The sequence below is a fragment of the Nelumbo nucifera genome, chromosome 5 (genome assembly GCF_055504915.1).
Source record: "Nelumbo nucifera cultivar China Antique chromosome 5, China Antique-T2T, whole genome shotgun sequence".
In the NCBI taxonomy this organism is placed as follows: Eukaryota; Viridiplantae; Streptophyta; class Magnoliopsida; order Proteales; family Nelumbonaceae; genus Nelumbo; species Nelumbo nucifera.
In genome coordinates, this window is record NC_142653.1 from 47,523,377 (window position 1) to 47,595,465 (window position 72,089).

At 38.6% G+C, this 72,089-nt stretch overlaps 1 protein-coding gene and 1 pseudogene across 4 annotated transcripts; both read right to left on the bottom strand.

Annotated features, from left to right (window-relative positions):
• Positions 1 to 9,122: 9,122 nt before the first annotated feature.
• Positions 9,123 to 41,402, bottom strand: LOC148791542 (wall-associated receptor kinase 5-like). 4 transcript variants are annotated; one of them, XM_088888614.1, is made up of 7 exons: positions 40,382 to 41,402; positions 39,961 to 40,122; positions 34,796 to 35,644; positions 34,530 to 34,691; positions 15,140 to 15,757; positions 11,085 to 11,249; positions 9,123 to 10,443 (listed from the first exon to the last, which is right to left on the bottom strand). In XM_088888614.1, exons 1-7 carry the CDS (start codon positions 40,950 to 40,952, stop codon positions 9,254 to 9,256), a joined length of 3,717 nt encoding a protein of 1,238 aa, XP_088744740.1. In that variant the 5' UTR covers positions 40,953 to 41,402; the 3' UTR covers positions 9,123 to 9,253. The 4 variants fall into 4 exon arrangements, with proteins under 4 accessions (XP_088744740.1, XP_088744739.1, XP_088744738.1 ...); XM_088888613.1 differs by having other exon boundaries at positions 11,085 to 11,207; positions 15,140 to 15,994; positions 40,382 to 41,401; XM_088888612.1 differs by having other exon boundaries at positions 15,140 to 15,994; positions 34,796 to 35,623; positions 40,382 to 41,400.
• LOC148791543 (protein SRC2 homolog) lies at positions 16,008 to 34,523 on the bottom strand (annotated as a pseudogene).
• Positions 41,403 to 72,089: the final 30,687 nt, after the last annotated feature.

A 72,089-nucleotide genomic window follows, 5' to 3' on the forward strand; every position in this document is an offset into this window, starting at 1 on the left:
AGAACACAATCCACAAATAAAAGACACAAGATTTTGACGTGGAAAACCCTCCAAACCGAAAGGAAAAACTACAGGCAACTAGCCACTTAAACTTCCACTAATAAATCAATGGGATATAGCAAAATTCTTCTCTAGCAGTAAATTTAGAGGCTATCAGCATCAACTACTCACCCAAAGGTGGATTTCATCACATATCACCAAATAACTCAGAGATAAAAATAAATCTCTCCAAAATGATAATATAGAAGATGAATAGCAAATCAAACCAATAGATATGTAGCTTGAGGCGCCATCGACTGCATACTAAAATCTCAAGGCGATCGGAGAAAGGGTCACCATGCAGTTTTGTGTTCTTCACCCATGAAAACCCATAAAAAACCCTCTTTTCTTCTTTCCCCTTTCTCTCTTTTTTTCTCTATCTTTCTCTCTTCTGTTTTCGGTGGAAGGCTTCACCGAACTGTTCCAATTCACTCAACTTTCCGAGCAAGTTTTATTTGCTCATAAATGTCTTTGCGAATGCAAAGACACGTGAGGCTGTTTTTTATGAGCCTCTTCGACTTTTACCTTTTTTTTATTTTTATAGTGGGCCCTCCATGTGGGAAGGGAGCCTAACCAACAATCTCCCTCTCACTTCTCACATGGAGGGTGGCAGCCCCATGTCAGCGGCCTTCCTACAAACAACAAGCTTTTCCTTTGACAAAGTCTTGGTCATCATATCTAAGCCATTATCACCAGTATGAACTTTCTCAAGTTGTAGTAGCTTCATCTCCAATACATCTCGAATCCAATGATACTTCACATCTATATGCTTAGAACGTGAGTGGAAAGTAGAGTTCTTATTGAGGTGGATTGCACTCTGTTTGTCACAGTATAGAGCAAACTTTTCTTTTTTATGGCCCAACTCTTGTAGGGACTTCTTCATCCATAAGACTTCTTTACAGCTTTCAGTAATAGCAATATACTCAGCCTCAGTAGTAGACAAAGCAACACACTTTTGCAGTTTTGATTGCCACGAAAGAACTCCCCCTGGAAAGGTAATCAAGAACCTTGATGTAGACTTTCTAGAGTCAATGTTACCAGTCATGTCTGCATCTGTATAACCATCTAGCACTGGTTTGTTACTTCCAAAGCACAAACAAACTCTAGAAGTACCTCTAAGATATCTGAGAATTCATTTCACAGTTGCCCAATGTTCTTTTCCTAGATTAGAGAGAAAGCGACTAACCACACCAACAGCATGAGCTATATCTGGCCTTGTACATACCATAGCATACATCAAACTACCAACTACGGATGCATAAGGCACATTCTTTATTTCTTCCTTCTCTTTCTCACTTGTAGGACATTGCTTGGAGCTAAGCTTGAAATGACCTGCAAGTGGAGATACAACCGGTTTTGCTTTGCTCATTTTGAATCTCTCTAAAACCTTCTCAATGTACTTTTCTTGGGATAACCAAAGCTTCTTGTTCTTCTTGTCACGGATGATTTTCATGCCAAGGATCTGTTTAGCTGGACCCAAATCCTTCATAGCAAAAGCTTTACTGAGTTCTTTCTTCAACTTATTGATCTTAGCAGCATCATGACCAACAATCAACATATGATCCACATAAAGCAAGAGAATAACAAAATCATCATCAGAGAATTTCTTTACAAACACACAGTGATCAAAAGTAGTTCTACTGTACCCATTAGCTTCCATAAAGGAGTCAAACTTTCTGTACCACTATCTGGGTGCCTGCTTGAACCCATATAAACTCTTTCTCAACCTGCAAACAAGATCTTCTTTACCTTGTCTTACAAAACCTTCACATTGCTCCATGTAAATCTCCTCTTCTAAGTTACCATGGAGAAAGGCGGTTTTCACATCAAGTTGTTCAATTTCCAAGTTTAAGCTGGCAGCCAATCCCAAAACAACTCTGATAGACGACATCTTCACAACAAGTGAGAAAATTTTTTCAAAGTCAACACCCTTTTTCTAATTAAATCCCTTCACAACCAGTCTTGCCTTGTACTGTGGTTGTGAGCAATTTTCTTCACTCTTCAATCTAAAAACCCATTTATTCTTCAAGGCCTTCTTACCCTTTGGTAGCTTTACTAGATCATAAGTATGGTTCTCATGCAAGGATTTCATCTCATCTTGCATGGCTTTTAACCATTCTTGTTTCTTCTCATGAGACAAAACCTCCTGATAATTCTCTGGTTCTCTCCCATCAGTAATCATTACATACTCAGTAGGGGAGTATCTTACAGAAGGTTAACGCACTCTAGTGGATCTTCTCAACTGAGGCACTTCTGGTGGCTCTAAATTATTTTGTTCATCTGCTTGTTCTTCTTCATTTACTAGCTCATTATTAAGTGGAGGGGTATTTTCATCTTGATCTTCTTGTACATTTCTTCTATTTCTAGTAGTTGCAACTGGTGGACCAACCATACCTGGGTCAACTGGTTCATGATCTGTAGACTTTGGCTTATCTGACTTTTCAAAGTCTGCAATAGTCTGATCCTTGAGGAACACTTCATCTCTGCTTCTAATGAGTTTCTTGTTGACTGGATCCCAAAACCTGTACCCAAATTCCTCATGACCATACCCAAGAAAGATACACTGCTTTGTCCTATTGTCAAATTTGGATCTCTCATCTCTAGGAACATTCACAAATGCCCTACAGCCAAAAACTTTCAAATAATCATAAGATACATCTCTTCATTTCCAAACCTTCTCAGGAACATCACCAATCAAAGGAACCGAAGGAGAAAGATTTATCAAGTCAACTACTGTTCTCATTGCCTCCCTCCAAAAGGACTTAGGCAGCTTTGCATGAGAGAGCATACATCTAATTTTGTCATTAATAGTACGATTCATTCTCTCTGCAACACCGTTGTGTTGAAGTGTTTTTTGCACTATCTTCTCAAACTTGATCCCATGAGTTCTGCAGTACTCTGTAAATGGTCATCTGTATTCACCGCCATTATCTACACGAACACATTTCAACTTCCTTCCAGTTTCCCTCTCAACTGCAACATGAAAATACTTGAAAACATCTAAAGCTTGATCTTTATTTTTCAAACAACAAGCCCAGACTTTTCTGGAATGATCATCATTAAAGGTAATATAATAGTGAGCACCACCAAGACTCAAAGAGTCCATAGAACAAACATCAGTATGGACCAAATCTAGAACACTTGCTCTTCTAGAAGGAGATAAATTTTTAAATGTGACTCTATGTTGTTTACCTACCAAACAGTGAGAGCATGACTTTAAGTCAGAAAAATTCAAACCTGGAACATTATGCTTCGTTTAAAGAATTCGCAAACCATTCTAACTCAAGTGACCCAACCATGTATGTCAAAGTTCAATGGAAGAGTCTTCAACTGCATTTACCACTCCCCCACAAGATTTAGCCTCTGTCACATAGAGAGAGCTGCACTTGTTTCCCCGAGCTACCACCAAAGACCCTTTAGTGAGCTTCCATTTTCCTTCGCCAAAGTAGTTATGATAGCCGTCATCATCAAGCATCCCAGTGGAAATCAAATTAAGGTGAATCTTAGGAACATGCCTCACATTCTTCAAGAGCAATTTGCATGTAGTATTTGTATTCAGGCAAACATCTCCTATACCGACAATTTTGCACTCTTCATCATTCTACCACCAAAGACCCTTTAGTGAGCTTCCATTTTCCTTCACCAAAGTAGTTATGATAGCCGTCATCATCAAGCATCCCAGTGGAAATCAAATTAAGGTGAATCTTAGGAACATGCCTCACATTCTTCAAGAGCAATTTGCATGTAGTATTTGTGTTCAGGCAGACATCTCCTATACCGACAATTTTGCACTCTTCATCATTCTCCATCTTCACATGACCAAACTGACTACTAGAATATGAAGAGAAAACATCACGACGAGAAGTGACATGATACGAAGCACTGGAGTCTACAACCCATTGTGAATCTTGACATGTGAGATTGACACTACCACCATCTCATATAATACAAACATCATCACTAACTACAACTGCTACAGTATTGGCTTCTTCTTTCTTTTCTTCGCCCTTTTCTTTGCTTTGTTCCCTCTTAAGTACTTTGCATTGGAACTTTTTGTGTCTTGGCCTGCCACAGTGATAATACTTAATCTCTTTCCTTGACTTGGATCTTCCTCGAGACCTGTCATTGCTATCACAATTCTTTGGAGTTTTACTTTTGCTTCTCCCTTGCCTTTCAGTAACCAAAACTTGACTCCGCATTGTTAACCCTCGGTCTTTTCTTCTGTTCTCCTCATTCAACATGCTCTCCTTCACCATTTTCAAAGTGGGTACACCATTTGGAGAAGAGTTTACAAGAGAAACCACAAGAGTATCCCAACTGTCAAGCAATGAGTTGATCAAACACATAGAATGAATCTCTTCATCTAACTTTACCTCCATAGCAGGCAATTGGTTTAGTATACATTGAAAGACATTCAAGTGCTCAGAAACAGAAGTTCCATCCTGATATCTCAAACACATAATCTTCTTGAAAAGAAAAACTTTATTCTGATAAAATTTCTTTTCTCATATAACTCCTGCGGAATAGTCAACACCTTATGGGCGTTAGTCTCATTGGCAACATGCTGATACATAGTATTATCCACCCATTACTTGATCTTTCCAATTGCCTTTCTATTTAGTTTTTCCCAGTCTTTACCAAACATACCCTCTGGCTTGCCTTCATCACCTAATATGGTGTCTTCATAGTCATAACAACAGAGCATATCCATCATTCTAGACTTCCGTATTGAATAGTTTGAATCAGTGAGCCTAATCATAGTGCTACTATTGTTACTGGTCGAGACCTCCATTTAATTAGCACAAGAAATTCCTCAAAATAACTTGGCTCTGATACCACTTGTTGAGAAAAAGCCTACTATCTCACAATAACCAAATAACAAAATATATATCTGAACGGAAACAAAATAATTTTGTTTTCTTCTTTGTGCAATTAAATGGGCATGCAATCCAAACAATACCAATCAAGTAGAAAAATTATATGCAATAATAAGAACACAATCCACAAATAAAAGACACAAGATTTTAACGTGGAAAACCCTCCAAACCGAAAGGAAAAACCACAAGCAACTAACCACTTAAACTTCCACTAATAAATCAATGGGATATAGCAAAGTTCTTCTCTAGCAGTAAATCTAGAGGCTATCAGCATCAACTACTCACCCAAAGGTGGATTTCATCACATATCACCAAATAACTCAGAGATAAAAATAAATTTCTCCAAAATGATAATAGAGAAGAGGAATAACAAATCAAATAAGTAGATATACAGCTTAAGGTGCCATCGACTGCATACTAAAATTCCAAGGCAACCGGAGAAAGGGTCACCATGCAGTTTTATGTTCTTCACCCAAGAAAAACCACAAAAAAAAACCTCACTTCTTCTTTCCCCTTTCTCTCTCTTTTTCTCTCTCTCTCTCTTCTGTTTTCGGTGGAAAGCTTCACCGAACTGTTCCAATTCAATCAACTTGCCGAGCAAGTTTTATTTGCTCATAAATGTCTTTGCTAATGCAAAGACACGTTAGGCTGCTTTTTATGAGCCTCTTTGACTTCTACCTTTTTTTTATAATGAGCCCTCCACGTGGTAAGGGAGCCCAACCAACATATTTTGTGATGGATAAATCTATCTCTCACCAAACAACGTATAATTCCCCTAATATATCATCATGGAAAACATTTTCAATTTGTCTTCTCACTTCACATGGAGTCTAATTTGTGCTTAGTGACGGGCGTCCCATTGCATGCAAGAGATAAATCATCTTAGATCAAATTTGTAATTTGATAATTCATGCTAACCACCCTGTTCTGCTAATTGGAGATCTAAATATTGTGCTTAACAACAAGGAAATATCTGGACGTTTGATCAATCTTAACCACTCTCGAGGTTTTACGTGAGCTGAGGTCTACTTGCAAATTTGTTGACTTCGGATTCAAAGGCCCGAGGTTTGCATGGTCCAATGGAATTATAGAAGGGATCTTCATGATCTTGTCTGTGAAAGATTGGACAGGACGTTAGCTTCTGTTGATTGGACTGAAAAGTTTAGTGGAGCTTGGGTTCGCCACTTAACTGCAACTGGGATTGATCATTCTCCCATCGTGGTCCATTCCCATAAAAATTAACGGATTTTAAGGCGGTGTTCGGCACCGTGAGTTCTTTTGTTCGTCTACACCCTAATTTTTCATCAACGGCAAAAATGCATAGTTAGGGCCCGTTCACATTCTATTTTTGATCCTTTGCTTTACACTTTTCTTGAAAGGCTGAAATTCTATTATCCGTTTCACATTTTAATATTTTTATCAATAAAATATTAATTATTTTATTTAATTTTTAAATTTTTAATATTTTATCAAAAAATAATATTTTTAAATATTAAAATATATTTTTTAAAATTTTAATTATTTTTCTATTGTTTTTATCAAGGTTTTTGAACCACTGTTGACCTGGATGATCGGACCATTTGGCCCAGGAACCGTCTAGGCAAGTGGTTCCGTTTTACCCCAAACTCGGTTTTTGGCAAAAAATTGTTGAAAAAGTCAATAGCCTATTGACCCGGGTGGTCAAACCCTTAAACTATTCAATGATCTTTGACCATTTTTTAAATTTGTTTATCAGAATGGGCCATTCGTTCGAATCGGACGGTTAGACTGTCGACCCGAAAATCGGTGGCCAGAATGGTTCCATTTCAGGGTCATTTTGTAAAATGATAGTTTTTATAAAAATTAATATTTATTGGTTAATATTAATTCATTGATGCATTTTTCAATATATTTATTATATAAAATGCAAAAATTGGATATTTATGAATAAATGTGTAGAATTGTAGATCATTCATAAATGTAGATGAGGTACATCGAATTAAAAAGTATGGTGTGGACTGATCCACACCTACAGAATGTCACTGTGGATGTGAATTTGTTCAATCCACATAGTTTGACCACTATTTAGAACAATTGTGGATTGTGGTATGGTATGGATTGGTCCCCATCATAGGGTGTAGTCCACACCCCCAAATCTCTCATCCACACTACAAAACACTCCTAAAGTGTTCAGGTCACCTGAGAACAAAGAAATTACATTCCATGCCTATTCTAAAATCAATCCCAAAGGGCGTTATTCTTTGAGGTTTAAATCTTCATGGACTCCGCACCTTCTCTTTAGTGAGTTGGCATACAACACGTGGCATTTTTCCTATGAGGAATTTCAAGAAAGGTGCAAACCTTGTATCTCTTCTCTCCTCTTGGTATGCCCAAAACGTGGGCCAACTGAAGTCTAATATTATTCGAGTCAATGAAAGACTAACAAAAAGCAATGGCTGATATGACATTAAAGTGGAATCACAACAAAGAAGACTATGATATGCCACAGTTTAAGCCCAAAGCTACACCCTCATTTCTCCTCTTAGTCAGTCGATGGTACTCCCTTTACGATGGATGTCTCAATTTAAGTGGAGATCTAGCATGCTTTACAAATTATAGGGAATTATTCTGTCCAACATTCAACTAATTTAGTGTTATCTGGTAAGTCTTTTTAGAAAGATTTTCCAACAGGTTAGATGTTCAAAAGATATTAAGCTTTCAGGGTCTTGTCTTTAAAGACAGAGACTATTTGGTAAGTGGCTTGGTCTTCCAAGTTTTTAAAAACGTATTTAGAGGCTATGTATCTTATAGAAATATCAGAAAGCTTCATTTGAAGCTTCCTAAAATTTGACATTTTTGGTCTTTTTGGATTTTTCCACATACATTTTTTTTCATCTTTTCAACTTTTGGCGACCAAACAGAAAAAGACCAATTTTCAGTCTTTCAAACTTGCTGAAGCCGAGAAGACCGTGTGAAAAGACTTGCCGAACACCAGCCTAAGTTACAAGAGAAACTCTGATCAATTGTTTTGTAATCAAAGGGACCTCTAATGCCTCAATACTTGGTTCATATGCTAAGGGCAATGAAGGTCAAATTTCAGATTTTTAAAAAATCACAAGATGTCACATGCAAAAGGATCCGGATGGAATGCTAAGGGAAGAGATTTTTGTCGAAGATCTCACCTGATAGGGGAGGTCTTAACACAATTTAAAAAATGGTAAAATACTTGAACTACCCTTAGGGTTTGTCAAATTAGACTCTACCTTGCTGTTTACAAATTACTTAAAGTACCTTCAAGTTCTCTAACAAATGAGATATACTCTGAACAATTAATTTTTCGTCATAATCCATTAACTTCTTGCATCATGTGACTGTGACTGTTATAATGTTTTAAAAACCAATAAAATTCTCTCCCTTTTTTTATTCACCATCTGTAACCAGAGAAATGCAAATGCAAATGCCCCTTTCCTAGAACAAAGCCAACAGTGCTGCCCAAAATAATAGATTTGAAACCCACCATAACTTTGAAACCCCTCAGTGCTCATCAAACAAAAAACAGCTATTTCATTCTATGCATGCAAACAATGTGCCTCGAAGCTTTCCAAGGAGAACAAATGCAATTTGTGAAAACTATCTTCATCTGGAATGTCCATATCTGAGCAAGAAGATAATATGGACCCATTTGATTTCATTGCCTGGATTCTAGGAGTCCGGAGGCATGGCTGGATAATGTTCCGTTGCTGCTGTAAGATCTTGTATAAGAAAGCCCAAGTTTGGTTATGGATTAAATCTGTAGAAGGCAATGTAAATTATTCATCGTTTCTTGCACAGACAATGTTCCTCTATTTGCATTTTTATATTGTGATATTTTGGTCATTTAGGAAGCAACCTTCTTTGCAGTGTTGGGTTTGTTGGGGACTACTACTAAGAGAAACACTCAAAGAGGCCTCGGAAGTGTTGAGAACCATAGGAGAGTGTGTTGTTGGTAGGAAGTTCTTCAATTCAAAATCTATTTTCAGCTTCCAAAGATCGCCATTTATATACGAGGCTGTATCAGAACTAGAGTTTAGAGCTCTACGTGGGTAATTAATATATATGACTTTGCAATTTGGGGTTGTATGCCAATGGATATGTTTGGAACATAACCATTATCAAAACGAGCTGAGCTAATAAAATGCTTACACAACAGCTGCAAATCAGAAGAGAAAAAAAGGAACTCCGATTATGTGCAAGGAAGACTGCTCAGATTTTGTTATTTATCCATAAATATAGAATTTTCTTTTGAATTCAACAAACATAGGAACACATTTTTTACAAATACCATATAGGATTAAACCTATGGAATTCCTTAGGTCAGCTCAGCGAGGGAAACTCATCGACAATATCATTTCTTTTTCCAAAGAAGATTGAATAGATGTATCGCCAACACGTTGTCTTAGTGGTACATGATAGCGTTCCATGGGTTTAGATAATAAGCTCATACTTTCTTCTTCTATTGGTTGAACCCATGGGTGCTTTTCTAACCTCAATCCTTGTAGCTCCGATGCAACATTTTTCATAAAGGGTCTTTCTTCACCTTTTACATTGAGGCATCTTTTAGCAAGCTCAGCAACTACAAGAAGATCTTCAATATTGTCCTCTGTCAAAAGCTGACTTTCAATTAGTTGAAAGAGACGGTTCTCCATCATTGATGAAATGAAGTATGCAGAAAGATTTCGTTGTTCTTGTGATCTTTCAAAAGAAAGAGGTGTTTCCCCTGTTAAGAGCTCAACAAGAACTACTCCAAAGCTGTAAACATCACTCTTCTCTGTTAATTGACCTGTGTGGAAATACTCTGGGTCCAAATAACCCAAGGTCCCTTGAACCAATGTGGTTATTTGAGTTCGATCCATAGGAAGTAGCTTCGAAAGTCCAAAGTCAGAAACTTTTGCTGTACAATTTTCATCTAATAGCACATTTGTGGATTTGATATCTCTGTGGATGATTGGTATAGAAACTGCAGAATGTAAATAAGCAAGTGTACTAGCAATTTCTGTTGCAATCCTTAGTCGGGCTTTCCATGAAAGAAAGATGCCATTCTTTTTATGAATATGATGAAAAAGGGTTCCATTGGAGACATATTCATAAACTAATAAAGGCACCTTAGTCTCTAAACAACAACCCAAAAGCTTTACCACGTTTCGATGGTTAATTTGAGTAAGAATGATAACTTCATTTATAAATTGCTCAATCCGGCTCTCATCCATTATTCTAGACATTTTAATGGCAACAACTTGATGATTAGGTAAAACACCTTTGTATACTGTGCCTTGCCCACCTCGACCTATGATGCATTCTTGATTATAATTATTGGTTGCCAACTTTAGCTCTTTAGATGAAAAGATCTTTAAGAGATTTGAACCTCCCATTGAAGATAACTGCTGTTGTAAAAGCAAGCCACCATTTCTCTCAAAAAATTTCTCTTTTAATCTCATGTGTTTTCTCTTCCTTGTAAGGAAATATAACCAAGAAATGCAAAGGAGTAAAACCAAGATGCCAAAGCTTATTCCTGCATAAAATATATGTTGATTATTGGATAATAGAATTGCGATAGGAGAGAAAGGAGTCATATATGGTGATTGTTAGAGGGTCCAATATACGCCTGTCCCTTATTACATGCAAATATGAGAACCCATATTAATATCTTTTATATTTCCAAAATACATGTCAATATGATATAAATGAGAAATAGATACCAATTAATAATATAAAAGACCATTATACTACCATAAACGTTACATCTTATGGTTTACAAAAATATAATTTTATATGTTGCTATCCTCACAATATGTGTTAAGGTGTAGCATGCATGATGCAACTAGAGAAGGGAGAAAGTTGCTTTCAACATGCTTACAGAAAGAAAATTTTCTTTTTGAAAAGTTAAGATATGAAATTTATTTAAAAACAAAAACATCACAAAGGAATGGGCCCTATAACACAGAACCCAGGCCCAGAAACGCCCAAAGAACTATAAAGCCACCCAATGAAACCCCCGACTACCTATAAAGGTGTATAACATGACATAGTCAGGAATGGGCCCTATAACATTCACGAAAAAATTTTCCTTTGTTTTGTCATGCAAAGGCCCACAACTAATGTGATTGATTGAGCAAAATGTATTTAAAAGACTTTAGGACAAAGAACAGGTACCTGCTATGACCTTGATTATAGGGAAAACTTTACTCTTGCAACCTTGGCCATCTTTCCTACCATCACCATAACGACCTTTGGGACAAGAGCAATGGTAGGATCCAATTGTATTAGTGCAAACGCCTACACAAAGATTATTACTTGGATCTTCACACTCATTTATGTCTAGCAAAAGAATGAGAATAAACAAAACATTAGCTATAATATTATATGTGCTATAGATTTTACATCAAATCCTAAAATGTCAGAAGTCAGAGAAGAAAACTCTTATTTTAATGAGACATAAAATCTGAGATAAATATTGTTAAATAAATTTATTAATCACAATTTTCTAAACTAACTATAAAAAAAAACACAGTACCAATACAAGCGAAACGGTATGCATACGTTTGCTCTGTGAGATAGTTGAGCGTAAGCATCGATCGATCGACACATTGTAGAGATGATATCAAGTTCATAAGAAACCGATATACGCAACATGTAAAATTCATGTGTTCCGTAGCTTTTCGTATGTATCGGCTGATACGGTCTCGTATCGGGTCGTTTCGGATCTGTATCAGTCGATACGTGCTCGTATGGGACCGTTTCGAATTTGTATCGGTCGATACAATCCCGAAATATGCCGATACAAACCGACTTTTGTTCAAATAATCTATATTTAATACCGAATCTCTCTCATTAATGTCTTTTATTACTTATCTATTTAAGTTTAACTTCTTCATTAATTAGTTAATTACTCATATATTTAAGGTAAATTTAAATTTAAATTTGAATTTTAGTGCCTAATTACAAATCTCTCATTAATTCTATAAATTAATGACTCTCTCTTTCTCTCTCTCGTTAATTTCGTTTTGTTAGTGTAAAAACTACAAACATTAACAATAGTAAGCCTCAAACACTAGTCACCAGATTTTAATGCACATAATTTCACCACTAAACAAATCCAATTTGTTTGGTGAAATTACATGCACTTTTAGTTTTAAGTCAATTGTTTTTCTTTTCTTAGTGGTGCTTACTAATAAATGCTGAAATTAATTATTAAAATTTATATATTAATAAATATTAAGATAATTATATCGGTTATTTGAAAATTGATGTATATTAGTTATGTTTGTTTTTTTCACATTGTGGTTATTCCATCATTTTTCAATGGCTACTAATTATGTATCGATATATCACATTTTATATAAAAGTTAAATTATGGTTTTTTACATTTAAATGATTTATTTACAATCATATAAAATTTATAATTTTTTTGAATTTTTTAACATATTTATACATATCTAAAATGTGTCCTGATGCATCTATTAAAATTGTCTTTTGGACAGGGCGGATACATGTCGGAGATTCCCCGTCCCCGACAGGGCCAGGGATGAGATTGAATCTTCACCTTGATTTCGGGAACGGGTCCGCGGGGACGGGGAGTGCGTGCCCCGCCCATACCCGCCCCGTTGCCATCCCTATTGCTACCCGTTATTATGGCCCTACAATAAGAATAAATTTCAATTATGGACTGGTTGTTTTGTTTTCTTGGTTATAGTGCATTTTACAAAGGCTACATGTGCTTTTTACCATCTGCTAGTAAGGTAATTGTCTCTCGTAATAATAGGTTTGATGATACAAAGTTCTTCGTATGTTGAAGTCTCTGTTCCACTAGTTGCTACAAGTTTACCCACATACATCTCTGTGCCATTTTTCCAGGTCCCTAGTGATCTGCACCTCCTTCGATGGGCCCCTCCACTAATGGGGCGCCAATTCAACTTTTGCACCCTATTGCCATTAGGCCCAACACCAGTCATGTTGTAACTTCTCTTGGTTCTTTAGATTGCACCCAGGTCCATCTAAGCCCATCTTAAATGCACATGCACCTACTTCTGAAGTCTCTGCTCTTATTGCACCCAGGCCCATTTGAGCCCGTCTTACATGCATCTACTAATGATTCTGATCACACACTCACCACCACAGAGGTTTCTCCGACTTGCTGATATTGTACGATGAGCACCTACAGTCATGGTTTTTAAAAACGAACCGGTGACCAAACCAGTCAGGGGTCCGGTTACCGGTTCAAATGGTCTGACCGTTCGACCCGAACAGTTAGCCTGTTCTGATAATAAAAATAAAAAAAAAAATTAAAAAAATTAGAAAATGATTAAAACCGTTCGACGATTAACCATCCGATTCAGCAGTTTACTGACCAAAATCAATGGTTTTAGGGGGAAAAGCGGGTTTAAGGGAAAACGGAACTGGTCAGGTGGCCGATTCCTGATTTTTCCGGCCCGGTCCGATTTTGAAAACCATGCCTACGGTACCTGCCTCACATTTTAGACAATTTAGCAACTCATTATGCCATGCCATGCCTGAAGCTCTTCTTGTCGATGCTGCCACCACCAAGCCCACTAGTTACTCCCTTGCATCCAAGTTCCCAGAGTGTCGTTAGGCCATGCAATGTGAATACAATGTATTCGTCCAGAATTCCATGTGATCACTTGTTTCACCACTTCCACAGGTTAATATTGTTGGGTGGAAGTGGATTTTTAAATTAAAGAAGAATTTTGATGAATCTTTCGCTCATTACAAGGCCCATTTAGTGACCAAAGAGTTCACTCAAGCTTATGGGCTTAACTATACTACGACTTTCAGCTTAGTAGTTAAACCCATCACAATAAGAATGGTACTCTCTCTTGTTGTCTGTAATCATTGGCCCATCAAACAATTGGACATTCACAATGTGTTTCTCCATGAGTTTCTTTGTGAGGAGATCTATATCGCGTAACTGCCCAATTTTGTGGACCCCTCCAAGCCCAACTTTGTTTGCAAATTACATGAAGGGTTGTATGGGCTCAAATAGGCCTAATGGGCCTAGTTCTATTGGCTATATTCTTGTCTCTTGCAACTGGGATTCCGTGGCTGCACATGTGATCCATCTCTCTTCCTTTAGACTTCAGCTAGTGCCATCATTTACGTCTTGATCAACGTCAATGACATTATCATCACTGGGAGTTGTGCCTCTGCCTTCCGGTCCGTCATCTCCTCTCTCTCTCTCTATATATATATAAGAGCTTAGCTTTGCCATCAAGGACTTGGTGGATCTCCATTTCTTCCTTGGTGTTCAAGTGTCAAGCATGCCCACCTCCTTGTGAGTGCATAGTTGTTCTGTTAAAGAAAGCCGATCTTGCTGATGCTAGGTCCATGCGAACTCCCATGGTGGACTAGTTCAACTTGAGGGGGGCATGTAAGTGATAATGAAATGTCCGAGACGTGCCAAACAAACTGGGCTCTATATGGGCTTTATCTCTGTTTTATCCTAACCACCTTCTCAACTTAATTATCTTCAATGTATTCTACTCTAAGTCTAATTGTATTACCTTATAGGTCTCAGTAGACTGAGAACCCATTCTTTAATCCCATACATATTGTTATTCATTATTCTGTCTGGTGTTTTTTTTTTTTAATTCAGATTAGCACCATGCCAGTGCCACATCAATCAGGACATTCAGACTTTGCCTCGCAAAACAAGAAACATCAAATTGTTGATGATGTTTCTTGACAACCCCTGATTTATGTTTCTAATAAAAACATTCCTTTTTATTTAATGAAAACAGTCTCCACCAAGCAAAATATTAATGACGTTTTAAATAAAAGTAGCTATTGGTACCACAAACCTCTGAGTGCCTTGCATAGAATAACTTGGCACAAGAGGTCAGCCAGAAACATGATACTAACCATTTGGGGAGAGCATGTCTAAGTCCAGTCAAAATATTATTTTTGGGTTATGTATTGTGAGATAAATTTGTATTATTTTTTGATAGCTTTTAAAGAAATTATTTTTATATTAATAAACTCTTAGTATTTTAAATGAACCTAGCTAAGTGGCTTTTAAAATTAAATTTTAATCCATTTACTGAAATTTATTCAAACCTAAGTGGGCCTCTTCTTTTTGTTTGGAATGGGTTTGGAGCAAAGGAAAGAATTTATGTGTGGCATATAGTATAATAATAAATTAATTGCTTCAGTCTAAAAGAAGAAACTATAAAAATAAAATTTAAGATAGTTACCTTGGCACCCATCAGAGAGGTAAGGATTGCCGAGAAAGCCTTTCTTACAATTGCAAAGGTATCCAGGGCCATTAATGGAGTTGGTGCAATCAGTGTTGTTCCCGCATGCATAATCAGACGGTACACTCTGGGCTTCCTCACAGGTCTTGTTTCGAATTGCCCAATCAAGTATTATTGGAGTTCTAAACCCAACATTTCCAAGGTAATCCACTTGATTACTCAAATTCCATATATTGGATGCATTTGAAAGAAACCAGTCTTGGTCGGACAGAAAGGCAATGCTGCATTTGCTGATATTCTGAGTATAGGCTGTACTATATTCGTTACTAAAACTGCGAAGCGATAGCAGAAATGAACTGAGATCCTTTGGTATCACGGTCTGGCAGCATCCAATGCCATCACAAGATACATTCGTCAACTCCGTGCCATAAGGACAGAATGAAATGCACCCAATGTGGAAGTTGTTCTTTTGAATGTAATCAGACATGACACCTTGTGTGTTACAACCAATGGCCGTAAACTTGTTCAGGGAGCTGGAGAATCTGTACGCATTTGGCAGTAGGGTCCGTATAGTGTATTCTGCTGGGTCTACATTCTTCTCCTTGTAACATTTTACCGCTGCAAACATGGAGAACGTCAGTTGGCCTTTTAGCGATATGTTAAGAACCAACATGTCATTGAACTGACTTCTGTACATTATCAATTGCGGAGGGTAAGTGGCTGTATTGCAGAACAACTTGAATTCATCTCTGTAACAGGTAGGATTGTCTCCAACGAGGCCAAACGGGTATGGGATGTTAACACTACCGCATTTGCTTTGGCAGCCCGGCTTGGTCTCTGGCGATTTAGAGAGGGCTGTGTTGACATTAAAAATTCAAAATTCCCATCAATTGTATTGTTGTAAGATGAGGTGAAACAACACAGTACTGTAATATTAAAGCTTTCTTTCTTGTGGAATTTCCTTCTTCCCTTTTGTTACGAGAATCTATTCATATTCTTCCCCATTTGATAAGATGATTATCGTGATATATAGTGGGATTCCCATTCCCGCAGGGAAGAGAAACAGTGAAATTTTCATATATACAGTGAATCACATTCAACCCTGTTATTTTAAAATGATCTGAAACCCCCAGTGAGCTTTGATAACTACCACCTGGGCTTTGATCACTATGATGCTGCAAACTACATGATGCCAAAAGAATTTATTAACCAATCGACTGGCATCACGAAAGTGATAACCAATCAAGTGTTTTTTCATCAAAATTCACGGAAAGCTTTGATTGATCAAAAATTTTTGTTATGATATTGAGTTGACTGGCTACAAGTTTTTCCGATATCATGGTTGAACCCTTGCTTGAAATATATAAAATAAAGTATGACCAAGATTAAATGATCCCATGGATAATAATATATTACAAGCTTATATAAGTGAGTATAATTTCTAATAGTCGATAGAAAAACTTGGATTACGTGATGCAAATGATGCCTATGGCGACAGCATTTTCCTGCATGACGTATGCTTTGAAAATTGTAAATATTATGTCCTATTTAAGAAAAATCTCACTCACACAACTCTGTAACACCAATCCAATTCAATCATAAGGTAGCAATCATACCCAATAGCAGTTGATGAATATGGTTTGAGTCATCCACTGGATCAATTAAGGGTGTTGCCAGGGGAGACATGGGCCAGATGGCCCCTTTAGGACTTAAAATTCCCATAATCCTATTTATATTTGACTTATATTTTGGCCTCTACCATCCATGTTTATTAAATATTGGCCCCTCTAATCCATGTTTATTAGATTTTGATCCCTTACCAAAAATCATGACTCCACCTTTGTAAAATCAGTTAAGTTTGGTAGTAACAAGTATCAATTGGGTCTCCATAATACCACATCCTGATTTCATCTAAGAGCCAAGTGCCACTGATTTTACCGCTAAAGTGGTCGGATTAGGTGCCTGTTTGAGAGGGCTGAAGCTTCTTTGAACTGCTTTCACTGACCTGCTTTGGAGATGCCACTAAAAGAAGCAACAACAGTTGAAAGCCCTGTTTCTGCCTAAAAGACTGCTATTTTGGGCTTTATGGGCTTTTAATAACCAGACAGCTTACGAGCTGTTTGACTCCCACCTCATAAATCTAAAAACCACTCTTGAAAGCCCTCCCAGAGAGTTCACTTTTGCAAATGACACACGGTTTTGGTGCATGGTTGAAACCAAGAATCACTGCCTTTGGGAGTCCGGATCTCCTACACTCGAAATATGAGGGCGGGGTTCATTTCTAATAACAAATGAACACGTCATTGTGTTCAGTGTCAGTTCCTTGTTTGGAGTTCAGTGTCAGTAACACTTCTTTTTGTTCACATTTGTTCCAAATGTCGAAACCCTTTCTTCGAGCTTCAGCCATTAACGATCAGAAGAAGACCTCCTTCAAGCTTCAGCGAAGGGCAAAAAATCTATATAAAAACACTCATTTACGAGTTTTATTCTAGATCAAGAGCGGGATTTGGAGGTTTCATTCAAAACAAATCTGAGTTTTGTTCTAGTTTCAGTTCAAACCGAGTCTTCTTCTTCCACCTATGGTCAAGAGCAAGATTCAAATAACCAAGTCACAGGTTTTTCTTCATCCCGAACTTGAATATTTCAATATCAACTTGAAGGAGGGTTCCATTGTTTGGAGTCCAGAATCGGCTACCACTCCTTTTTTATTCACTTTTACTCTTGTTTTCTCCATTGTCTCCATTGTCTCGTAAATACTCTCCCCACGTGTCAGTAAAGTCTGCCCCTGACTGTCATCCCACACCCACCTGGTAGTGGTACCCACTGTAACCACGTTTGTGAGATTTTGTGGCCTGAACAGTAGCCACGTTTGTGAGATTTTCAGACTGTTCTGTATTTGCTCTAAGTTTGTGAGCATATTGTGGTGTTTGAGTTGCTGTAATTATTACCTCAAGTTATTAGTGGAGATTTTGGTTGGGTCTCTTTGGCCCCGTGGTTTTTACCTTTCACATTGGAAGGGTTTTCCATGTTAAATATCGTGTGTCTCTCTATGCTTGGCTTATGACTGTTTCTGGTTGATATCTTACTTGGGATTGTGCTAGTTGAATATCTACAAGTTTGGTTATTTGGGAGAGAAATAGTTTGAGGATAAACTTGGTTTCTACCCAACAGAATGGTATCAGAGCCAGATTGATTGATTTGGTGTAGCTATGGATATTAGCACAAGTAGAATGATAAATTTGAATGGCACACTTTATCATTTGGGAAGAACAAGATGAAGGATCTTTTGTTTGTTAAAAGTTTGCATTTGCCTGTATTTTCTTCTTAAAAGCCTAAATCCAAAAGTGATGAAGAATGGGCATTTGAGCATGAACAAGTATGTGGATTTATTCGTCATTTTGTTGATGAAAATGTGTATAATCATATTCAACATGAGACACATGCAAGATTATTGTGGAGTAAACTTGAGAATTTATATGCCTCTAAGACTGACAATAATAAGTTATTTTTGCTTAAGAAAATGATGCAGCTCAAATATAAGGAAGGAAACTCCATGGCTGATTATTTGAATGAATTTCAAGGAGTGATTGATCAATTGTCAAGTATGGGCATAAAATTGGATAATGAGATTTTAGGTCTCTTGTTGCTTGCCACTTTACCGAATTCTTGGGAAATTTTTCATGTTTCACTTGCTAATTCTACCTCTGATGGTAATGTGACTTTGGAATATGTTAAAAGTAGTGTTTTGAATGAGGAGATGAGAAGAATGTCTCAAGCTTCATCTACACAGTCTGAGGTTCTTGTCACAAAAAAATAGGGGGAGAAGCAAACATAAAAATGAAAGGGGTAAAATTAAAAGTAGAAGCAAGTCAAGATCAAGACACTAAAATCTTGAGTGTCATTATTGTGGAAAGATGGGACATATAAAAAAATATTGTTACAAGTGGAAAAGAGAAAATAAGAGTGCTAATAATAAGTAAGGGAAAAAGGAACATGAAAATAATGATCACGTTGCTATTGCCACTGATGATGATCTTGTTCTTGTTTATGATGATAACTTGACAAATGTTGCTTGTCATGAGACAAGTTGGGTGATTGATAGTGGTGCCTCATTTCATGTGACTTCAATAAAAGATTTTTTCACATCTTATATTTCAGGAGAATTTAGGGTTTTGAAGATGGGGAATGGTGCAGTTGTATCGGTAATAGGCATTGGAACCATTTGCTTAGAGACCAGCAACAAAACAAAGTTAGTATTGGATGATGTTAAGCATGCTCCTAGTGTTCACTTACATTTGATTTCTATAGGAAAGCTTGATGATGATGGTTACTATAACTTCTTTGGCAATGGAGAATGGAAACTCAATAAAGGAAATCTGGTTGTGGCCCAAGGTAACAAAGTTTCTAACTTATATTTGATGAATGTTTCTATCTTTGCAAATTCTGTGAATGCAGTTAATGGTGACAGATTATTAGAATTATGGCACAAGAGGCTTAGTTACATAAGTGAAAAAGGGCTTTGATTGTTTGGCCAAGAAAAATGTTTTGTCGGGTTTGAAAGGTGCGACGCTGAAAAGATGTATTCACTGCTTGGCGGGGAAACAAAAAAGGGTTTCTTTCAAGAGTCATCCTCCATCCAGGAAAAGAAGGTTTCTTGAATTAGTACACTTAGATGTTTGTGGTCCATTAAAGGTAAAGACACATGGTGGTGCACTTTATTTTGTTACTTTTATTGATGACCATTCAAAAAAACTTTGGGTTTATGTTTTGAAATCCAAAGATCAGGTGCTTGATGTGTTTAAAGTTTTTTAGGCTTCAGTTGAATGAGAAACAGGAATGAAACTTAAACGCATTTGCACTGATAATGGTGATGAATATTGTGGTCCATTTGATGTGTATTGCAGACAGTAGGGCATTAGACATCAGAAAACACCTCCTAAGACTACTCCGCTGAATGGTCTTGTAGAAAGGATGAACAGAACACTAGTGGAAAGAGTCAGATGCTTATTTTCAGAGGCAAAATTATCCGGATCATTTTGGGGTGAGGCATTACTCACTGTTGCGCATGTTATTAATTTGTCCCCTACTGTTGCTTTGCAGGTGATGTTTCTGGCAGAGTTTGGTATGGGAAGAATGTTTCTTATAATCACTTGCGTGTATTTGGATGCAAGGCTTTTGTACATGTGCCGAAAGATGAGAGGTCTAGGTTAGATATCAAAGCAAGATAGTGCATCTTTATTGGGTATGGTCAACATGAGTTTGGCTACAGGTGTTATGATCCAGTTGAAAAAAAACTCGTTAGAAGCAGAGATGTGGTCTTCATGGAGGACCATACCATTGAAGACATCGATAAGGCAGAGAATGCAAGTAACTCTCAGAGTAGTAGTGATTTGACTGATGTTGACCCAGCTCCTTTGACACATGTACCAGATGTGGTTGAGAATGATGTGGAAGCTAATGATCAACATAGTATAGAGGATTTTGATGTTTCCTTAGATGATGATGCAGTTGAACAACATCAGGCTTCTACTATTCCATCTGATGTTTCACTTCGAATGTCTACTAGAGACCGAAAACCTTCCACCAAGTATCCTTCTGACCAATATGTTCTTTTGACTGATTGTGGGGAACCTGAATGTTATGATGAAGCTATTGAAAGTGACAACAAAAATGAGTGGCTCAATGCTATGAAAGATGAGATGAAGTCTTTGTATGACAACAACACCTTTGAATTGGTAGAGTTGCCTAAGGGCAAACAAGCTTTAAATAATAGATGGGTTTAAAGGTTGAGGACAGAGGAAAACAATTCACAACCATGATTCAAAGCTAGATTGGTTGTCAAGGGCTTCAGTCAAAAGAAAGGTATTGATTTTGAAGAAATTTTTTCACCTGTTGTGAAAATGTCATCTATCAGTACTGTGTTGAGTTTAGCTACAAGTCTTGATTGGGAAGTTGAGCAGAATGATGTGAAGACGACATTTCTCCATGGTGACTTGGAGGAAGAAATTTATATGGGGCAGCCTAAGGGTTTTGTAATTAAAAGAAAGGAGAATTTTGTTTGTAAGTTGAAGAAGAGCTTGTATGATCTCAAACAAACTCCTAGAAAATGGTACAGGAAGTTCGAGTCTGTCATGATTCAACAAGGCTATAGGAAGATTACTTCTGACCATTGCGTATTTCTTCAGAAATTCTCTCATAATGATTTCATTATTTTATTGTTGTATGTTGATGATATGCTCATTGTTGGTCACAGTGCTTCCAGAATTGACAAGTTAAAGCATGAATTGAGCAAGTCTTTTGCAATGAAAGACTTAGGGCCTACGAAACAGATTCTTGGCATGAGAATTTCACGTGACAGGAAAGCTAAAAAGTTGTGGCTGTCTCAGGAAAAGTACATTGAAAATTTACTTCAGCGTTTTCACATGGAAAATGCTAAAGCAGTACGTACGCCTCTTTTTGCACACTTTAAGTTATGTAATGGACAGTCTTCCTCTAGTGATTCTTTTTGCACACTTTAAGTTATGTAATGGACAGTCTTCCTCTAGTGATGAAGAAAAGAGAGGCATGCAAAGTGTTCCTTATGCATCTACAGTTGGAAGCTTAATGTATGCTATGGTTTGCACGAGGCCAGATTTGGCTCATGCAGTTGGTGTGGTTAGTAGATTTCTAGCTAATCCAGGTAGAGAGCATTGGAATGCTGTGAAATGGATTTTGAGATATCTCCGTGGTACTAGCGGTTTAAAGCTTTGTTTTGGATCTGAAAAACCTGTGCTTGTTAGTTATATAGATTTAGACATGACCAGAGATTTGGACTCAAGGAAATCTACATCAGGCTATTTGATTACTTTTGCAGGGGGAGCTGTGGCGTGGAAATCTAGATTGCAAAATTGTATTGCATTATCCACCACCGAGGCAGAGTTTATTGCTATTACCAAAGCTTGTAAAGAGCTTCTTTGGATGAAGAAATTCATGTAAGAACTTGGATTCACTCAAGAAAGGTACATACTACATTATAACAATCAGAGTGTCATTCATCTTGGTAAGAAATCCAACATTTCATAATAGATCGAAGCAAATTGATGTAAGGTATCATTCGATTCGAGATGTTTTGAACTCCAAGTTGATTGAACTTGATAAGATTCACACTGACAAAAATGCTGCTAACATGATGACAAAAGTGGTGCCTCAAGAGATGCTTGAACTGTGTGCCCGAGCAGTCAGCCTTAAATTTGGATAGTTGCTTTTTGAAGTGTCTCCCTTCTCTCATGGGCTGGAGGGGGAGAATTGTTGGGTCCAGCCCATTATGAGACATTGACCCATGTTACAACCCATATTCCTTCAGCCCATTGTTTTTGTCTTCAAAACTAGGGTTATATCTGATCTTTGAGTGTGTTGAAAATAGAGAGCAAAAAGAGAGAAATCAAAAAAACTGTGCTGTAGATTTTCAATGCACAGAGTTCATAAAACGGTCGAAACTTTCTGACCCACTGTCCGATTGATCTGAAACTTGGATAGTAGGTGGACGACTCAATGTTCCGCATTATGAACGGTTGGATCTTTGATCGATATTCGGAATCGTCGGTTATTTGAGGTCGAACAGAAGTAACTCGCAGCTGGTTGGGAAAAGAAAACAGCTTGCGGTAGTCTTCATCAAACATTCTGATCAAGGATCATCTGTGGTCCGATTTGGCTGAAATTTGGTGGGCTTCTTCGGAACTCGTGGAACTACTATCTGAACAGTGGAGATCTGATTTGGAGCACTGGAAGTTTGTGGCCTGAACAGTAGCCACGTTTGTGAGATTTTCTAACTGTTTTTTCACTGCTTTTGTTATTCTTGTGTATATGTTTGAGAATCTGTATTTGCTCTAAGTTTGTGAGTATATTGTGGTGTTTGAGTTGCTATAATTGTTACTTCAAGTTATTAGTAGATATTTTGGTTGGGTCTCCTTGGCCCCATGGTTTTTACCCTTCACATTGGAGGGGTATTCCACGTTAAATATCGTGCGTCTCTCTTTGCTTGGCTTATGATTGTTTTTGGTTGATATCTTGCTTGTGATTGTGCTAGCTGAATATCTACAAGTTTGGTTATTTGGGAGAGAAATAGTTTGTGGCTAAACTTGGTTTCTACCCAACAAAACCTCCACTAGGGTCTGATAATGAATTCCGATTGTCGGCGGTGGTACAAAATTTATGTCCGGGTATAGATAATGAATTGCCGATGCGAGGTTATTGATGTGAGGTGATGGATAGTGAGCCTCAATGATGGCACTGGAAAGCCACCGTTCTCATTCTTGCTTTCCGGATACTTCTTCCCTTTATCATTCAATTTATAAGAGTAATTCAAAACTCCATTTGGTTTTCCATAAATAGACCGAACCTAATAAGTAACGAACCAAATGGATTCATCAAGCTCATCCACGAGATGTTTGAACGGGACACAAACTTCTTCGATGCTCTTATATCCGAAGATGATACCGTTGCAGTGCAAATCAAATTTGATAAAGACGTTATCGCAATCAAGAAAGGAGATATGTTTGAGATCGAATTTCGTCTCATGATTCCATTTGGGGTTTTTGTCTCCATTTCTATTGATTGGTGTTTTCTGCTTCTACAACCGAAGTGATTGATTTTGCCATGATTCATCGTTGACGATGGAGATGACAGCATAGATGGAAAGCTTCTGGAAGAAATTGAAGGACTTCAGATGTCTGCAGGAGACCACTTTGAGTTGGAGGTTATAGGATTCCATGAGCAGTTGACCTCAATATCTAGAAATCTGACGAGGGTGGTGACGGAGAGCTGAAACCGGGTAGACGTAGAGGAAGATAATGAACAGTGTCATTGCCCTTCCTTGATATTAAAAAAAAAGTAACTTTTTTCTATTATTTTATAAAAATATTATCTTTTATTGGTTTTTAGGGCGAAAAGTTGCCCTTACTGTGAACCCCTAAAAAGTAAAATATTAATCCAATGGAAGTTTCATCGTTTAATCCCACTCCTTACGTGTGGGTGTCCACACTCTGAACAGAAGACATGTTAATTTGTTATTGGAAGTACACCCCGCCCAAAAACTTCGAGTGTAGGAGATTCGGACTCTTTGGCATGCCTGAATTCGCACCTTTGCATTTGGGCCAATTGTTGAAGCTACGTATAGTGCTACACCCATTCATTCAATGGATTAATAAATCCAATATTTGGGAATGGCTTTAGACCATCATTGCTTCGAAAAGAGTTCATGTACAACAGAACTTAGCATATGATGTGGTCATGACTCAAGTTCAGCACACGTGGATAATTTGGAGAAGTGACACGTGACTGAATTGAATATTGATACATAGTTGAAAGCAAACAAGGAGACTTTTGAGATGGCATTTGCTCATCTGGTCAAAAGAGTTAACATTGATACACACCACGATCCTTAGTAGGAGAAGGGCATGGGGGGAATGCTAACCAAACCCACCTAAATAGCCCAAAACTCTTTGCTTGGCAAACCCCTAACTCAACCATTGGTAGCTCCGTAGACCAATGGGTCCCCACTAGAAAATAGTACAAGGGCACTCCCTAGAAGGTATGTAAGAACAAAGTGTCATGGAATGACACAATAGGGTGCTTGGCTAGAGGTTTTCTAGATGTTTCTTGAGGTTTATAGCCAATTTTACATGTTTGTGGAGTGTTCTGGAGTGTTATGGGGTGTTCTGAAGTGTTCTCCATGTGTCTAGAAGGGGTTAAATGCTGGTGGATCTTTCTACAACTTTGTAAAATAATTCGGGTTTGTGTGGAACAACCTAGAGGGGTTGAGAGCAATCCAAACTTCCTCTAGAGTTTTCTTGGATCTTATGGAAAAGGCATTCCCTAGAAGAGTGTAGAAGGTAAAATATTCTACATGTGCTTCTCGATAATGCCAATTGTACATAGTTCTATAGGATTCTTGGAGGGGGTAGTGTATAAATAGGGGTGGGTCCCCTCCTTCATTTGCAAGAGGCTTCCAAACTGTAGAAAGCATCCAAGTTGTAAGAGCATTTTTTGAGTTGTAAGCTTTCTTTTAGTGCAATACAATCTCTTCTTATAATACTTAATACTTAGTGTGCTCTTGTATGTCTTGGTGTATGTCCTTAGCAATTAAGCAACTTAGCAAGAAGGGTCTTGGGCGTGCAGTTTGGCTGACTTGCTTGGAGTACCAAGTGAGTGCCACACAACTTTAGTCAATGGGAGTAGTTAGGTCATGATAAGTGGTATCAGAGCAACTTTGCTAGGAGTGCGTGGGAGCTTGTGTGTGGACATAATGTTGGACAAACTCGACAATAACAAGACACACAAGTGGGAGAAGGGCCACTCAAAGGAAACAAGGGAAGCATCAAGGGACTTCATTGCTGCATTGGAGGCTAGGATGTGAGGTTGGAGCTTGCCGCGGGAGACATGCAAGACAAGTTCACAGACATGGGTAGTCGAGTTGATGGCCTGGAGGGTAGGCTGGTGGAGCTCAAGGTAAACATGGGAGAGGTCATAGATCTTGCTTGGAATGTGGAAGACAAGAAGTGGGAAAGGCTGGAAGCCAAGATGATGGGAAGCCTGGTCAAGGTCCAAGCTAATGTGGACAAGCTGAAGGCATACGTGGTGCTCTATAAGAAGCTGTTAACATAGGATGAGGTGGGGACTCTACGGGACATGCCAAAGGTAAGGGCACCTAAGCCACCTCACTTCAATGGTGTCAGGGATGCATGGACATTGGACAACTTCCTATGGCACATGGAGCAGTACTTTGAAGCCATGTACATAAGGGATGAGCAAGTCAAGGTACGTGTTGCCACTAGGTACTTAACCGACACAACTGCCTTATGGTGGAGGTGGCATGTGCAGACATGGAGAAGGGGTAGTGTCACATTGACACTTAGGATAAGTTCAAGTGGGGCATGAAATGCCAATTCTATTCAAAGAATGTACAGTACTTGGCGTGGTGCAATTTGAGGAAGTTCAAGCATACTAGGTCGATTAGGGACTATGTACGGGAGTTCTCCACACTCATGCTTGAGATACCTGACATGGATGACAAGGAGTTGTTCAACTTCATGGATAGACTCCAATCGTGGGCAAAGATTGAGTTGCAATGCAGGGGCATGCAAGATCTAGCCACTGCCAAGGCCGAGGCAAAGAAGTTGGGGGAGAGCAACATAGGTAGCTCAATGGAGCCCAAGTTTGCAAGGAGTGGCCATGACATAGGTGGAGGAATTCACCATAACCATAGGGATGATTGGGGCATGCAAAGTGATTACCAAGGCAAGGGGGGCCCAAACCAAACCTCAGGATGGCAAGACCAACCTGCCTAAGTCAGGGGAGGTCACTTAGTACACTAGTGGCACAGATGGGGAGTAGAAAGACGATCATGGGGAGGCCAAGATGGGAGTCACTGTAGTTACTTTGTAGTGTTAAGAAGATGGACAAGCCAGCTAAGGGAGTAGCCAAGACCATGGTTAGGTCAAGGCTGATGTATGTTGAGGCATTGATCAATGGTGAGAAGACCCAGGCCATGATCGACACAGGGGTGACTCACAACTTTGTTTCAATTGGGGAGGCAAAGCGCATAGGCTTAGAGGTTAGAAAGAGCATGGACACGATCAAGGAAATTAATTCCCAAGAACATGAGATCGAGGGCATTGTTCAAGGGGTAAGCATCTAGCTAGGGAGCTGGCAGGGTGCCATAGATGTGACCGTGGTGCCAATGGATGACTACTAGAAGATATTAGGTATGGACTTCTTCAACATGCACAACAGCGAAGAAGTTATCAGCCTTACAAGTAGGTGTGGGGCAAGGCCATGGGGGCCAATCTAGTCCAGGGGTGGATAAACAACTAAGGGAAGCACAATACGGAAAGCAGGTCCTTTGCAAGGACAAAGTTGTGTATGTCGAAACAAGCGAAGGCAGAGGCTGAGGCAAGGACATTGATAGGGTTAGGTAAATGATCAAGATTGGGGCAAGTAGGCAGCTATAGCAGCAATGCAGGCCACATATCCAAAGGGCAGGGAACCTGAAAAGATTATTGCTAAAACCATGGCCACTTTTACTTTGGTAACTCCATGGGTGGAGTATGCAATTAAGTGGAAGGGGTTTCCTACATCATAAGCATCAGATGTATGAGTAGACGAGTTGATTGCAACCGACGACGAGGACTTGATCAAACAATGGGATGCACTAGCGAACTGAGTGCAATGAGGGCATTACACAATCAGGTGGGGGAGAAAGTCACGGAGTGACACAATATGGTGCTTGGCTAGAGGTTTTGTAGATGGTTCTTGAGGTTTCTAACCGATTCTGCATGTTTCTGGAGTATTCCAAAGCGTTCTAAGGTGTCCTGGAGTATTCTCCATGTACCTAGAAGGGGCTAGGTGCTGGGGGAACTCTCTAGAACCTTGTAGAACAATTCGGGTATGTGTGGAACAACCTAGAGGGGTTGAGAGCAATCAAGACTTCCTCTAGAGTATTCTTAGATCTTATGGAGAAGGCATCCCTCTAAAAGAGTGTAGAAAGTAGAATGGTCTAGATGTGCTTCTACATGATTCCAATTGTACATAGTTCTAGAGGATTCCTGGAAGGGGTAGTGTATAAATAAGGGATCTCTCCTTCATTTGCAATAGGCTTCCAAGTTGTAAGAGCATTCATTGAGTTGTAAGCTTTCTTCTAGTGCAATACAATTTCTTCTTACAATACTTGATGTGCTCTTGTGTGCTTTGGTGTGTGTCCTTAGCACTTAAGCGGCCTAGCAAGAAGGGTCTTGGGCGTGCAATTTTGTTGGCTTGCTTGGAGGGCCAAGTGAGTGCCACACGACTTCAGCCAATGGGAGCAGTTAGGTCATGAAAAAAGATTATCTTAATGCGATGTATATGTTCAATGGGCTGTGGAATCGATGATAATGATGTTCCATGCTAGTAATAAAATACATGGGATCTGCACCTTTCATAATGGGGCTTATGAATTTATTACTAACATGAAACATTATTGCTGGTTCTACAACCTGCTAAATAGACATCACATTTAGCTAATCCAAATTTAAGCATATAAGGGCACATTTCCCAAGGTAAAGATATCTACACACTCCCAACTCTTAAATTCTACATTTCTCTCATGTTCATAAGCTCTTCAGCTTGTATAATTATGACAGCTTGACTTAGCTAACCACCCTACTCTCTTATTGACATGAGCACTAGAGTGCTCCTCTTTGGGAAATTACTCCAAAGGCCTTTGATTTCTTGTATGCACAAATTGTTGGATCGATCCAATTTACCTCATCCATCTCATCAGCGACAAATTTTTCTACTTCTCATCCACCTAGATTGGAAAGCATCAAATTGGCATTTGTTTGTGTAAAACTAAACAAAAAGCCACCTTCACTCTCCTTTTTGATGACAATGCCTCCTAAGAAATGCTCCACAATCCACTCTAGCTGCTTTGGCAATGACACTCGGGCTTGTGAACTAGAAAAACTGCATTCTCACCCCATGGATATAAGAATTAGCTCATCATTAAAGAGTAGTTTACCATGTTCCAACAATGGGTCGAGGTCCTCAATATTGGCCACAATCTAGGGTGGGTTGCCTCAATTGAGCAACCAGACTATGCAAGAAAAAATGGCTCAAATGATTGACCAATCGGTTGTTAGCCAGAATCAGCATGGTTGACCTCCTTCAACTTGTCGAAGAGAGAACCCCCACCAAAGTCAACCTCGAAATGCCCAACAGTTGCATCACTCCAATTCTTAAATTCCAGCCAAGGAATGCTTGGGGCCACAAGTCCAACCCCACTGTCCTCATTCTACATCGAGCTTAATTAAGGATAAAGGGACAACCCATCCCTAAAACTAAGCCACGAAAAACACAACATTGGCTTAATAACTCCAGGACATATGCCAAAGGCTTGATGCAATTGAGAAAAGCCATCAGGTTAGAAAGAGTATAAGGGGTCATTTGGTAAGTCTTTTTGGGAAGATCTTCTAGTAGCTCTGACAATGAAAGAACATATTGAGCTTTTGCATGATGATCTGAGGAGCCCAAAACTAGTTTGGAAAATACACGTCTTTTCGTGTGTCTTTCCATGTCTTTCCACATGAGAATAAAATGTGAAAGACATGAAAAGCTTCATTTGGAGCTTCCCAGAATTAGACCAAAATGGGCTTCTCGAATCTTTTCGGCTCTTTGGCCTTTGACGGTTAGATCTTCTGTAAACCAAATGGGAATAGACTGAAAATTGGTCTACCTGACTTGTAAACAATTGGAAGACCGCGCAAAAAGATGCACCAAATGGGGAATAACTAGAGCCACCAAGCTACTTCTACAAAAGTCCATGTGATTAAGGAACCAGTATTTACAAAGGAGATCCTGGAGGATCTTTCCCCGACCAAGTTTAAAGTGCCCCATTTCAAGAAATATGATGGCACCATAGACCTTGTTAACCACCTAGAATGATTCAAGGCTCTAGTGATGCTCCATAGTGCCATCGATGCCATTATGTGCATGGCCTTCATTGTTACCCAAGTGTGGCCCAATCTAAGAGTGGGTTGAATTGGGTTCTAAAAGGATATTGCCTATTTTTCCTTATCTATCAAGAATGCAAAAACAATGTAACAGAGAGCAAATGAACTAATAATATATGCATTGATCCCAAGATAATATATATATATATATATATATATATATATATATAGATTTGTAGAGATTCATTTGTTCTTAACCTACATATCCACTCCTCAGGCACACCTTATGAGAGTTTCAACTCCACTATTTTATTGGACTTCTTAAATGCGAACAAATTATTTACAATAACTGAATGGCTTCATATGTGCAATCACAACAAATATAAAAATAAACAATAATTTTACTGAATAAAATTCCTCTAGAAGGCTGATATGAAATATATAATTAAACTATTACAAATGCAAGAGAATGCACTGGTAGTGAAACTAGAAAAGAGAGAAGATGCTTGGTGAGAAATAATCAACCACAAATAGTTCTTCTCTCAAGAATGAAACTCTTCTTAGCACAAAGTCTCTTCACACTTTTCTCTTTCTATTTGCTTTGTTTTCTTTGGACTTTCTTTCTCAAAAAACTTCCAAATCTTTCTCCTATTTTTGTTCTTCATTTGAAACACTACCTAAATAACTTTGAATCAATGCAAAAGCACTTGTAACCATTATTGAGCCATTGGAGGATGATCTTTCTCCTCCTTTAGGAAATATTCAAAAATGAATTTTTCAATAAAATTAATGGTTTATCCAAAGAGGAGATAATCGGTGTTTCAAATGGTCAAAAAAATCTCATTCTCATTGTGAGGTAGGCGACCGACTAGGCCATGATAGTTTTACTACTATGTGTGAGAAGGAATCTCTTTTCTCTAGTAGTCAACTGCTACCTTTTTATAGTCGACTACTATTTGCAAGGTCATCTTGGTTGTCACACATAGTTGACCATTGGTTAGTGCTAGTGTGACCCCAGACTTGACAACCTTGGGCAATCGACTACTACCTTCTAAGTAGTCAACTACTAGGTGACACTAATATCAATCATCACAATTAGTCAACTACTAAGGGTGCCTCAAACATAGAACAATAACCAATCTAGTGCCTCAAACATAGAACAATAACCAATCAACTCCTAAAGTTTGATAATCAAATCCTTAGGCTTCCAAACATAGATTTTTCACATTTTAGTCTAAAATAGAGTTTATTAATGAAAGCCTATGAACTTTATATAAATTAACCATCAGTCTCTATTCTTGTAGTAAACCAAAATAGTTCTGTACCTAACCCATGTAGTGCATCATGTCATATTATTACATTGAGTCCTAATAAATGTAAAAACAAACTTCATAAACTCCTAAAATTTGATTTCTTCACTTCTTGTCCATGAGAGTAGATTTGCATTTCTTGGTTGGGTTCTAGCTTATTTATGAAATCACTTGAATTATCAACATACTTAAATTCTAAATCCATTGATACTATCAATGAGGTTGTTATCATCAAAACACATAAGGTTAACAATTAGGTATGACTTAAAGGATCAAGCGATGATTGATGGTGTAAAAATAACTTTAGTACCTTATAGTGGGTAAGGATGTTAAGCCCTGCGAGCCTTAAGGCCACGTTTGTTTGGGTGGAAATTTGAACTAGGGTAAACTTTACACCATTGGTCGGTTTTACATTCATTTGGAAAGAGTTAATTTTACACCATAAATTGGTGTAAAAGTTCATTTTGAATTTTCTTTACACCTATAATCGATGTAATATATACATTGAATTTATTGATGTAAAACTAATGTCTCTTTCTTCCTCTTTGCCACTCTCTTCTCCTTCTCTCTTCTTCTTCTTCTTCCCCCCTTCTTTCTTTCTTTGTTCCATCATCACCATTGCTACCAGTTGCTGTGACAGATCTGAATCCGCCTTTGACCTTTCTCTCACTATTTGTCTCTCTTTCATTCTCTCTCTTTCTCTCTTCTCCTTAGGGGTGGATTTGAGTCGAGTTGAGCTGAATAGTACGAGGCTCGAGCTCAGCTCGAGACTATTTTACAAGGCTCGATCTCGATCTTCATTTTGAGAAAAAATGTTTTATAAAAATAATATATAAATATTTTTATTTAATATTTAAAAAATTAATAATTATAATATTTTTATTATATATATTATTTTCTATAAATTTATTATATATTTGAGTCAGCTCGCGAGCCTCATGAGTCAAGCTCTATTAGGCTCGGGCTTAGCTCGAAGCTTAGTTGAAACCGGGTCGAGCCGAACTCAAGTAGCTCGTGAAGAGCTTGGCTCATGGCCACCCTTACTTCTCCTCCTCCTTTTTCTCTCATGATTCTTCTTTCTCTCTGACAGACTGAAATTTTCTCACAATCCAGAAGCCACCTCCGTCCTTGAAACATGGGGGCCATGAGTACTCTGACTCCATGGACTACAACAACTTCCTCCCCTCTCACCTCTTCACCTTTTCCTCTCGCTCCAACTTCCCAAAGCACCTTCCATTTCTGTCATCGTCTCCACCTCGCCTCATTTGTCAATGCCAGAGCTAGAACCTCACCCAAGACAACCAGTTCATCCTCCATGACACCCTTGATGCTTCTGGGTTCGACACCCACCATGCCCGAGTGAGATTTCTTTCTTCTATCTTAATCTATGCCTTCATTTCCATTCTTTTATTCTATTAATCCATTTCCCAGAAGACAACCATTCTGTAGGAGATGAGAGACAGTTTTTGCTCTCAGATTAGTCATTTGTCAAGTGTGGAGAGGGAGACTAGCATTTGCATTAACAAGGAGTTGACTTGGGGACAACGGCCATCCACATTGCTACCAAAGATCATACCCTTATATTTCAATCTTCAAAGACATTATCAGTCGACGAGTTTGTTGATAGGCATTTCCGGTCTGAACCCAGAGCAGATCTGAACCAAAGGCGGTAGCGGCAGTGGTGATTTTTCTCTCTCTCACTCTCTCTCTCTTCTTCTTCTTCTTCCCCCCATTTTTCTCTCTGTTCTGTCACCGCTGTTGGCAATGGCAGATCTGAACCCACCTCCGACCTTTCTCTCACCATCTGTCTCTCTTTTGTTCTCTCTTTCTCTGTTCTCGTCCTCCTTTTTCTTCTTCTTCTTCTCCTGCTTACCTCCTCCTCTGTAGATCATCTTTTCCTCCTCTGCACCATCTCACCAAATTTACACTTTAACAACCAAATATGGTCTGTGTAAATTTTCAAAATCTACCAGTCCCAATTTCCATTGATAACTAAATCGATTCACATTTCCCATACGTGTAAAACTGAATTTATACCTAAAACAAATGCAGCCTAAGGGATGAAGACAGTTGTAGCCTAACTAACAATTCTCCCCTAGCATTACCTAGGGGACTTGAACCTGCAACCTATGCTCTAATACGAAGTATGACTTAAGGATCAAGTGCTTACCAATATACCAAAAGTTTGAATTAATGGAAAATGCACAAATTTAATATCTTATCGTGGGTGAGGATGTTAAGCCTCGTGAGTCCTAAGGGAGCTACCTATGAATGGTACTCTGCTCTAGTACTACTTCATTTTCTAAGCTCCTAGAGCCAATTCAAAGATATGCTCACCTTGTACATTAGCAACCAATGACACTAGAGGGTTGCTACGAGTCCCTCTAAGAATTATTATCAAGATTCAACATCGGGTTTATACAGATGTAGGACTTAGACCCATTGGTCAAGGTGGCTGCCCTCATGCATGAACGACATGTCTGAGCTTATCTTATGTTTAGACAAGTACATTAATGGAGTATGTGCAGGCCAGTAGGAGAGAAGTTGAGGAATAGTGGCATGATTCCAAAATGCAATGATGGAGATGATCGTCAGTTTGTTTGTGATAGTAAGAGATTGGACAGGTAGCATTATCATAGTTGGAGGTCCAATCTATGAAACTTCAGAAAGTACATGCTACTTAACACTCCACGAGCCGATAGCAGGTGAAGTATAGAGATTACATCTACTGGCCAGAGCAGATGAGATTGTAGAACAAAGATGTTAGGACAAATACTATTGATTCCACTGCGACCATACCCATGACACCAAGGACTACAGAGAGCTCTTCAATTAAATTGAGGACACCATATGACGAGGATAGAGACCGGAAGATACGTTGCCGACTTCTTAGACCACGACAAAGCCATCCCCCAGCAATGCTGAAGCTCCAGGTGATCAAGACCCCCCTCTTGTTAGATTCATCACCATTATCTCTACGGGGGTGACAACAGGGGCAGAGAGCTCTTTAGCTCGAAAGGCATATGCTCAACTCAATCAGGTAGATTGTGGGTCATGCCGTGACAGCATGCCGTGACAGCATGACACAGATTGAAGGCGGCCTAGACGCCATCTATGTTGTGCTATGCCAGGCCTCAGGCCTTGGTGGGTTGTGCTTGGGCAGCACGGTGCCCCTCCTAAGGAACCGAGGCATCGTAGGTTGGGCCCAATTTGGGCCTATTTTTTTCTTTTCCAATTTTCCTAAATTAAGAAAATTTAGAAAAAAATAAAAAAATAATAACAGAAAATTAACATGAATAATAGACTGCAAGTTGAAAAAAATTGTGAAAATTTTATTTCGACTCAAATTTAATGTGTACAAAATAAAATACATTCCTAAACAGAGCACTGTTTCACGGTCTGGTACCCAATCAATGTACCGGAGCCTAGCTTCTACTACAACAGATGCATGTTGCTTACTGAATATACTGTCTATGCATATATGCCTTAATATAGTGCGGTTTGAAAGAGTAGGTGTTAAACATATTGTCTTAACGATCCTCTCTATATATGTGAGAACAATTGCATAGATTAAACTGTGCAATTTGATGATGAAAAAGAGCAGAAAGAATGTATTACCTTGACATCCATCAGGGAGATAAGGATTCCCGTCGTAGCCTTGCATACAGTGGCATATATAACCTGGATTGTTGTTGGAGATAGAACAGTCGGTGTTGTTTCCGCATGCATAATCTCTGCTTCCTTTCTCACATGTCTTTTTTGTATTTGACCTGTCAAGCGCTGTGAATCAAAAAATAGAGCCTTCTAATCAAATTAATTAATTAAACAAGATTGAGAGTTTGGGTGGCTATAAATAAAAACAGAGAACAATTGAGATTGCATACCTTGGCATCCATTGGAGAGGTAAGGGTTCCCTTGGTAACCTTGGAGACAATGACATAGATATCCAGGGCCATTGGTGGAGTCGATACAATAAGCATTGCTCCCGCAGGCATAACCACTACTCACACCTCTTTGTGCTTCATCGCAAGTTTGGTTGCGAATTGCCCAGTCCAATATCATCGAAGACCTGATCCCAATGTTCAAAAGGTATTCCACGTCGTTTCTTACATCCCAAAGACCTGACACTTGTGATGCAAACAAGTCCTTATCGGACAAGATGGTGAACCCACATCTGCTGATATTCCAGTTTTGTGCGAAGCCAGAAAAGAATCCTATGGAAGGTAGAAACTCATTAAGATCCTTTGGTATCGTTGTTTGGCAGCAACCACCAGAGCCACCGCAGGATGAATTTTTAATTTTTACATCTTTCTGGCATAAGGACCGACAGCCTACATCGCCAAACAAAGCTCCATACATGTTGCAACCAACAGTGATTAATCTGTTGCCAGTGTTGGAGAGCCTGTATGTGTTTGGAAATTTATATTTAACACTAATGCCGCTCCGCAGGCCTTTTGTTGCCTCCATGTTACATATGACAGCTCCCCAAATGGAGGTCATCAGTTCACCTTCAAGTGATATATTCAGAATGGAATGGTCAATCCAGTAATCGTCACTGCCGCTATAAATCGTCAATTGGGGAGGATCAACGGCAGTGTTGCAGAACAACTTAAATTCATCATCTTTGTAACAGGTTGGATCATCTCCCACTAGGCCAAATGGGTATGGGATATCAATATTCCCACATTTATTTTGGCAACCAGACCTTGTATCTGACGACCACGTCAAAAATGCTGTCGTCATCATCGTCAGCTCGATGTAGTATCACAAGGTGATAGGACAGAAAACAACAAATTAAACAAATTTTTCCTCTTTTAATTCATGTTGAGCAAATTAAATATCTATAATTTATTATGTAGAGTATAGATTAAAATAAAGATGGCCACATCATATGGGCTTAACCCACCCTTCATTCCTTTTTCAAGTCTCAAAAGTTGAAAACTCAGCATGCCCTCTATCTGTTTTCCACCTTTCATAACTAGAGACAAAACCATTCACCATTCTAATCATGATATAATAGGAAATTAACCACCACACTATACTAAGAAAGCACCCAAAGAACTTCTCGATCCCAGCTTTCTATTTTTTTTTTTTTTTGTATTTTCCTTCCGAAAATCGTCCCTCTCAAAATCTTCCAAAAATTTTCAGTTCTCTCTCTTTCTCTTTCTCTCTCTTAGTTTTCTCTTCGTTTTGGATGACAAATTTGGGGTGGAACAGGTAAACTTGGTTGGCTCAGTCCTAAGTTTTCTCTTTGTTTTTCTATTTTACACTTTCTCCTTTTCTTTTTTTTTGTACTTCCCACTTGGGGCAACCCATTCTAGCCTCTTTCTCCTGCACGGTTTCTCAATTTCAGTTGGAGAGTTACTACTGTATCTAACTTCTTTCTCCCATACTGTTCCTCAGTTTTAGTTGTAGAGTAAATGCACCCTGCTTTTGTTATCTAAAAGTAAGTTTAATAAAATTTAATTCTTTCATTAAAGGAAGTGCTACCCTCTTTCTGTTTCTTTCATTTACTGCTCCTAAACCATTTTACTTCTTTTTTTCTTTTTTCTCAATTTTCGCACTTGTGTAAATGCCCTTCACCTTCCTCTATGTTGAAGAATGAAGCTGCAGCAGCATTTGAATAAACTCTTGTGTTGCTTCTCCAATTTAACTTATATGTTGATGATGCGCGATCTAACAATTCCTTGCTAGCGGACAACTGAGAGGTAGGGCTAATGAAGTCGCCTGGAGGGCTTACTTACCCTCTAGATTATTTAATTAATCTACTTTCACTATTTCAAAAATACTTAAAAATTTTCAATTATTTATATTGTATATTATTATTAACGAATATTATTAAATGTATTATAATTAATTTTTTGTCTTTAATAAATTTTGAAAGTTATTACATAATTTCATTATTTAATCTATTTTTTGTTTTAAAATAATCTTTAAAATATGATCCAGTATTAATTTTTTTATTTTAAAACATTTAAAATTTATTTATTTATAATATTACTTAGTTACTTTTTAAATTATTTATATTTTATATTCTTGTTATCAAATATTATTAAATTTGTTATAATTATTTTTTTGTTTTTGATAAAATTTTTAATGTTATTACATAAGATCTTTATTTAATCCATTTTATTTATTTTTAAATAATATTTAAAATATGATTTAGTTATTATTTTTATAATATTTAAAATTAGTTATTTACAATATTATTTATCTATTTAAATAATATCATTATTTAGTTATTTAAATATTACTTATTTATTGAATTTCATAATGCATAAATTAATACATAATTTTTTTATTCATTTTGTAAAATATAAAATTATTATTAATTCAAATATTATGAAATATATTATAATGATTTTCTAATTTTAATACAATTTTTAAGTTTATTACATATTCTTTTGATAGATATAGATCAAAAGTAGGGGATAGGATAAACAAGAATTAGAGATAATTAGGAATGAGAGTGATTTTAGGAATAGTTTTAGAAAAGGATATCCAAAGGGATAAACATAGAGGAAAGAGGGATGGGCCAGGCATGTTGAGATGTCAAAATAAGAGAGGGTGAAGGGAGTGATGAGGTGGTTTCATGAGGGAGCAACGAAGGCTAAAATGTAAATAATCTGAGATTTCTCAGTTGGGGTAAGGGAGAAAGCTCAAGCCATGATGTAGAATGTTTCTACTTTAGTATATATATAGATTGGCGAGCTGGTTAGCAAAAGACAGATGATGAATTTGGAGTTGCTTAGAATTTACCTGCTTTTATAAAAAGTTAAAATCAATAGCAATATGCTTTGTGCAAGAGTGATACACTCAAACGGCAAAGAGGTAAATGGCTCCTACATTATCACAGTAAATTATTGGGCCAAAAGAGAGAAGAACACAAATCTTGTTAAGTATTATTATAACCATATGATTTCAACAGTGCCATCAGCAAGAGCTTAATTTGGCCTCTATACTTGACCTAGCTATGGTCTTTTGTTTACAAGAGCCCAAGAGACTAAATTCTAAGGTAAATGGCATAATTACCAATGAATTGCCCATCATCTGGTTACCTTGCTAATTTGCATTTGTGAAGGCCGGAAGTGCATCTATAAATGCCATAACTACAACAAAGTGTTCATTAGTGGATGCATGCATGAATTGGCATACCCAGTTCATAGCATAAGCCAAATCTGGTCTATTGAGGGTAATATATTGGAGAGCGCCTACTAAGCTCTTATAAGTCGTTGGCCCAAAGACAAATTTACCTAAAGTTAGAGAAAGTGATGACTTGAGAGGTAGAGGAGATGATACGAGTTTTGATCCATCCATATCAGCCCATTTGACAACAACAAGAATGTGTTACTTTGCAAGAGAATAAGACCAGTCAATACCCAAGAACAAACTTAAGGGCTCAAGATCTTTTAACGCAAATTCTAGAGAATACGAATGAATGACACGAAGGACGGCAGTAGTGGTACTTCTAGGTGATGTTTGGCATCGAGGATGATTTCCCATAAATCGGCGCCATGTAGGATCCATAACAGAATTTGAAGAATTAGTGATTTCTTTCTTGTTTGGTTGGCCGATTATGTTTATTTCTAGGAAATCAGCCAAAAATCAATTATTGAAATCATCCCTTTTCAGGAATCACATTTTTTGTGATTTCCTGATTTTTCACTAAATCTGATTTTTTGAGGAAGACATGGCATCCAACATGGCATTGAATAATAACTCTAAAACAAAAAATAAATCAGTACCAAACAGACTCAAACATGATTTCTCAAAAACCATCTTACATGGCGTAAATGATACCAAACAACAATTTTTGATATCAAAATGGATATCAAATTTGTATGTCCTTGATATACTAACTAGTTAAATCCTTTTGAGGTCAAATACTAGGTATGTTGAGACATTCAAGAATTATATGTTGCTAAATAATTAATGTGATAGGATCTGCTACTATGTTAAAACACAAATAACACTTTATACAACTTCCTGCTTAGAGTCTTAAATTTGTCATCAGTAGAATTATTTGAATCCTCAATGAAGAATCTAATGGTGTTAGAAGTTGGACACCATGATATAAAAATAAAGAAGAAAAAAGTCCTTCCCTTAATGTAGTGTCAAGTGTTTACAGAATTGTAGCATACTCGTACTCCTGTTATGTTGTGAGTTCCACTCTATACAAGCTATAACTTCTTAATTGGATAAAAAATTTTTGAAATTAACAAAGTTCTAATAGATAATTAAGAGTCTTATAAGAGTCCTAGTTAAACTATGTGCTAGATAAGTGTAGTAAAAGTAGGTTTTGTAGTTTGCCTAGTTAGAAGAATTCCGATGTAGTGGCAGTCTTATCCTGAATGAGTTAGGAGTTATTAATAGATTAGAAGAGGGCTCTTTCAACCCTCAGTCTAGAGAAGAGTTAAAAGGGATTAAACTATGCAAGTTTTTCCTTATTACCTAAATTCTATCCCACCATTGTGAGACCTTTTGGCTGGAGTTTTTAACCACATTAGATCATAACTATTATCCATTATTCTAGCACTATTTTAGGTCTGTTTCGGGTCAAAAGACCACCCAAAAGTGTAACAAAGATTGGACCTTTGCTATTGTAAGTTCTAGAGAAGAAATCCAAAATTGTAAGGATAAAGTTGTACCATCTTCAACTTGTTGCTATGTTACTGGGAAAATTTAAGCTTGGGTGTTTACACCACTTTGATTTCTACTTTTGGATATCAAGGTAATATATTTAATTTTGATCCAAAAAATCTTATCTTTCATGGTCTAAGAACGCAATCGATCCAATAAGAAAAACCAGTTTTGTCACTTGTGCAATCCCTCCCAAAAGTCCAAAACAGAAAGACTGAAGGCAAGGCGGGTCTAGACTCTAGACACAACCTCCGACGAATAGTTTGGATCGGCCACACATTTCTCCAAAACGTAGCAATGGGTGGTATCGTATATGCAGTAATATAAGATGCCTACCTTTATTTTCCTAGTTAACTAAATTGAGAAGTTTGAATCCAAACCGGAAAAATTAAGATCTGATAACTCATACCTTGGCATCCATGGGGGAGATAAGGATTCCCATGAAAACCGTCGATACATTGGCAAATATATCCAGGGCTGTTGTTGGAGATAGAGCAGTCGGTATTATCCCGACATGCGTAATTCCTGCTTCCTTTCTCACATGTCTTGTTTGCATTTGATCCGTCCAATACTATATAAATACAATAAGATCTCCAAAGTAGTAAGAGTTGTTTTTACGGAATAAGAAGAAACAGAAAACTCAGACGACTAATTAAACTGATAACTCCAACACAAGATCACAGCAAACATAACTGATACGTACCTATGAGTTCATGTGACAATATATAGTAGTAATTATATTGTCATGCAATAGTAAAACGACCGACCCGATTATGCTGTCGTTTCATTTAAAAGAAAAAGAGAATAGTTAAAATATAGTTGATAGGTACCTTGGCATCCGTCTGGGAGGTAAGGATTTCCATTGTAACCTTGCAAACAATAGCAAAGATATCCAGGACCATTTGTGGAGTTGGAGCAGTATGTGTTTCTCCCGCAGGCATAATTGTTCATTCGTCGTGCTTCCTCGCAAATCTTATTGTTGTTTCGAATTGCCCAATCCAGCACTAATTGACTTCGGATGCCAACGATTCTAAGGTCATTCACGTTGTTTCTGATATCCCAAAGGTGTGAAACTTGCGACTCCAAGTCGTCCTGATCGGACAGAACAACAACCCCGCATCTACTGATATTCCATGTGTATGTGAAGTTGTAAACACTGCCAAGCTGTATTTGAAAATTAGTGATATCCTTGGGTATAGTGGTCTGGCAGCACCCAATGCCATTGCATGGTAAACCCCTCACTTTGGTATCGTTCAAGCAACCTGTACTGCATCCCACGTAGGACACCTTGCGATTGTAGTCACCCAAAGTGCCATAAACGTCGCAACCGACGATCGTCAATCTGTTTCTGGTATCAGATACCCCTATACACATTCGCAAAACTAGCCCAAGCCATGTCATACCTCTGCCGGCACCGGTCTTTGCCCCCAAACATGTAACATTTGGTAGCTCCAGAAACGGAGGTCGTCAGTTGGCCTTGCAGCGATATGTTCAAAACGGGCAGAGTACTACTGTGGGACATCTGCAGTAGTTGAGAATCACCGGTGGTGTTGCAGATCAACTGAAAATCTTCGTTCAAGAAACAGTTTGGATCATCGCCGATGCCAAACGGGTAAGGGATGCTGAGGTTCCCACACTTCTGCACACAGCCGGGCTTTGTCAGAGACATTAATGTGGACGCCTCTGCTGCAGCTGCTGCGTTCGTCATCAGAAGCAGCCGGAATAGGATGACAATGAGATGAAGCAACATGGGCCAAATCATGAACACAACACTGCTATACCTCGAGACTGGAGTTAATCACAAATTCACAATGACCCTTGCCACTATATATATATATATATATATATATATAACTTTTGTTGCCTTCACTTGAACGAGCATTAAAATGTTGTGGAGTGTATTTTTATTTTCTTTATATACACTTTTATGTTTTCTCTTTTAATAATTTATTAAAGTTTTCGTTATTTGAATCGGATCGAATCAGATTTGGATATTCAATATCCTTAGTTGATTCGGATTCAAATCATCATTTGTGAGATTCGATCAGATCTTCAGATTGGATTGGATTCGAGATACCCTAATTTGAATCCGAACAGATTTATTTTCATACCTAGGTGGAGTTAAGTGTACATTCAATCTCATTATTAATTATATGTAAGTTGGAACAAAATAATCAGACCGGATGTGGAATCAAGTATATCGAAACCTTCGAAATCCATTGCTGCTCTCACAAGTCTTTACATTGCCAAACAACTAGGTTTTTCTTCTTTCTAGTGGTAAGTGATTCTATTAATGTCATTAGTTGGCTCAAAGCTGATCAATAAGGACCCAGGAAATTGGAACATTACCCATTGGAGGCGAGAAATATCGCTGCAACTTTACAGGAGTTAAATATTTTTGTAGATATAATCTGTTGTTTAGGGGTAGATTTTAATTAAAGACGAGCCAAATATCTAGCTAGTCAAACTCTATTCACAAAAAAAATGAGGGTCAAGTTCGATAATTGATTCAAGTTAGGGACTTAAACTCAAATTCGGCTCAAGTCAAAAACTCATGTTAAAGAGCAAGTTCAACTATGTGCAAAGTTTCCTATAAAAAAATAAACATTATACATATAAAAATACTTCTGATTTTGCATATAAAATTTATTTATTATTTTGCATATATATATATAATATAGGCTCGATTAGGCTTGCTAGCCTCACAAGCCAAATTTATTGGACTTGAGCTCAGCTTGAAACTCAGTTTATGCCAAGTCAAATCAAGCTTTTCATAAATTGAGCTTGAATAGCTCATGAAAAGCTCCATTCATGTCTACCCCTAGATATATAGGGCGCTTTCGTCTTAAGTTCCTTCCTCCTTTGTTACTATATATGACATAATGTTATTCTCCCTCGAAAAACTATGGAAATCCATTGACAGCTTAATGTAAAAGTTGCTCCTACACAAACAGAAACAAATGTACTTGTAATTGGTGTGCTTGTCTCTAATTTGATGTAGTAGCCAGCTTTACACATCTTGTTTCCAATATATCAAACTTAGCGTTTCAAAGTGAACAGGAAATAAACAGCCTAGGCTGTTTGGCCTCCTCTACTTGGAAACTTTTTGGTTAAAAGAATTTTGGTTGTGAATACCTTTCTCCCATTCCCATGGGAACGTGTATCACACAAGAAAATATAGGGATGACAATCCCCCCCCCATGGCAATGTGAATACTTTTCTCCCTCTAGGAGCACATTTTTTGTTAGAAGATGGATTTATTTTGGGATGACAATCCTCCTATACCCATTTATTAAATTTAATGCTTATAATATTAGACGTTATTTTAAAGCATATGAGCTTATGTGTTATGTATAAATTTAAAAATTAATTAATGCTTTGAAGCTTATGTAAAAGATATTTGATAGTTTTTATATTTTTTACATGTTTCAATCAAATAAATAGAAATTTTGATGTTTGTGTATGTTATTTTGCTTTTTTTTATAAATAATAGAAAATAACAAAAATTTAGATATATACAGGTTGTAGACCCATCACAAACCCATCCTCAAACATGGGAGGGATAGGGTTGGAGAGGATTTTATATTTTTCATGTTTGGGAGGGGTTGGGTAGCCAGAAGAATATAGAATTTACAAAATCCACCCCTTACAATCCCTATACAATAACTTGGCCTAGGCTAAAATAATGCTAGCTGTTTTGTTCTTTCCAGTTGGAAGGGATGTGACATTTGGGTAGTTGCTGGGATGCTTTATCTATGTGAATGATTATGCCTCATTTAACTTTTGTTCACGTTAAAAATTAAAGGGCCAAAAAAATGGCCATTTATGACACTCGTTATGTAGTTTCAAAGATTCAAAAAATGGCCATTTAATAACTTTTGTATTTTACTAAAACACCCTCTATAGTGTGTTGAATCTTCCTTTGATAACAGTTTGTAATGCCATCTGGAAATGATCACATAATCACGTATACGGAGTGGAAAATAAAAATATTAAGGGCATGGCTCATGCCTATTTATTTCAAAATTACCCCTAGCACTTCAAAATTGTACCCACTTTAAAATATTAAGGGCATGGCTCATGAAAGAATGGTTTCACAAAATTGTACCCACTTGAAAGAAATTCAATCCCTTGTTTGGATTTCTAATAAAAAGAAATAATGGTGTTCAAATTCTCTGTCCACAATAGTGTATTGTATCTTCTTTAAATTTGTTTGAACTGGTATCAGGGTCAAAATCATCATTTTCCACTCCCACCCAATGAAAGGTCCATTTAGAAAATTAGCTGCAAAATATAGGGGCATTTTAGTAAAATGCAAAATATAAAATATGTTTTAGGAAATTTGTAAAACTATGCGGGTGCTTTAGTAAATCTCTCATAAAAAAAGGAAAGGAATCTTTGTCAATTGTCACGCTGAGATGTATAAAAAGGGGAAAGAAAAATGGGACTTCAGTTTTGTATTGACCATGATATTAAGTGCTATAGGTTTTGAAAATTGGATTGGACTGAACGGTCCAACCGGTTGACCTCGAAACCATGTAGGCAATTGGTTTTTTTTCATCCTGAAACCATTCTTGCCCAAATAATGGTTTTCACTGCTTTCTTTTAATTTTTATTTTTTAAAACAAAACAGGCCATCCATTTAAACTGGCCTATTTAACCCGGGAACCGATGGCCAAACCGTCCGTTGTCCGGTCCGTTTTATAAAATCCTTGGTAGATGAGGCATACGGCATACCTTTCTCTCTTGATTAATATTACGTCCTTACAGGCAGATTTCAATCATAAGTTGTATGGCAGAGACTAAATGCAATTATTGGGTCTCCTGGTCGAAATGCATTCAAATTTTGACTTTTCACTTTATTAAGCACATTCGAGCCATGGATGCTGAGCTGCTATACCTCCCACTAACGAAATAGCCCTTGATTGCGAAATAATTTTTGGCTGTTGTTATAAAGTAGGTTACTTTAAAGAGGTAGTAAAGCTTCAACCCAAAAAAAAGAACAAAATGCTGATGTTAAAGCCTTCTTATCCAACTTTCAAAATTGGACAACGAATTAAAGTAATTAAAGTTATAGTACCAACTTTCTTGGTTTTGTCATGAGGAATTAAAGTGATTCCTGTGGGAAGCGGATACCCAATTCAAAAGGTAAGTTGTTATGTGATGGAGGCGCACATGGCAAGCCCAATTGCATAGGCGCACATGGCAGGCTCAGGACAGTGATATGTGATATTCAGCAGATTGCATCTTAACCGTTCACCCTTAACAAATTGCAGGTTAAGTATAAATAACTAGCGTCATTTCTTAAGTAAGCTATTTGGCATTTTAATGCTTTAAGTTTTCTATTTCCCTAGTGACTTTATGTAATCTATTTTTATTTATGCCTCATCCGACCCCCTCAATACGTATTTACTAACTCGACCGTCGAAGCCTTCGCCCCAAGGACAACACTAGGGGCCTGCCCCTCTGACATATTTCTTCCTCTATAGGTCAGACCTATAAGCCCTCAACTCTAACAGCCTTCGGATACATCAATCCTCAGCTCAAGGAGGTAAATTTATATTGTTGCCCTCAACCCATCCTAGGCAGCAACAATTGGCACTGTCTGTGGGAACGACTGCTAAGACTTCCCTCAAGTGAACATTTATTCTTTGAAAAAACTACCAAACTTTCAATACAATTGCTGATAATCAAGATAATATTCAAAATGCTCAGAACCTGGTAACCATGGACCAATTCAGGATGGTCCTCAATCGGCTTGATAACATCACCCAGAGATTGGACGAGGTGGGGTGCCCGAAAGGAGGCCACCCTCAAGGTAGCTGCCCCGCTAGGAGCTTGGGGCATCATAGTAGACACTCTTCTTAGGGGTGTAAACCGATCGAATTCGAATCAGATTAGACAATATTCGAGTTTGAATCCGAATAGAAAACCCGATATTTGAATTTGATTCGATATCCGACAAATATTGAAAATTAATATCTGAATTCGAATCCGATTAAATATTTGAATATTTGATTTGATTCGAATTCGTTTAATTAATTACTTGAGATAATTAATAAATATAAAATAAATATTTTATTGATATAAAGTACATAAATATATAAATTATTTATATAACTTAATTATTATATATATAAATTATATAAAATATTTTATATATTATATATAAGAATAAAATAATTGGTCGAATTCGGATATTTATCAAATGAAATCACGTCATATCTGAATTCGAATTCAATTAACTAATCGGTATGAATAGGATATCCGAATTTGACTGATTAAATATCCAAACTATCTAAATTCAATTCAATTATGTCGAATATCGAATTCAAAATCGGATTTTCGAATACCATTGGACGCAAAAAGGCCAACCCCTCCGTATCCAGCAGTAGCTGACACGCAAGCCAGCTATCGAAGACCTCCAACCAATGGGGGGAGATCCAACAAGGTCCTACGACAACCATCGGGACTACAAACAGCACTACCGAGTTGAAAGCCCCCTAGACGATGGCGGGTGCTCTAGCTACTACAGTCCTCCTCCAAGGGCTAGAGGCAGACACCACACCTCTCCCTCACATGTATTAGAGCTCCGCAAACTCCTCAACAATCGACGGGCCTAAAGGAATTAGGATGTGCCCGTGTCCGGAAGGAATCAAGATGTGCCCGCGTTCGAATACTCTAGGAACTGGTCTGACTCATTCCATGTCCGAGAGGACCGGGACGAGGCCCAGGCTCCCATCAACCAGAAGATTGTCCACCTTCAAGCATAGATTGGCACCATGCAAAATGAACTTCAGTAGGTTAAGGAGGGCCGATGTGATGCTTCTACAAGCCAGAGTCCGTCGTCCAACAAAATGGACAACTTCATCGACTCCATCATCTCAGAGTCCCTAATGTCCCACTTCAATGCCCCCACATTGGAGATGTACGACGCAACCACTGATTCGGATGACCACCTGGAAAGCTTTAGAGCGCTTATGCTCCTTTACAGATACTCTTACACCTTGACATGCCAGGCTTTCCAGGAATCTTTCAAGGTAGTAGTTCGCCAGTCTTTTCCTCACCCACTTTATCGGAAGCCGATAGTGTTAGAAGAGTGTCATCTCACTCATGTCTATCCAACAGAAGCGTGGCAAGAGTTTGCAGTCCTACATTGACCGCTTCAAGAAAGAAGAGCTCGAGGTTTGAGATCTTGACCCCACGGTCTCCATGCATGCAGCAATCAACAACCTCCTACTTGGGCCTCTCAAGTGCTCCATTGCCAAGACACTACCCAAAACCAAGGCAAAATTTTTGAATATAGCATAGAAGTACATCACCGTCAAGGAGGCCTCGGCCGGCGAGCGTCAAGAAGGCAAGGCTGACCATGGCCGGTGGGGATCAGAAAAGAAGAGGAAGAATGGTGATGGTCTTGGCAACAACAACAATAAAGATGGCAACAAGAAGCCGCCAACCTTAACCTACAACAACTACACGCCGCTCAACTCCAGCCAGATGCAAATTCTCATGCAAGTAAGGAAATAGGAGTACATAAAGTGACATGAGAAGATGAAGAGGAACCCCAAGAGGGTTAATCTCAAAAAATATTGCAAACACCACCGCGGCACCAGCCATGACATGGAGGACTGCTATGACTTAAAGAATGAGATCGAGTCTCTCATCTGCTGTGGTCACTTGAAGGAATATGTTGGAGGCGACGTCAACACCTTATCCTCATAGCAACAAAAGCACAACAATCTAGTCGGCATAATCGACATCATAGTGGAGGGAACAACCATAGGTGGTGCCTTGGTCTTGGACCACAAGGCCTACACCAGGCAACTCAACATCCAAGGGCCAGTTCCCAAGAAGCGGAAGAAAGATGATGTCATCTCCTTCTCAAACGATGACTTGTAGGGGGTCCCAGTGCCCCAAGACAATGCATTGGTGGTCACGATGACCATCTCCAACTTCATGGTCAAGAGGAGCCTCATCGATAATGGATCATCATTCGACATCCTCTTCCATGACACTTTTGAAAAGAAGAAGTTGATTGCAAAGCAACTACAACCGGTCGGCGTACCACTCGTTGTCATGATGCTTGGTAGGTGATGAGGATGACCGAGCTCCTTGTCATGATACTTGGCCAGCCAACCCTTCATGTGCTCAAGGTAGCCATCTCCTCCTACCACCTCATCCTCAAGTTCCCCACTAAGCATGGCATCGGAGTTGTTTGAAGGGACCAATAAATAGCTATACAATGCTATGTGGCAACACTAAAAGGAAAAACAAGGAAGCTTTATTGCTGGAAGGACTCGACCTTGGGGACAAACTAGCGAGCCGAAGCCAACCAGCCAAGGCCCTTGTCTCAGTTCCCCTAGATGAGGACAAGCCCAAGAAGGCAGTACACATCGGGTCCAACCTTCCTCCAAACACCCTTTTCGAACTGGTATGTTTTCTCAAAACCAATGTCGACGTCTTTGCTTGGTCTACCACTAACATGGCCTGAATTAACCCTTCAGTCATTACTCAATCAAAGGTTGAGCATGGACCCAGGTTGTAGGCTAGTTGGGCAGAAAAAGAAGAACTTTGCACTACAGCATTAAAAATCTATCAAAGAGGAATTTGACAAGCTACTTGACATCAACTTCATCCAAAAGGTACATTACACTAGTAGGAAATGGCGAATCTGTATTGATTCCACAAACCTCAATTGGGCCTACTCTAAAGACAGCTTTCTTTTGCCAGGGATCAACCACCTCATTGACACCACTATAGGGTACGAGCTACTGAGCTTTAAGGATGCTTTCTCTAGATACAACCAAATATAGATGCACCCTGAGGACGAGGAGAATACCTCATTCATCACTGAGCATGGCACCTAATACCACAAAGTCATGCCCTTTGGCCTGAAGAATACCAGAGCCACCTATCAATAGATTGTGAACAAGGTTTTTCGAGCATCAGATGGGAAGAAACGTTGAAGCCTACGTAGATGACATGGTTGTCAAAATCCTGAAGGCCAACCAACACACCTCGGATTTAGTTGAGACCTTTGCCACTTTGTGGAAATATAACATAAAGTTTAATCCCAAAAAGTGTGCTTTTGGTGTCACCGCAAACAAATTCTTGGGCTTCATCGTCATGCAGCGGGGTATTGAGACCAACCTAGAAAAGATTCAAGCTATACTTAACGTCATGCCACCTAGGTCAATCAAAGAAACTCAGAGACTTACTAGCCAAGTAGCTACCCTCAGCTGATTCATGTTGAAGTCGACTGATTGCTGCCTATCCTGGTTTCGCACCCTAAAGAAACTGAAGGACTTCTAGTGGACTAGAGAATGCCAATGAGCCTTTGATGAGTTGAAGTCCTACCTCGCTTTGCCCCCTCTACTCACTCATCCGCTTCCAGGAGACACGTTCCTATATCTCTTGGCCGGGGATGAGGCCATTAGTTCCATACTGGTGAGAGAAGAAGGAGTGTATGGGCCTATCTAATATGTCAGTAAGGTCCTCTGCGACGCCGAGATGAGATACCCTAAAGTGGAGAAATTATCTTTTTCCCTTGTGGTCTTGGCCAAGAAACTCAAACCCAACTTCCAAGCCCACAATATCACTGTATTGACCAGCCAACCCCTCAAGTCCAACCTCTCCAAGCTGGAAACCTCTAGTTGGCTGACCAAATGGGCCATTAAGTTGTTTGAGTTTGACCTATAGCATTAGCCGAGGCCTGGAATCAAAGTGCAGGTCTTGACTAGTTTCTTGGTGGAGTGCACCTTTAGTAAACCCCTCAGCCAATCTCCAATAAAAGATAATAGACCTCGACCGACTTGGAAGTTGTTCATAGATGGATCCTCCAACGCAAAACAAATCAGACTAGGTCTCATATTCCTTGCCCTAGATGACATTAAAGTGGAGTACGTATTGAGATTTGACTTCTTACTCTGTAACAATGAAGTTGAGAATAAGGCAATGCACGCTAATTTATAACTTGCCAAAGACCTTGGTGCCCAGCACATTTAAGTTTTTAGTGACTCTCAGCTGGTGGTGAACCAAGTGAATGACGAGTATGAGGCTAGAGAACCCAACATGGCCAAGTACTTGGCGAAAGAACCAAAGCTTGCCCGCCACTTCTAGTGCTTTCCCTTGCTGCAAGTCCCACGAGCCGGAAATATGAGGGCTGATGCCCTCTCCAAATTGGCAAGCACATTGGGTCCAGCCCTTAGCCGCATTGTCTGTGTAGAAAAACTAGCGCGGCCCAACATCGAAGAAGTTTAGGTGCTCCCCATGTAAGCCAACCCCTATTGGATGGACCCCATCCTCGCCTACCTACAACATGAGCAATTGCCCACTGATAGAAACGAAGCAAGACGAATTCGACGGTAGGCGGCTGACTACACTTTGCTTGAAGGGAAAGTGTATAGAAAGTCTTTCACCTTACCCTACCTCCAATGCCTTCATCAAGAGGAGTGTGAGTATGTTCTCCAAGAGATCTATGAAGGCATATATGGCAACCACCTCGGAGGAAGAGCCTTGGTCTCAAAAGCACTAAGACAAGGGTATTTTTGGCTAAACATTCAAAAGGATGCAATCGAGCTTATGGAGAAGTGTCATTGGTGCTAGAGACATTCCGGCATCTCCCATCGGCCAGCCATCACCCTCTTGGCGCTTAGCAGTCCATGGCCCTTTTCAAATGGGGCATGGATGTCCTTGACCCCTTCCCTCAAGCCACAGGAAACAAGAAATACCTCGTCATTGCAATTGATTACTTTACCAAGTGAATCGAAGCCAAGCCCTTGGCCACCATCACGGAAAGATGGTTCAAAATCTCTTTTGAGGAACATCAATTGTCGCTTCAACATCCCCCAAATGCTCGTTACTAACAATGACAAACAATTCGATGACGTTAGATTCTGAGAATGGTTTTCTGTTCTCAACATTAAGCAACAATATACCTCGGTAGGCTACCCTCAAACCAATGGCCTGGCTGAGGTCACCAATAGAGATATCCTTGATGGACTGAAGACAAGGTTAGACAAAGCTAAATGCCTTTGGGCCAATGAGCCATTCAGCGTCCTATGGGCTTACCGAACAAGACCTCAGACTGCCATGGGAGAGACCTTGTTCAAATTGACTTATGGAATTGAGGTTGTCATTCCAATAAAGATCGGTGTACGATGAGGCCGAAAATGATGAAGAACTCAAAAATAACTTAGACCTATTGGAAGGTGTTCGAGAACAAGCTAAACTCAGGGTTGCGGCCTACTAGCAAAGGGTAGCCTGCTATAACAATTCTTGAGTGAAGGAAATGCATTATAAGGAATGAGACCTCATCCTTAAAAAAGTTATGGTACCTGAGCCTGGCGTTAGCAAGCTTGGTTCCAATTGGGAAGATCCCTACAGAAGGTCGTTGGCCCTGATACCTTTTGGCTAGAGTATTTGAATAGAAGACCAATTCCTCATACTTGGAATTCTGATAATCTCCTAATGTACTACCAATGAGTTGTAATTTTGAAGGCTTATCAATGAAAAGTGTAAAGCTCCTCGCCCCTCAGCTTCAGCTCTAGTGAAATGTTCTGACTATGACCAACTGCTAGGACCCCTCGACTCCAACACCTTTCAGCTAGAGTATTTGAATGGAAGACCGGTTCCTTATACTTGGAATTCTGGTAATCTCTGAATGTACTACAAATAAATTGTAATTTTGAAGGCTTATCAATGAAAAGTAAAAAGTTCCTCCCCCCTCAGCTTCAACTCTAGTGAAATGTTCTGGTTGTGCCCAACTACCGGAAACCCTCGGTTGTGCAACTAGCTGAAGCACACAACCTTTGCCAAGGCTATACGCTTGGACAGGATGACAACCAAGGCATAGAACTCTTGATGGGCCATATGCCTACTTGATCTTCTAGCTAAGGTAAGACACTATGGGGACCTCGGATATGGCATTGGCCTAAGACTTCAGCCCACCATGAGCAAACACACAAATTCAACTAAGTACTTCACTAAAATAGGAAGCATTTTGTGACCTCGCCCAGGCACAACCTTACGGCCTCAACTTCCCATAGGTTCACACCCCAAGAGTCCCCAAGTAAAGCTAAGCTAGGGCAACTAAGGCATGTGCCTATCCCCGAGACTGTTCGAATGGTATGAGCACTGGCTTGCACCGATTGAAGCCAAACTGCTCTGGAGTTGTTTGTTATGGTTGTGTGGTGTTGCTGCTTTGAGTAAACATGGGTGCCATATAGGCATTTTGAGACCATTTTGGAAGAAAAATAAAAAATGGTAAAAAACCAAAACTCCTTGGAAAAGCATGCAACTAATTACCATTGCTTCAGCCATGCATTTCTTCAAACGGTTCGGCAACATGACTCCACTATTCCTACCTGACGACAAAATGTCCCACTCAAAACACGAAAAGGTATTTTGTGGCCATTTCAAGTGTCCTAGCATGGTGTTTCCGTTTCCTACACAAAACGCCTCATTCGAAACTGCCACAATACCAAACATTATCTGTTGAGAAAAATCCAAGAAAATAGATTCAAAATGGCACTCAAAATGAAAGTAAAACAGAGATAAAGAGAAACAAAGCATAGAGAATACATAGATTTATGTGGTCTGGCTTATAGCCTACGTCCATTGGCGAAGAAGGAACAAAACTCCACTATGAAGTAGGTAATGGAGAAGAAATATAGTGTTGTGCTCTCACAAAAAACCCTAAGCCCCAAATACATCCAATGTCTCCCTCGTCTCTCACAAGACTCAGACTCTCTGTACAAGAGAGAAAACCGCCGAAATACATAACTCTTCGTATTCGGTTCAGACCTATAAGATGAAAATGGGTCGGGTCCTATCGGCCCAAGCCCCTATGCATCCACTACAAACCACTATGAAAATTTACCTTTGGATTTTTTCTCAAATTAATTCGGAGCGGATTCATGAAGTGGGACGCCACAAATAATTCAAGACACAAACATAACACTATCTGAGACGACTTGTGATGATTTCAGCACTGGAATCCATTGATTCCTTCAGCATCATTGATCATTGATGCTGAACGGCTGAAGCCTTGGTTGTCAGAACAGGCCTATTTCACGACTCTAGTTCCTTGTCTTAGCAGACCTCCATTTCCATCGTAGAGAATGATGAGAAATTAATCAAGGAGTTCTGCATTTACAAGTTCTCTTCTCCATTTCAACAAAAAACACATTTGAAGGACGTATTGTTAGAGCAAATAAGACCTCAAAAAACATCTCTGATCTCAAAACTACCACTTACCTTGAGCGCTTGATCCGTATTGAGAAATGCAAACCCCAATCTTATTTATCAAAATATAAAAAGAAAATAAACCAATTTCATCATCTTAAATTAGTATTTAACTATTCTAGAGCAAAATAAAACCCTCTTCTCCAAGTCTATGTTTCCCGATTTGTTAAGGGGAATCCTTGTTGTTATGATAGTCAAAGGTTTTCTAATCTCCTTTCTTCCTAGCTTTCTAAAGTGGGATTGAGCCCAAGAGAGAATCGGGCCCATCAACTTGTTAGTTATAATTAAAGATTTTGGGAAAATCAAAAGAAGCCCGTAAAGCGTTGGGCTTCAAAGTTTCATGCAGCCATGCAAGAGGTCTTCCCTCGGGGGCTTCCTTTTTGTAGCAAAAAGACGTGGTGAGAGTCTACAATGGAGGTGTATGGTTGTTCTCCAGATCAAGGGAAGGCAGTGAGAAACACTAGAGGGGTTGGGTGGAGATGTGATTGTCATTGTTGATGATCTAGAGTATTTGCCAATGCCATTATCACGTTGTTGTGGAGAGGAACGACCATTGAATGTATTACATCTAGATTTATGTGGGCGCTGTGAGCAAGTGCCAAAATCCAAATTAAAGATATAATTCTTCACAAATAAGGAGATCGTGTAGTTCCTAGAGAGTGACACCATCTCTACGAGATCGCCCTTTAAAAGTTGATGCAAAAGGACGGTATGAAGGAGGCAATCCATCAAGAAGACAAATTTGAAACTCCTCATCAGATACAAGGGAGCCACAAGTTACAAGCTGATCACAAATGCCTTTACACCGTTATGGGTACTCGGTCATGGTGTGTAATCCCTTTTTGAGCCTATGCAATTGTCGACATAAGGTGGTGATGTGCATGGGTGTCGGGGATGCATAACGGCATTTGAGAATGTCTCAATGTCCCAAGCTTGCTTAACCAACTTTACTCCTACCGTGTCACGTAACACAAATGTAGACGGAGTCGCCTGAATCCAAGAAAGGAGCATTTGATCCTTTTCATACCAGGATTCAAATGCAAAACTTTTCTTTGCCAGTGTCAAACATGATCCATCAATAATAAACATCATACGGTGGCCAGTGGGGTACTCACAGTGGTTGTACTACCAAACATGATCCAAAGATGTCAAACATGTCAAACATCTCAAATATTGCCAGTGGGGTACTCACAGTGTCAAACATGTCAAACATGATGCAAAGAAGATAATTTGTACTACCAAGCTTGATAGGAATGAGCGATGTAATATTTGAGATAACTAGTGATGGGGTACACAGTGGTTGCAACAACAGATGAGGATGCTGCTGAGTTTTAGAGATTTGAGTTTCATTGGACACCATGAGTTTTTAGAGGAATGGGCCATGCATTCCGAGAAGCTCATGGCTAGCTTAAAAAGGTGGAGTCACCACCCATTTTTAAGAGGAAATGGGTCCTCATTTTTTAATTTGAAAAATTGATTTGCCTTTGATAGTGACTTTGTTCTTCATGGAAAAGACACATCATGTGTGACCTCGATACAAACTTTCCAGCAGCTAGAAATACTTCAAATGAAGCTTGAGCGAATTACAGAGCCGGATTGAATGTTTTTGGTGTTAAGTCTGGAAAATAGGAGAAACAAATTTGAGGCTTGAGCTTGGCTTCAAGGATTTAAGGATTTAAGTAGAACGGGTGTATTATAAAAGTTGGAAAATTGCACCCCTTTTTCAAGCTCAAGTTGGATATCTATTTATAGAGAAAAAAAATGAGGAGAAAAGGTTTGAAATTCGTCCAAATATAGTGCTTGGGACTCAATGGCAATTTTTTCACACAAATAAGCGAAAATTCTTCAAAGAAACAAATGTCTAGTCAAGTTTTCCTATTTGGTGAAACATTTTCACCAATTTGGGATGGTTTTCATGGGTTTTGTGCATCTAATGGGAGCTTGAGGCATGCATGTCATGGCAGTTTCGTATTTGAGGTTGTTGGTAGCAAAAAATGTAAATTTGATGAATTTTAAAATGCTATTTTGTCTTTTCTTAGTTTTAAGTGGGGTACCTTTGGGTTTTGGGTTTTCTGAGTCTATTAGACTAAATTTCATTGATCCAAGTGTTCTAACGGGTCAGGTAAGGGATTGGCATCAGACCCTACACTCTTGAGGTCCTGGGTTGGGACTACTGATGTGGTGATTCAATCTGATGCGTCTAAATGATATCTTTCTAGTTTAACAGTCAAATGGATGAATTAGGATGTGATAGAGGTGTAAATTGGGTCGTGCCGCTCGCGGCCCGGCCCGGCATGACCATGTAGGTCGTGCTGGGCCTGGGGTTTTAGGTCTACAGGCCATCACGGCCCATATATATATAATATTATATAATAATATATAATATATAATATATTAATAAAATAAATATATTTTTTAATTTTATTATACTAATTTATTTAATTATTGCATATATAAGCAATTTTATACACAAAATTCATATAAAATTAAAATTTTAAATTTTTGTCAATTTTTTTTAAATAACTAGCTTTGGCCCGATGCATGGCTCGACCTGGCCTAAGGCTTAGCCCACGTGCCACCCCAGCTTGCGGCATGGCATGGCAGGGCCCGGGCCATGGGCCATGCTGGGCTGACCCCCAAAATTTTCACTGGGGAGGGTGGCACGGCCCGTGACGAACCGTGGGCCAATACGGTACGGCCCACAGGCGGTGCCGTGTCGGCCTGACATGACCCACTTTACACCTCTAGGATGTCAAATTTGACATGCTAGGGTATTTTGGGTCTTTGAACATAGTGGTGATGTCTGATTGGTCAAATAGAGTCAGGATGATTGAGATCTATGGTTGACAAATTTGGATCAACGGGTTTTTGTAAAATAGAATCTTTGTTTGATAAGGGTCAAACAAGGGAATTTTTTGATGAAATTTGGTGGGTTGGAACTTTTGAACATACTAAATTTAATGGAATTGATGGATCTTTGATCAGATGTGTAGATTGACTGGTTTAGTTTTGATCATGGTCTTAGCTTATGGTTTTTTAATCAAGAAGAGGGCCGGAAATAGAATTTTACTTTTTTAACGATCAAATGGAGGTGTTTGGTCATGAAATTTGATGTGCTAAGGTTTTTTAGGTCTCCGAGTACAATAAGGTCTGATTAGTCACAAAGTTGGGATGACGGATGGTAAGCTCTAATTAATGAGATTTATTGAAATATGATGTAGGCTTGATGGGGAGTTAAACGGGGGTATTTTGAGCTACAATTTGGTAGGTAGGCATGGATTAGGGTGAAAATTCAAGCGGATAATTCAGATCTAAGAAAGATATGGTTGGTCTTGGTAATCATTCAGGGCCATCACAATAAGATCTTAATGTTTTTGCGGTTGGTTATCGTAGATTTGTAGTGGAATTCGCTCGTTGATTACTTTCTAGTGATCTTGAGGTGATGGGTGTGTTGAATTTGATTTTAAGGAGTTAGAACTTGTATATCGCATAGATCGGAACCATTAGAAAGGAAGTTGCCATGATGAACAGTGGATATTTGTTGTTTAGCCATGAAAACTAATGTGTAACTAAGTTGTTGTTTTCCAAGTCTGGGATGATGTCTGATCAAACGTTGATGTTGATCTCAAGGTTCTTATTCGTCTCGTGGATTGTGTCAAAGGAGGGTATTTCGGACTTTGGAAAGTCTCAAGTTTATCTGGTTGGGTTTCCAAGTTTCTTGGGTCTAAAAGGAGAGTACAAAGAGGTAGGGTGAATGGACCGAGAAAAAATTGGGTGCTGACATGGGCTAAGATAAGTATGATAAGAAAGTATTTGAGGACGAGAGTGAGGACATAGGTACATACAGATTCAGAGGTGAAAGGGTGTATGGTAGATTGTCTATGTAGGTTAGTGTGTTGGAGGTGTGATGTTTGTCTATGTCCTTTCCTTCTCATAATACACATTACCACTCGCCTCCCCTTGTTGTATACCTTAACCCTACATCTATTACCCTGCATTTCTTAATTTTAGAGTTTGCCATAAAAAACTCTCAATTTGAGAGAGAGAGAGAGGGAGGGAGGGAGGGAGGGAGAGAGAGAGAGCTGAAGGAAGTGATGAAGTTTCATCAACCTTGGGCTTTCTTGTTGTCCTTCAAAGATCTATTAACAAGGCCAAATAAGGAGGCAAAGTTTCTTGTTTTCCTTTGATTTTTCTTTTCCTTAACTTTTGATTCCTTTGTTGGACTTTTTTTGATACTAGCTTCATCTAATTGGTGCAATATTTTCCATATTCTTTGTTAGTAGTAATTTAGAATAACCAAAGTTATAGGTGATGGGGGTGATTTAAGTAGAACCTAAAATCCAACTTTGTTGAGAAATAGATGGAACCAATCAATGTGGTGAATAAACAAAGTTGCCACTTGAATTCATGTGCTCATGTTTGTTACTTGAAATTATACCGCATGGAATCCATCATTTGTCATTGGAGAGTAGACTAGATACAAGCTTAACCCTGCAATACTTAGACATTCAAACGCAAATTCTCATCTTTGCTAGCCTTGAGGTTTCAACCTTGCACCAAGCAATAAAACCCTGTTTTTCATACAATTAATAATGAAGAACTTTAATGTGCATTTGGACAATAATGAAGAACTCATTGTATCTAGGATATAAAAGTTCTTTACTAACAAAACAAATTGTTTAATAAGTGCTCTACTTATTGTTTCAATATTTCTATAATGATTATCAATGGCACGTTGGTACTTAAATGGGGGTATGAAATTTATCAAAATGGCCATATAGCTTTAATGTTACAATATGGGAATAGATCCTATTATTTATCCATATAGGAAGTTTCTTCTTTTGAAATCAACCAACAAAAGAGTACATAATTGTCAAATACCTTGAACTTAGACTAACCATATAAGATGTCTTAGATCATCTTAGTGAGGGAAATCCATTGACAATATCATGTCTTTCAGCAAAGAAGACTACTTAGATGTATCACCAACATGATGTTTTGGTGGTACTGGACAAAGTTTTGTGGGTTTAGATAATATGTTCACATTCTCATCTTCTCGTGGTTGAACCCATGGGTGTTTTTCTAACCTCAGTCCTTGTATCCCAATTGCAACCTCTTTCAAAGCTGGTCTTTCTTCACCTTTTACATTGAGGCATCGCTTTGTAATTTCAGCAACCACCAAAAATTCTTTAATATTTTCCTCTTTCAAAAGCCGACTTTCAATTAGTTCAAAGAGACGATTCTCTAGTTGGCCACTTTACGTACTCCATAGATTTAAGCTCCAGTAGTATCTCCCCTCTTTTTGCGTTAAGGGGTGTATAGTTCTTTGTTTGGACTGGCAAAGATCAGGAGCATTGACCTGACGACCTGCTATTGCAACGGAGGGTTTTGCTTCTACGACAAGGATACCTGCTACGCCTACGCGGCAACCTACTATGTCTTCAGGGCAACCTGCTTCTCTTCATCTATTTGCTATTGCTTTGGCCATCCTGTGATCTTTCCTTTTCTCACTGAGCTCTACTTGAGATTCGATTGCTTCTTCAGCCTTAGTAAACTTGGCCGCTTGGTCGAGGAACTGTTGGGGGTTCAATTCAACCTCTCAACACAACTTGTAGTGTTGAACACCGCGGAGAGCTGAACGGTAGGGTCGAGGTTGGGTATCTATAGGCACTACAGATTAAACCTCTTAATATAGTTCCTAAGTGATTCATCGTCTTATTGGACTACGTATAGGAGGCAAGTTATTGACTTCATCGCCGTTGTAAATAGGACTGCGAACTGATTCTATGTCTTTATTGAACCCAGTGTCAACCCAAAATACCACAACCAAGCTATGCCTCAAAATGTTGTAGGAAACACCATGCACAAACTGGCATCTGTTGCCCTATGAAGCTTTATCAGGGCTTGAAAACTGTCAATGCGATTGACCAAATCTGTAGTACCATCATAAGACTCGAGGCTGAGAGCCTTGAAGTCCTTGGAGTGGGGTGCCTTTGTTAGAAGGATTAGGATGCATCATATGGATGGCCGAACCATGCTAGATGGCTAGGCAAAGTTTCAAAAATTCTCTAGTCCTTTTGGGAATTGAGTTCCCTATGTTTTGAAAAACTACATTTTTCAAGATCGGTCTTGCATTGAACCAGACCAGATTTGACACCAAACAAAGAAGGATAATTGTACCTGATACGGATACCAAAAAAGCAGATTCCAGGGTGGAAGTTCACGCCCAACTCAGTCCTAAAACCAGCCTCCATTGAAAATGGCATAGTGTATAGGTGAAGTTGATTCAACAACACAGTTTTTAACAAACTGCAATCAAGTTCTTAGATCAATTTAGGGAAGGTTAACCTGAAATTCTTTTGAATTTTTCTTGCAAAAATCAAAAGAAAACTAATCTCTATCAGTCCTTGAAGCCTAAGTCGTGATAGGGTTTCTTGGAAGACAAAAGAGAAGAAGAGTCAACAAGAGAAAGTGGTGTTCTAGTCTAGTTCGCCCTCTTCTTCTTTTATCTCCTTATGGAGTACTCTCCTAATCAAATTAGGAGATTATCCAAATCTAATTTGGATCTGGAATTTATTAAGAGATAAGCCCTATCCTCTTAAAAGGATGGGTGCTCTATACCCATTTCCAAACCTAGATTTGACCCAGAGCATATGGCAACTTAAGTTGTCATGTGACAACTTACTTAATCTTATTAATTATGGGCCTTAGGCCCATTTCCTTCAAAGGCTCATGACCCAAAATGTTGCATGGAAAACTTAGGCATGATTTGTATGACGTGAGACTCCACAATGACCTCACATAAGTCTACATGTGTTCAGCCCAACCTCTATGAAAAGGTTAAGCTGAATTTACTCCTAAACGTAGTAAACCCTTGAGCACATCACTATGGGCTCAATATGGGCCCAACATTTACACCTAAATAATTAATGAATTCATCAATCCTATGAAGATCAGACGATGATGGCCTTAAGTAAGATAAAGTCCACCAGGTAATCAGCCCTGTAATGGTCTCTTACACTTAACTTCTCTGCTCATAATGATCAAACACTGCCCTACAAGGAATGACCTCTCCCTTGGCTACAAGGTTCAGTGTCACACTCTCAACTCGGATGGATCCTATAAATTAAAATCTTTTGCAAACATTTTTCATAAAACATAATATATATATCATATAAATATATTTTACAAAACCAAATCTCAAACACATTTAAAATCCACTACCGACAGTTTAGGTTTCCATCAGAGAGAGTGTAATTCCTATCATTCACTTTGTTCGACAAAGGGGTCGATCATATCACTATGATCACCCATTCAAATGAATTCTTAAACTGCCCCAACATACCCTGGTTTTGAACCTTGATGGATCTCACTGATTGGCATATCAAAGACATCCCAATCCAACACCTAGTGCAGTACCATAATCAAGTCTAGGGGTTATGTGTAACTTTCCAGTTTTACCCATCAATTTCCAAGGTCCAAAGCATAATTAGAAAATGGTCCGGGTTTAGTGTTTCATCCAAACATAGATTACATGTCCTTCGGGTCTACTAATAGTAGCTGAGACAAGTTGCCCCAATTTCTTTGGTAGCATATCAGTGTTAGCCTTTGCAGGATAAACTTCCTAAGTCTATCCAACAGTTGAGAAGATTTTAAACTAACACGAGTCTCATAAGTTTCCCATTTAAGGGGTAATTACATAGAAATATACCAATATCAACAAATAATGAACTTTTATTCTATTACAATAAATGTATCTATACATCAATCTGATTGGAGCGAAGGGCATACACTATCTAATAGTCGCAAGGATCTCGGGTGCTAATAGCTGCACTCGAGTGACGGTTAGTGTAGTGGAAGTGGCGACCACCTCTTCTTTCTTGTCTTTTTCTTTGCTCGGCACAAAGCGAGTCCTTCTCAGGTTCTACTAGGAGAGTCTGCGATGCCTCCTTCGTGACCCCTTCGTGTCTGTATTGGCGGGTCGGCAACAGAGCTAGCTCGGCTAGTGCCTTCGAATGCTACTAAGTCTCGAACTTCAAGGTTATGAGTGCATTGCTGCCTACTAGCATGGTTTTGATTCTGGTCGCTGGGGTTCTGGTTGATGTTTTCGTTCACCACCGGGGTGGGGAATGTACCAGTGATCTGATACTGATGTGGTTGCTACTGTTGGTAGTGAGGGGCTAATGGCATTGGCACACCGAGGGGGCCATGATGTATTGTATCAACTCATAAAAATGGCAGCCATCGACCCTCCAGAACTGCATCCGTAAATCCATATTGCGGACGTACTATAACAACTCATAAAATGTCAACCATCAATCCCAGTAGGAACCACCGAGGGGGATGCGATGCTTAGCAAGGTGAGGGTATTGCTAATTTGCCCGACTGCAACCATTGGACTTTCAATGCTCATCACAAGCTAATTCTACCCCCCTTGTGTAGTGTCATCTACTAGGACGTTGTTGGCATTATTTTTCGTGTGGCTTGCGTGATTGCAGTGGAGTTGGTGAGAACTTCGGCTTTTAGTCATGGTTCCCACAGACAATGCTAATTTATGATGCGTGATCTGGTGCTCCCTACTCGTAGTATAGCTCAGATGCCGGACTGAGTAGGTCACCTAGATGAACTGCAAGAAAAACAATAAGAGCGACAGGGTGCTTTCCCAATGTAGGCACTCTGATGCTTAAGTTAGTGAAGTACATTTTGGAGATCTAGAAAGCAGGAGAGCTAAGGATGCTTGAGAGCTAAATCGCGAATACCTCTTTTGGTGAATGGGGTGCCTTTATATACATGCGAGATACGTGTGTTTCATGCTGTTTGCTCGAGATCCTCGATGAAGATGTGTTTGTCTCATTCGGAGGTCATTTATGAGTCAAAGTCAGGGTCCGCATGGGGGAGTCATTCCTAAAGAGTGCAGCGTGGGGAAATGGGCCCGTAGAGTATGGAACATGATCCCGGGAAACTAGGAGGCCTGATCCTAGAGGGAGGGCTACGCATGTAGGGGACTGTTCACCACATCATGCAGTTATCAGCTAGGTTGCGGTTAGATCTATGGGACCTCGGCGGGAGGTCTCTCCTTTGCCGAGGTCAACAGGTCGGCCATGACCAGTTCATCAGTATGCCGAGGTGTCGTTGAGGCTCCTTAGCACGTGCAAGGTCCTCTCCTAGTGTTCCAGGGTGGCTCCCAAGTGCATCCGAGGTGATAGGATGTGCCAATGGAGGGTCAAATCCTCCATCATCAGGAAGAATCGGTAGGCTCTGAGTCACGGGATTTGTGGAGAGACAAGGAGAAGGGAGATTCAGTCACATTCGGCGTTGGTGGTTTCTGAAGCAGGGGATTCTCCACTATTAGAGGTGTAAAGTGGGTCGTGTCGTCCTCCCTAGTGGAAATTTTGGGGGTCAGCCCAGCACGGCCCACGGCCTAGGCCCAAAAGGGCTCTTGCCGTGCTGTGCTGGCACGCGGGCCTAGGCCGGGTCGAGCTGCAAGCCGTACCGGGCTGGGCCACAGGGCGAGCTTTGGGCCTAGGCTGAACTGGGCTGCACTATTTTCTTTTCATTTTTTTCTATTTCTTTTTTGAAAATTTTGATTTCTTTTCTAAGTAAAATTGTAAAACTAAAATATTTAACTTTCCTATGGACTTTAGGAATTGGGAACTATTTAAAAAATTAGGAAATGAGAATTCTAATTTATTTTACACATAAATGAAAAAAAAAATACTTAACCAAATTTAAATAAGAATGATGGAATAACAAATTGGAAGAAAAATAGGAATTTTATTTCATTTAAATTTGAATGCTACAAATTAATGAATTACAAATACAATGATTTGATCATTACATACTTTGATGAATAAAATATAAAAATGGAATAAATTAATAAAATATAAAAAATAAAATATGGTTACAAATTGAAAATACAAAATTAAATTGTTAAAAAATTAAAAAAGTAAATTAAATAAAATTAAAAAAATTACAATAATTTGAAAATATGAAAAATTCTATACAAGTAGTCAAAATTCATGAATCATCATTCAAGACTTTCATTGTTCATGCAGCTTCTTTGTCCGATGTTGTATCATGCCCTCCCTTGTCTTGTAATATATCTTCTGCATCTAGCCAATCCTTGAAGCAAATGCACATCTCTATGCTTTCATTGTTCATGCAGCTTCTTTTGTCATCCAGCACCCTAGTACCTGCACTAAAACAAGACTCTGATGGAACTATAGATACCAGAGGGGTTAGTAGATCACGTGCCATGGTGGCGAGAACCGAATAATTTTTCGAGTGTTCACTCTACCAGGCTAAAATATCAAAATTATTTGATACTTCATCTAAATTAGAAAAATTTGCTTGTAAATAAAAATTAAGTTCAGTAAATGAACTTGTGGAACTAGTAGATTTCTGCCTTCTACTTCTTAAATAAAAAAGTTTTTCTCTTCTACTACTGTTGTAGGAACATTTTCTACAACTTCAGATTCATACAAACTGTACATTTCAAATAATAAATTACTAATTTCTTCTTTTTTATTTCCTATATCAATATTCATATTTTCACAATATGTTTAAAGTAAAATATCTAAACCATCTTTCCTAATCGTAGGGTCTAATATTGTGGCTAAACAATAAAGGGGAGAAATGTTCTCCCAATATAATTTTTAAATTTATTTTTCATAATTTTAACAATACATTGAAATTATGGATTATTTCTATATTTAGCAAAAAATCACTAATTACCATTAATTGATATGGTAAATTACAACAAGTTGGATAATAAATTCAAGATAATTCATTTGTTGCATTATAAAAATGTTTTAAAAAATCTCTTATACAGACTGTCATTTCCCAGTCTTCCTCAAATATCATATCATTAGACATTTTAAAATTATGAAAATCAGAAAGAATTTGTTTATGAGATATACAACTTTCTAACATAGCATAGGTAGAATTCCACTTATGCTTTACTTCTAATATAAAATGTTTATATTTTAAACTATAATTTTGGCATAAATATTTAAATTCTTGTTTTCTTGCTCCTAAACTTTTTATATATATAATACAATTTCTAATTTTTGAAATATAATTTGAAATAATATTCAAGGCATCTTGAAATCATAAATTTAAGATGTAACATGCACATCTAATATGAAATAATTTATTATTTAAGCTTGGTTTTAATTGAAATTTTAAAATATTTATTGCAGAATCATTATTGCTAGCATTATTAAAACGAATATCCATAAGCATGCAAAGTACTTAAAATACTTGCAGCAATAGCTGGGCCACTATGTGGCCATTCAAGCCTAATAAAACTTAAAATTATTTTATTCAAAAGCCAATTTTCATCAATGAAATGGCCTGTAACACAAATATGACTAATATTAAATTAGGATGTCCAAATATACGAAGTAATTGCAACTTTAGAATTAAAATTTGCTAACAAAGAAATTAACTTTTGTTTATATGAATAAAAAATTTTTAAAGCATCGGTTCTTATAGTATCCCTATAAACTTTTTTATATTGTGGGTTTACAGAACTACGCAACCATTTTTCTAGCTTGTGAATATCTAAAAGTACCAAAGTAGTCCCCCTCCCTATCTATGTTTGGGTTGTTTGTCTCCCTTCATCTTCCTCTTGATCATGTTTGAGTAGATGTCTACTCAAATGACCCGTACCACTCTTGCTACAATAACTAAAATATTTCCTACTTTTTTGGCAAACAACCCTTTTCCCTTTCCCATCAATATCCTCTACATTGAAAACTTTCCAAACTGGTCTACTCAGCTTAGAAACCCTCCTTTTTCCCCTAGTATGAGTACTACTAGGGGTGAAAGTTCCACTTCCATCAACATCAATCGCATTAGTGCTAACACTATCGTGATGCAATTGAATGTTATCCATGGTGAACATGTTGGGGAATCGGTTTTCAGAAGAGCTGGTCATTTTTTTTTTAATTTTAAAAAGGTAAAAATTAATCTAATTCGACTTATCCAAATTACCAGTTCAAAATCTCAACTTGATTTTAACAGTTGAAGCCTTTCAACGTCCAAGCCTCCCGAATTGAGATACTTGAGCTGGTTAAGCAAGCCTTCTTCTTGTTGAGAGTTGAAACTTCGATAAAGTTGAAACTTGAGAATTGGAGAATGCAGAATCAAATAATTAGTTAATTAGAATTTCTTAGATTGCAGATAATTGAAAATCTATGAGTTTGAGAGAGAGAGAGAGGATATTCAGAGAATTGTTAAATTGGTGTGATGAGAATGGTGGAGGATAGGGCTATTTATAGCAATTGAACATAATTCAATTGCCCAAAATACCCAAAAAACTGTCTATTATTTAGTTGTTGGGAGGGGTATTTTGGTCATTGTAAAGTTACTTATAACTTTACTTAAAATGACCCATAAACTAGTTGTTATATAGCTATTGGGGGGGTATTTATGTCATTTTTTCACCACCACCATAAGCAAAATACACAAATACTGCCCTAATATGGCTGTTTATAACTGTTGGGGGGTATTTCTATAAACCCCCAAAAAAAAGCTGAAACTAGCCATTGTGACCCTTTGGGTGGGGGGGTTGGGGGGGGGGGGGGCAATGGTTATATTCTCGAGCGGGCCGAGCACGGTCCACTACGGGCCTAGCGGGCCGTGTCGACACGTGCGCCGTGGGTGACACAGCACGTGCTGTCGTGCAGTGTTGTACTGGCCCATAGGCCTCAAATCCCTAGCCCAGCATGACACAAACCTCTATGCCAGGCCTGGCACGGCCTGTGGGCCTTCATGTTGGGTCGGACCGGGCCGATCTAAAATCGTGCCAGGCCGGGCCGTGTCACGGCATCGTGTTAGCCATGCCTGGTGGGAGTCCAGACATGTGGGAGTCCCACCTCTATCCACAATGCCAATCAATGTTGGCCTGTGGGAGTCCAGACATTTTACTAGCGTTAGCCGAAAGTATGCTAGATCCGGTGTCGTGTCGGACTGAACACCAGAGAACATTGACTCCAATTTCCTCTTCTCAACGTTTGCACCACTAGGCAGGCTTTTCGATTTTCAAACCACTGGTTTGTTTGGTGGGCGGGGAAGATTTAGGAGGGGTGCATTTCCGATTTGGGGTCTGGGTCAACCCTTACGTGTCAACCCAATCTCTTCCACTCTCCTAGCTAATAGCCATGAACTTGGGATGGGCTTACATTGGGTTGGTTTAAAGCCCAATCCGTCGGTGACATCTCAATGTCTAGTCCCCTTGAAATCTATTTGGTAGAGGTTTGAGATGATCATGTGTCCTCTATGTGGTCGCAATGGGAACTTGAATCTCCGAGACTCATTAACCATTAATGAAGACCATAGTATGTTCATTCTTGATAGTGTCGGGAAGAAACCAAGTTTATCCACAAACTATTTCTCTCCCAAAAATAAAAACTTATAGATATTCAACTAGCACAATTCCAAGCAAGATATCAACCAAAAACAATCATAAGCCAAGCAAAGAGAGACATACGATATTTAACGTGGAAAACCCCTCCAATGTGAAGGGTAAAAACCACAGGGCCAAGGAGACCCAACCAAAATCTCCACTACTAACTTCAGGTAACAATTACATCAACTCAATCACCACAATATGCTCACAAATTTAGAGCAAATACAAATTGTCAAACATACACTCGAGAATACCAAAAGCTGTGAAAGGAATAGTCAGAAAAACTCACAAACGTGGCTACAGTTCGGGCCACAAAATGGAGACCTACAGTACTCCAAATCAGATCTCCACCGTTCAGATCGTAGGTCTATGAGTTCCGAACACGCCCACCACATTTCAGCCAAATCGGACCACAAATGGCATTTGATCAGAGTGATTGATGAAGACTGCTGTGAGATGTTTTCTTTTCCCGACCTGCTGCGAGTTGCTTCTGTTCGACCTCAAATAACCGGCGATTCAGAACTCCGATCAAAGATCCAACCGTTCAAAATGAGGCACGATGAGTTCTCCACCTACTTTCCAAATTGCAGCTCGATCGGACGGTGGATCAGAATGTTCCAGCCGTTTGACGAACTCTGCACATTGAGAAATCTGCACAATATTTCGATTTCTCTCTTTTGCTCTCTCTCTTCAACACACCGCGCGCAAATCTGATGTAACCCTAGTTTTTTATTTTTTTCTTTTGAAGACAAAAAGACAGTGGGCTGAAGGAGAATGGGCTGTAACATGGATCAATATCCCATAATGGGCTGGACCCAACAATTCTCCCCCTCCAGCCCATGAGAGAAGGGAGACACTTCAAAAAAGGCAACTATGCAAATTTAAGGCCGGATGCTCCGGCACACAGTTCAAGCTTCTCTCGAGGCACCACTTTTGTCATCATGTCAGCAGCATTTTTGTCAGTGTGAATCTTTTCAAGTTCAATCAACTTGGAGTTCAAAACATCTCGAATCCAATGACTGTCACAATGTAGTATGTACCAAGATGAATGGAGTTCAAAACATCTCGAATTTTTGTCAGAGTGAAATGTCGGATTCTTACCAAGTTCTTGCATGAATTTCTTCATCCAAAGAAGCTCTTTACAAGATTCAGTAATAGCAATAAACTCTGCCTCGGTGGTGGATAATGCAAAACACTTTTGCAATCTAGATTGCCACGCCACAGCTCCCCCTGCAAAAGTAATCAAATAGCCTGATGTAGATTTACTTGAGTCCAAATCTCCGGCCATGTTTGAGTCTGTATTACCAACAAGCACAAGTTTTTCAGATCCAAAACAAAGCTTCAAACCACTAGTACCACAGAGATATCTCATAATCCATTTCACAGCATTCTAATGCTCTCTACCTGGATTAGCCAGAAATCTACTAACCACACCAATTGCATGAGCCAAATCTGGCATCGTGCAAACCATAGCATACATTAAGTTTCCAACTGCAGATGCATAAGGAACACTTTGCATGCCTCTCTTTTCTTCATCACTAAAGGGAGGCTGTCGATTACATAACTTAAAGTGTGCAGAAAGAGGCGTACCTACTGCTTTAGCATTTTCCATGTGAAAACGCTGGAGTACCTTTTCAATGTACTTTTCTTGAGATAGCCACAACTTTTTAGCTTTCCTATCACGTGAATTTCTCATGCCAAGAATCTGCTTTGCAGGCCCTAAGTCTTTCATTGCAAAAGACTTGCTCAATTCATGCTTTAACTTGTCAATTTTAGAAGCACTGTGACCAACAATGAGCATATCATCAACATACAACAACAAAATAATGAAATCATTATCAGAGAATTTCTAAACAAATACACAATGGTCAGAAATAGTCTCCCTGTAGCCTTGTTGAATCATGACAAATTTGAACTTCTTGTACCATTGTCTAGGTGCCTGCTTGAGACCATACAAGCTCTTCTTCAATCTGCAAACAAAATTCTCCTTTCCTTTAACTACAAAACCCTAAGGCTGCTCCATATAAATTTCTTCCTCCAAGTCACCGTGGAGAAAGGCCGTCTTCACATTCACCTGCTCAACTTCCAAATCAAGACTAGTAGCTAAACTCAACACAATCCTGATAGATGACATTTTCACAACAGGTGAGAAAATTTCTTTAAAATCAATACCTTTCTTTTGAATGAAGCCCTTGACAACCAATCTAGCTTTAAATCGTGGTTGTTCAGTGTTTTCCTCTGTCTTCAACCTGTAAACCCACTGATTCTTTAAAGCTCGTTTTCCCTTAGGCAACTCTACCAATTCAAAGGTGTTGTTGTCATACAAAGACTTCATCTAATCTTTCATAGCATTGAGCCACTCATTTTTGTTCTCACTTTCAATAGCCTCATCATAGCATTCGGGTTCCCCACAATCAGTCAAAAGAATATGTTGGTCAGAAGGATACCTGGTGGAAGGTTGTCGGGCTCTAGTAGACCTCCGAAGTGAAACATCAGATGGAATAGTAGAAGCCTAGTGTTGTTCAACTGCATCATCATCTAAGGAAACATCAAAATCCTCTATGCCATGTTGATCATCAGCTTCCACATCATTCTCAATCACATCTGTCACATGTGTCAAAGGAATTGGGTCAACATTAGTCAAATCACCACTGCTTTGAGAGGTACTTGCATTCTTTGCCTTATCAATGTCTTCAATGGTTTGGTCCTCCATGAAGACCACATCTCTGCTTCTAACAAGTTTCTTTTCAACTAGATCATAAATCCTGTAGCCAAACTCATCTTGACCATACCCAATAAAGATGCATGACGGGTTTGTCGAAGCCCTCAAAATTAGTACTAGTCCCACAATAAAATATTTGCAGTAAAAGTGGTGTTAGGTCGAATCCCACAGGGAGCAAATCAGTAATCTCTTAGCCGAATGGATACTATAATTGAGTGGGGAAATTTAATAACTAAAATTAAAAGAATAAGAAAGCACTTAAAAAAACAAGAGAAAATCAGCCTTACCGAATTCTGGTTCAAGGGTTCGGATTGAATCGTTGACCATCAATCCTAGGTAAATTTCAGCATTCTTGCAATTAAAGCATTTAACCTTAGATTTATTAGGATAGCCATAATAAACCTTGTGTTTTCCTAATTCAATTGACCAAACCCAGCATTCGATCAACACTTATCACCACTCAACTGGGTACAATAGCGTTTCATGTTAAACAGTGATAGCATTAAGATTTGTGAAAACAATTAAACCAAAATAACAATAATTGAGATAGCTGCAATTACTGAATCTTGTTCCATCGATTCCTTTAGGTTGAACCATGTTAAAACATTGGTCAAAGGCTGTCACGAACAATTGACCCAAAAAGATATCAACCTAATTGCTACTTGTACCATTATTCATGACAATTACGGATCACCGAAATCATGGATAACAGTAGGAAAATCAACATGAATTCAGTTTGTCAAACTAATTAACATCAACATCCAATAAAAATATGCACAAGAATCAATGAATACTTGAATTAGAAAGTAAGAAAATAAATTAACTACAGAACCTCACAATGACACAATCGGACCTCATCCCTTGAACCAGAAAAAGAAGTTTAGCTACTCATGATCTGTGCAATCTCCATGCTTTTTTTCTCCATAGCCGAACTGCCTTCTTGAGCTTCTTGGTCTTCTTGATGATCTCTTGGATCTGAGAGTGAGTGATGCTAGAGCTAGTTCGCCCCCCTTTTTATACAGCCAAAGGAGAGGGCTGTTTTCCAACTCCTTCTAGGAGATCATCTTATCTTTAGGGAGTCTTGATCTTCTTTGAACTAATCCTATTCTATCTCTTATCTAATGATCTAATCTCAATCTTCTTATCTCTCTAGGATTACATTCAAGACTTTAGATCTGATAAGACTCTATATTTAGATATTACATTCGATATTTGGACTCTTGACTCTTGAATTCGAGTTGGGCTGCTTCAAGGTATTTCTGCGAGTTGGGCTTAAGTTGTGAAATGGGCCTGGCTGTGAACTTGCTCTGAATTCGGGCTCGTTTCCGTACTCAATGCGGGCTGAATATGTCAAAACCCAAAACATAAAAGTTGTGGGCCTTCCTTTCGTCTTTCTAATGCTTCTTGAATTGTCCAATTCGGAGTCCGGAATTGAGAGATAGGCCCAGATTACTGACTGTCACTAAAATTGTGCAAAATCACCCGATTTGCCCTGTTTTCTTCTAATTGCCTTCTTTATTGCCCTGAATCAAAATACAAGAGTAATGAGTTCATTTAAGTGCTAAAGTGATGTAAAAAGATGAAAATTAGGGGACAAAAATAGGGTTCTTTTCAGTCTCATCAATGCACTATCTTGTTTTGATATCTAACTTAGACCTCTAATCTTTTGGCACATGTACAAAAGCCTTGCATCCAAATACACGCAAGTGATCATAAGAAACATTCTTTCCATACCAAACTCTACCAGGAACATCACCCTGCAATGCAATAGTAGAAGACAAATTAATAACATGCGCAACAGTGAGTAATGCCTCACCCCAAAATGATCCGGGTAATTTTGCCTCTGAAAGTAAGCATCTGACTATTTCCATTAGTGTTCTGTTCATCATTTCTACAAGACCATTCAGTTAAGGAGTCTTAAGAGGTGTTTTTTGATGTCTAATGCCTTGCTGTCTACAATACACATCAAATGGACTACAATATTCACCACCATTATCAGTGGGAATGCATTTAAGTTTCATTCTTGTTTCTTGTTCAACTGAAGCCTGAAAAACTTTAAACACATCAAACACCTGATCTTTGGATTTCAAAACATAAACCCAAAGTTTTCTTGAATAGTCATCAATAAAAGTTACAAAATAAAGTGCACCACCATGTGTCTTTACCTTTAATAGACCATAAACATCTGAGTGTAATAATTCAAGAAACCTACTTTTTCTAGACGGAAGATGATTCTGAAAGAAACCCTTTTTTGTTTCCTAGTCAAGCAGTGAGCACATCTTTTCAGCGCCGCACCTTTCAAACCCGACAAAACATTTTTCTTGGCCAAACAATCAAGCCCTTTTTCACTTATGTGAGTAAGCCTCTTGTGCCATAATTCTGATAAACTGTCACCATTAACTGCATTCACAGAATTTGCAAAGATAGAAGCATTTATCAAATATAAGTTAGAAACTTTGTTACTCGGGCCACAACCAGATTTCCTTTCTTGAGTTTTCATTCTCCATTGCCAAAGAAGTTACAGTAACCATCATCATCAAACTTTCCTGCAAAAATCAAGTGTAAGCGAACACTAGGAGCATGCTTAACATCATTCAGTACCAACTTTGTTTTGTTATTGGTCTCTAGGCAAACGTTTCCAATGCCTACTACCGTTACAACTGCACCATTCCCCATCTTTAAAACCCTAAAGTCTCATGAAGAATAAGATGTGAAAAAATCTTTTGTTGAAGTCACATGAAATGAGGCACCACTATCAATCACCTAACTTGTCTCATGACAAGCAACATTTATCAAGTTATCATCATAAACAAGAACAAGATCATCATTAGTGGCAGTAACAACATGATCATTATTTTCATGTTCATTTTTCCCTTGCTTATTATTAGCACTCTTATTTTCACTTTTCCACTTGTAACAATATTTTTTTATATGCCCCATCTTTCCACAATAATGGAACTCAAGATTTGTGTCTTGATCTTGACTTGCTTCTATTTTTATTTTTACCCCTTTCAATTTTATGTTTGCTTCTCCCCCTATTTTCTGTGACAAGAACCTCAGGATGTGTAGATGAAGCTTGAGACCTTGTTCTCATCTCTTCATTCAAAACACTACTTTTAACATGTTCCAAAGTCACATTACCATCAGAGATAGAATT

Coding starts and splice junctions, on each gene's coding strand:
- LOC148791542 (XM_088888611.1), bottom strand. CDS start 40,952: ATGACATGGCTTGGGCTAGTTTTGCGAATGTGTATAGGGGTATCTGAT. Junction 34,692..34,795: donor CCTCTCCAATGGATGCCAAG/GTATGCAATCTC, acceptor TTTGATTCACAG/CGCTTGACAGGTCAAATACA. Junction 10,444..11,084: donor TATAATCAAGGTCATAGCAG/GTACCTGTTCTT, acceptor TATTTTATGCAG/GAATAAGCTTTGGCATCTTG.